Consider the following 72089-nt stretch of genomic DNA (forward strand, 5'->3'; position numbering starts at 1 on the left):
TGAATTCAGTACGATAATTCTCCCGCGTGCTGAAGGTGACTGGGAGGACCACCGTACCAAGCGGGTGCGCCGCATTACCTGGGATGATGCCGTAGAAGGGGGACTTGCTGGGAACCAGCATATCCTTGAAATCCAGACCCATCTTCTTTAAAGTGCTGACGAAGATGAGATTGAGCCCACTCCCGCCATCGATCAGGACCTTGGTAAGCTTGACCTCCGCCACCACAGGATCCAGGACCAAGGGAAATTTACCGGGCTCGGAAAAGCTCGTCCACTGGTCATCACGAGAGAACGAGATGGGGACCTCCGACCAACGGAGTGGTCGTGGTACCGCCGGCTCAATGGACAAGATCTCCCGAAGAAGCAGCTTCTGGTCCCGCCTGGAACCGAAATCCTCATCTCCTCCGAAGATAACGTTGACGACCTTTGAGGCATCCTGAAACTTCAGGTTGTGCCCGTGATCCTCCTGATCATCGTCCTCGGGTTCTTTGTCAGCAGGCTTCTTGTTCTTCTTGCCGCCACCGGAGTTGATGAACGTCCTCCGAAGGTGGTAGCAGTCGATGGCAGCGTGGTTGGCGCCCGGATGCCACGGGCACTTCTTCTGCAGGAGCTTCTCGAACTCCTCCTGAGTTGTCAACTTCTTGCCCCGCGAAGGACGATCGATAGCCGCGATGACATCATCTGGCTTTCGTTTCCGGGGTGGCCCGGAAAAGTCCCGCTGGCCTTTGTCGCTGCGATTGTCGTTTGGGCGCCGCAGACTGCTATCATGGCGCCGCGGGAACTGCTCCCGCATCTTCTCCTGTTCGGACCAATCGTGCATCATATCACGAAGGCCCGCAACAGTTTTCGGCCTGTTCCGCCTGAAGTCTCTGTATATGCTCGGGTCGGTGATGCCGTTGTAGAAGCAGTCGATGATGTCCTCCTCCGAGATGTTCGCGATGGTGGCGCGGACGTCGAAGAAGCGACGCGTGTAGGACTGTAGAAGCTCGTTACGTTCTTGCTTGCACTGGGCAAGATCGTGTCGAGTACCTGCACGGGTGATCGCTCCCTGGAAATTGTCGATGAAGACCTTCTTAAGTCGTTCCCAGGAATCGATGGAGTTGCTGCCGAGGCTCTCCAGCCAAGTGAGCGGCGCAGGGTCCAAAGCCATTGGGAAGTAGACGACTTTGGTGATATTTGAGCCCCCCGCGACCTCAATGGCCGTGGAGTAGCAGCGGAGCCACTGCTGGGGAGCCTGCTTGCCATCGTACTTGGTGATGCCAATCGGCTTGAAGCCCTCCGGGTACTTGTAGCTGCTGAAACGAGCAGAGAAAGCAGGAAATCGATCGCTACAATCAGTACCTTCAGCCTCGACTTCTTCACGGGTCTTGCGCCTGGAGGAGATCACGGTGCGCGCGTCGCGACCTTCATTGATATGCTGGCGCAGATCCTCCGGAGGAGGTCGGCGACTGGCCTGTCGCGGATGGCCCCCTTGCGGTGGCTGTTGCCTCCCGCCAGGGGCCTAGCTCCCGCGTGCGTAATCATTGCTGATCTGGTGTTGAGGACGACCACCAGTCGTTCGACTGCGGGCTTGGCTCCGGCTCTCGTCCACGCGCTCTTCCTGGATGATGGACGCCGGGTTATGTTGATCCAGCTGGATCCAAGCCCTCTGCGCATAGAGGAGTGCTTGACGTACCTCCGGGTCGTGGCTACGCTCGAGGATGGCCGTGACCCTAGCGATGTTGGCCACCGGAGTCCTAAAGCCCCGCTCGCTTACAGCAGCGAACTCAGGGTCGAGCTCGCGATGCATAGATCGCCTTCGCTCGTTGGCTCTCCTCCTCCGGATTGCGCGGGCCCTGTTCCTGGCCCTCCGCACCTCACGGTCAACATCGTTATCGTTGCCGGCGCTGGCGGTGATCTCATCTTCGGAGATCGCTTCAAAGTTGCCGATGGGAAGATCCCCACCGTCCTCGCCTTCTTCGGCCATCAGCACCTGGCGGGAGGAAAGCTCATGAGAACTTTTGTCGACTAGCTCTGTCGACTCCTCCGCCGCGGTGGCCAATGGCCTGCCCACTTGGAAAGGCAATGGCTCGAGGTGAGCCACGAGCCGACTCTCTTCCTCGAGTAGATTGGAGAGCATCATGCCCCTCCAATGCACAATGTGCCCCTTCGACGAGGAGGTGATCACCAAATCACCGGGACCAGAACAACCCATGGCCTCCCGACACGCGGTGGCTTCAGGGTTTCCGTCCCGGAGCAGCAGATCCAGATCCTTCTCTAACATGAAGAGGGATCCAGATGCGTTGGCCTCCTGAAGATCAGTGGCTGGTTCGCACAGGCCGGGTTGAATCCGACCATGCAAGTCCCTAGATTGGAACAAGTCCAAACCAGGGGAAATTGTCACGACACCAGAAGAAGTCAAGCTTGGTACAGATTCCATCTCGACCTGTGCCGCGGAAGCATGGAGCGACAAGTTGTCGAGCTCATCGACGAACTTGTCAAGGCCGCTGCGAGGATCCGCAGCGACGGTTTTCGGCGTCATGTCGACGAGGAATCGCCGAAAGTTGTTCGCACCATCCGCGATGCAAACCCACGAGCCAAAAACAAACGTCGTACCCTGAGAGGGTACTGACCTGATGAAATTGAAAAATGCCATCGAGCTCGCCGGTGGATCTTCGACGCGCTCCCCTACCTGGCGCGCCAGCTGTCGGTGTTTAACCGGCTGCCCACCGAGGGATATGCCCAAGGTGGTAAGTTTTGGGTGAGGAGATGCCGAGATCAGGAACTCGAAGGTGCAAGGAACACAAGACTTAGACAGGTTCGGGCCGCACGGAGCGTAACACCCTACGTCCTGTATGGTGGTTCGTATTCCCTTTGGTGTAGACTGACCTAATGATCTTCTTCTTTTTAGAGGGGTCCCTGACCTCCCTTATATATCCGAGAGGTCAGAGTTACAAAGATGCTAACCAACTCCCGTCGAGGGATCACACTAGAACACATCTCGAGTAGATCCTCTCCGTGTTGATTAGCTCTATCTCCTATTTAAACGGGATAAACAAGAGATAAACAAAATGAATAAGAGATAAGACGGGCTTAATCTCTTAAACTTCGTAACGTGCCCAGCCCGGTGGCCCCGGGTCTAACAGTGAACTTCAAAAATTCATAGAAAATTGTAGAAAAGTCAGAAAAATTCCAAACCAGTTTTGTTGGAATCCTTGAGTTAAATTCGACTACTTTTGTGTAATGAACTTGAGCTATATATGTATAATTTCTGTTGTAGATTAAATACTAGAAAATAAGTGTTTTATTTGTATTTCATGTTGTAGGCATGTGTTATAGCTGAAATTTGGAACTTAGATTGTATGTGCTATGTATAGCTCTGTGTAAAAAGTTAGAGTACTTTACTGTTCATTTGCTTAGATTTTGAGTACTTTTTGTATATGTTGATGAAATGCTTAAATTTTTAATTAAGGGTGTTTCTGTTGATGTTTGTATTTGAAATTTTTACCATAACCTACTTTTTGGATGTGTAATCAATGGTAAAAATATTAGGATTAATAAAAGGTCATACCCCAAGTTATGAATTTTTGGTTTGTTTCTAAAGATAATTCTTTATACTAGCTTTTATTCCTAGAAAATTATGAAAATATTCTAAGATGTTGTTCCTAAGTAGTGTAGCATAACTACAAAATTTCAACCTATGATTAGGTATAAAATAGCTAAAATAAATAAAACTTGATTAGTAGATCTATATTAAATAATAACTTAGGGTTTTTCAAGGTGATTAGCTAATTAATTAAATAAAAATGTTAAGTGTAATTACTTTAGTAGTCAACCATGTTACTTCTTGTATTTAGCTAAATGTTTGGGGTAGATGACCCTGTTACTTAATGTAACTCAGTAATTTATTTAATACTCGATAAATGACTGCCCACAAAGGGGCAATTGTGTTGTTTGCTATTATATGATGTTATGTTCTTGGCTTGTAATTTTGTCGTGAAGTAGAATGACAATCTACACATTTTCTTAATTGCATCTTTTTCATCACATGTAGACTCGATGTTTCTTACTGACGGTGATTATCAGATCTTTCCGGAGTCCGAAAAAGAAGTCTCTGAAGACGCCGGGAACATCGTCGGAGAATCAGTCGAAGCCCCGAACCCGAGTTCGGAAGAAATTATTAACATTTCTGACCCCAGCCCTGCCAGTGAAGGCAAGCCCCGGACATAAACCCAGTATTTTATTTACACCGCAATTTACCTTTATATATTTATATACTTGTGCATTAAGTTCTTAGGAGTTGTCTGGAAACCCTAGTTGCATATTTCTAGGAACCGATGTACTGAATATTAGAACTTGAGTCCGACTAGTGCTATGCTAATAGGACCGGTAGAAGTCGAGTGATTTCCTGTCACTCACGCGATATAGGAATTGATTGATTACAATTCTGCAATCACTATAAGGATGACGGACGGGGTTATGTGCAGTATCTTGAAAAGAAATGATCGTCTGTGTTGATGAATTTGGTTAAGGTCACAGTGTGTGGTAGTGGCAGTTAAGCATTTGAAAGTACTAGCCACATGCCGCGAAATATGGTAAGCGGTAAGCCTAGTAACCAATCGGCCCGGCAAGTGGACTCGTCCCCCACCACTCGACTTTTATTTTTATGTTTACACGCACCGACTGTGGGAGTACGTTCTGCAGAGCAGACGGGAATACGGTCATGTAGTTGCGCTACAGACGTATGTCCTGCACATTGGTTGTGCGTATGGTCTAACAGTCGCTTGTGGTGGCTTTGTTCCACGACCCGGAATGAAAGGCAAACGGTTGCTTCGGAACTATCGTTGGATGTTCCAAGCGTGTGAGTTAGGTTTACCTTGCAAGGGTTGAAATTCAATTCAGAGTCGTCCGTTTCTCACGAAGATTGAGACTGCTTAACTCTTTTGCCACATAGAGTAACAAGAGTAATTTTTTTTGATGAGAAATATTGATGTATGCTTTAATAAGATTCTACCTTGCTTGAGTAATTATAGGTGCTTACCTAGAATGGTTAAAGGAACTAGAATCTGAAAGCTAAAATATGAAAGTAAGGATCTACTCTTTGTTGCTTTTCAGCCGAAACAAAACCCAAAACCCCATTAAAGCTTTCATGGTCTAGTTATGGGCTAAGTATACCCAATTCCGGGTAAGCCTTGCTGAGTATTAGTATACTCAGTCTTGCTAGTTACATGTTTTTCAGGTATAACTTATGAGGACCAGACTCCTAAGCTGCCATGGCCCTATGCTTTGCCTGATGGTTGGTCCGTGGACTGGGACCCGTCCCCGGCCAACACTGACCCTAACGAGTGATGTCATGTCCTGGCTTAGCATGATGTCCATACTGGCGACATGTATAGTTATCGTACTTTAAGTTCCGCTGCTGTAAATTTGAATGTTTAACTAGTTTGTAATAAACTTGTAGCAGTCTAGTACTTATGTTACCCTACAAACTCTTGTAATATAAATGCTTGTAATATAAAATATGATGGTGATTGTATCTCTGGACTCACCTTCGTGTGAGGTAACCTTATTCGATCCCGGAAGTTAGGTGGTTTCATCGGGACTCTACCCGACAGGCCAAGGGGTTACACCGTTTGAAGTACGTTGGATCCCTTGAGAGAGGACTTGCGTATTTGAGTCGGTGTAATTCAGGTTGGTTCTGCCACATCGTGCTCATCATGAGGGGTCCATGATAGAGGGATACAGTACTAAGGAAGTCATTGAGTCTTGCCTAGGTTACCTAAAGGATAACGTTCCCTTGGTTTGCCAATTCCACTATTTTTGGCGAGGTTGGAAGGTGTGGGCACGGTTGGGAGGAAAATATTCATCGACAAATATTTCAAAGGTGTGCAACAAGCCCATCATAGCATCTTGTAGCACCTCACGATAATGACTCCTTTAGTCAATGAACACTTGAGCATGATTCGTGCAGAAAGTAATGGCCGCTCGGATGATTGGATCATGAGACAGCACAAATGTCGGCTGACTACATGGTTGAAGGACCTGGATCTACCACATGGATCTACCACATGGGGAGACCAGGGAGGAGCAAATGATCAAAAGATTGGCAGCTGGTCCATCTAGCCAGGTCACATCATGGCTAGGGTATGATATTAATGGATATCTATTCTATACTGCTACCAAGGATAAGAAGACCATGTCTCAGAACAGTGGTGTTCGTATTGAGGCCTTAGTCAAGAGAACAGGGCAAAGTACAACATATTTCGGTGTCATAGATGACATATGGGAAGTGTACTATGGTTCCAATATACAAATCCCGGTCTTTCAGTGTCGTTGGGTCAAACACCCAAAGGTGTTGAGTTTGACGGCTATGGGCTCACGATTGTCGACCTCAACAATGTTGGTTATAAAGATGACTCATGGATACTTGCCTCACAGGTCGCACAGGTACTCTATGTAGCTGATCTTGTAAAGAAGACAAAACACGTCGTTGTCCCTAGAAAATAAAATATCATAGGAGTTGATGGTATCAATGATGTGGAAGAATATAATCAGTATAATAAGATGAACCTCTTCACAGACATACCACAAAAGATGAGGATTCTAGAAGCAAGCATAAGAAAAGATGAAAAGCCATGGGCACGTAAAGATGGCGTGGGACTGCAACAAAGAGACCATGGACGCTTATGTACAAGAAGTGCGCAAGCTGGAAAATAAATTTTCCGGCCTGGAGGTTCATCATGTGGTACGGGAGCATAATGTTGGCGCAGATATACTATCCAAGTTAGGATCCATCCACGCACAGGTTCCAGCAGGAGTTTTCATCCAAGAGCTGAAACAGCCATCCATCAAGTCCTCACCTCAGGTAACCACTGATGCTGGCCTTCAATAGCCTGATCGGGAGGTTATGATGCTTGGAGAGGACTGGAGAATTGTTACCGCTTGAACATTGGTGTTTCAACGCTTTTATTTATTACATACACTGCAATCGAATTTTGATATTTTTCTTATGTTCCACATATCAAAATATGCTTATGGTAAAAATTTAACATTTTTTAGAGGTGTGTTGCTATTTTTTTTTGAAATAAATGGATTTTTGGAATAAATTGGAAAACTATTTGTAGGTGCTATGAGATAGTATGTTGTGGAGGTGCACATTGTGGTCTCGACACTTTAAACCATTATATATAATAAAATAGTTATTTGATATTTTTATTAAGTTCTACATGTCACATAATGCTTATGGTAAAAATTTTAAGTTTTTTTGATGTTTCTTTCTATGACTTTTGAATTAAAATGAATTTTTAGTGGAAATTGGAAAAGGATTTGTAGGGGCGGGTGGGGGCGTCACCCGCCCCTACAAATAGATTTTTAGGGGCGGGCCAGGGAGCCACCCGCCTTTAAAAATCGCTTCGTAGGGGCGGGTGTCGCTTCGGCCCGCCCCTACAAATCCTTTTCCAATTTCAACCGAAAACTCATTTAATTCAAAATAAATAACAAAACATATGAAAAAAAACTCAAATTTGCACTAGAAACATATTGTGTAGTATAGAACTAGTAAAAAATATGATAAACATGTTTCAGTACATATAATGATTGAGAGTGTTCAAAACACAAAGAGAGTCTTGAGTGCTATGAGATAGTATGTTGTGGAGGTGCACATTGTGGTCTCGACACTTTAAACCATTATATACAATAAAATAGTTATTTAAAATTTTTATTAAGTTATACATGTCACATAATGCCTATGGTAAAGATTTTAAGTTTTTTTGATGTATTTTGCTATGACTTTTGAATTAAATGAATTTTCATTGGAAATTGGAAAAGGATTTGTAGGAGCGGGTGGGGGCATCACCCGCCCCTACAAATCGGTTTTTATGGGCGGGCTGGGGCGCCACCCGCCCCTAAAAATCGATTTGTAGCCCCTAAAAATCAATTTGTAGAGGTGGGTGACGCCCCCACCCGCTCCTGCAAATCCTTTTCCTATATAGACTGTGACCTAGAAAATTTTTTCAAATCCCGGGCAAGCGCGCGAGCAGACGCCGTTAGGCTGCCAAAAATTTCCGCCACCGCCACCGCCACCCGCATGCGCGTCTTCTCCGCCGCCGCCCCCTCCAGGCCACCGCGTGGCGCCTCCTCCCCGCGCCTCCTCCGCTGCGCCGCCGCCTCATCTCCATCGGAGACTCCTCGTTCCCGTGCCCTCCCGCCCGCCGTAGGTACCCCCCCCCCTCGCCCCCATCCGCGGCCAACCACTCCCTCAGCACGGCGCCCTAGGTTTGGGGAACGACCAAGGTAAGGTGAATCCATTTTAGCCTTGCTAATTGATGTTGCTAGATGGTTCTTGGTCATGGAGATTAGTGGATTTGTGGGGGGAAACACGGTCTGAAGGTCGATCTGAGGTCTGCAGTCCTGTAGCTCGGGCAGTGCTGCTGTCCTTGTAGATTTGGCAACCTAAACGATTTTTCCTCCAAAGGTAGATCCTACAAAAGTTGTAGAGGTTTATGAGATCTAGCTACAGTCAAATTTTCCCATATTTTGGTGGAGTACACCTTCAGTTATTGAATATTGTTTGGGCGCAGTTTCTGAATGTCCAGATTTGGAGAGTAGCTGTTTCAGACGTGTGTTAGATGACCTTATGTCACACCCTAAAATATTTAATTTTAGGATGTGACTATCTTTTACAATATGTTCATCTATCAATAGAATTTTCTGAGAATTTTAAAGATTTTTCTGGCAATTATTCTATTTATCTGAGAGCTAGATCCATTTATTTTATTATTTGGAAAGCTCTAAAATTCTTTTTCATGAGTCCCAAATATTTTATTTGGAATCCTCGTGACCCAAATTACCTCCTGAGTTGTCTCGGAAATTTTGAGATTCTTCCGGATATATTTTCCTTGGTTTGAAATATTTATCTGGACTTTTCTAGATTTATTTTAAACTTAAAAAATATGTTCTGGGAAAATATTTCTATTTTGATTTTCATCGCAGTCAGACCGAGCCGTATCTTTGTTGTATATCCTTTTAACCTTATCCTCTCCGAATCATTAAGAAGTTCCGTCGAGCTCCCGATCCTCTAACCGTTTCCGTGATCAAGTCATGCTCGAAAACGACGCCTCGCGGCTCATCTTCGGTGTTTTTCCAATGATGTTCGATCACCGTCAGCTCCAACGAATCGGCCTGATCCTTTCCTTCGCTTTTCCGCGCTCTCGAATAACTCGTTCACGTTCAACCAGCCCTGTCAGCTTGTTTTCGTGTTTCAGCCCTCACCCGAACCTGTTTCGGCGCATAACCGAACTCGCTTGGTCAATCTCGTTTTCTTTTTTCCGTTACCTCTTGTATCCTCTCTTTGCTCGCTAAATTGTGGAACTTGCTGATCAACCTAATCTCGCTTTCCGTGAGCAATGCGGACTCAGGAACGAGTCCCATCCCGATGCGCCTCCTCGACCCCACCTGTCATTTCCTTTTTCCCTTTTTGCTTTCTGTTCAGGCCCAACCCGTTTCGTTTTCTGTTGAGGCCCAACCCGTGCACGCGGAGAACTCGAACCCCTCGCACACAGCACCCTATAAAAGGCGAGCTAAAACCCTCATGCCGCAGCACGATCTCCTGCTCATCTCTGCGCAGCCGCCGCCATGCCCCTGCAGCGCGTCTTCATCCTCGTGTTCCTGTATCGCCCAGAGCTACCACCAGATGCGCCGTCGCCCCGCCCCTGCAAGTCCCTGCATCGCACCTCCTTGCGCCGCTCCCCCTGCAGGCCGTGCCTGCCCAGCGCCGCCCTGACCCCTTCACGCCTTGCCCCCCTGCCTACACGAGTCTCTGCGCAGCCAGCGCCGCACGCCGCCGTGCATCAGGCCTGCCCCGCACCAGTCTCCCTGCCTGCGTCCTTGGCCTTTGTGCTGCATCACCCTGCAGCAGCACCGCCCCTTCCCTCTCCTGGTGCAGCCCGCTCTCATCCCCTGCAAGCCGCACGCACAGAATCGGTCAGGAACAGAACAGACCAGCCACCGCAACTTCCTTCGCAAAATTCGATCTCTACGATGCGTCCCCGTGGTAAGTTAGGTATGGAACGGAATCCCCTCGTCGTCCTCTTTCATTTGCCCCGCTTCCCGCGAGCTCTCGTGCCCTAAATCAACGGGAATCAGTACCCGCCACCACCATTGGAGCTGTGCTGTGAAGCTTTTTCAATTTAGTCCCTGAAGAATCCTGTAAATATCGTGTGCATTTTTGTGTCTAGCGAAAATTGCAGAAAACCCCTAGATCTTTTCCATCTTTTCAATCCAGCCCCACCATGGAATCTTTTCAGATCTAACCCTAATCTTTTCCTATTTTGCAAGCACTATTTTCTATGTTTTGTATTTCTTTTCAGCTAACCCTTAAAGTCTATAGTTAATTGCGTATAGGTCCCTGCAGCGCTGTTTTATGCGTAGTTTCCGCGTTTTAGATCCGTTTCGATCCGTTCTTTTTGCGTTAGTCTTCTAAAACCCTAAGCTATCGTTTAGTAGTGTTGTTGTGCCGTAATTCCTATTTTTAAGATTAAATATCAATTTAATTTGAATAATATCCTCTCATCTAGCTTTCCGAAATAAAATCCAATTAAGTCTTTTCTCCGGTTTTCATAACTAATGTTAATTTGATTAATATCCACTTAAATGTGTTTGTAATTTAATTTGTTTAGTTCAACTCGAATCATAAAGTTATGCGTTTAGATGTTCTCACAAGTTTTCTTTTCTAATTAATTATTTAATTAGTGTAATTTATACATAGAGAATTGTATATAAAATTTGACTAAGTTCTACTTCGTCTTTATAAATGCAAATATAATATGAGTTAATTATAATTAGGGATATTCTCTTTTGAATATCTTTTACATTGGTTTTCTAAATTAAAATAAATGAAAGCCTATAGTTCTTTATTTCTTTTGTAATATAAATCTCCCGATAGCTGTATCTTTTCAACCCTAGCTCCGTTTTCCGTGTTTCTTTCTTTCTCGTGACCGTAGCATCGAGCCTTATCCTTTAGTTTGCTCTTGTAAAGCTTTTCTTTTGTTTGTTGTATCTGTTCTTAGTCGTTCTTGTTTGTTTGCTTGCTTGTATGTTTTGGGCCCGTTGCTTGTGTGACGTTAGAAGGAGCGTGATCCAAGAGCTTTGAAGATTTAGAGTTTCAAGAACAAGAGTTGAAGACTCTGAGCAGCTATTCTCTAAAAGAAAGGCAAGTGTTTCCTTGATCATGCTTTTGTCCTAATAATCACAATAAATGTAATATTTTCTTTATATGCATGCATGTGTCCTAATTTTGATGGATCCTAATTAAGGATATGCCTAGTCTTTATGATCATTCCTTGTCAACCTGGGTTTTATCTTTATTGTTGGGTAGCTATTGCTTAGTTGCTTCAACTGGTTATGGTTTGGGGAATAATATATAATCATGATGACAACAATGATGATGTTATACCTGTTTTATCCATGTTCATGCTCTTGGTGATGTTAATCACAAGATTATATGTTTTAATTGGAACATGGAGAACCACCCAGGAAAACAGTGCAACCACAATACTATATGGCTCTGGTCTTGGCTAATTAATTAGAGACTCTAGTTTATGATAATCTTACCGAAAGGGCAAGAGGGGTTGCATCGACGGGGTATAGCTCGGTCCTTTTGAGGCACATGGCTATGTGGACCTTGGCTAAGGTATTTCCTCACTAGGGAGAGTTATGACCGCTTTGACTTGAAACCTTAGCGGATTATCATAAGTTAGGGAATCTTTGTAAAGGCCTCGTAGTGAATCCCTTGCCACTCACCTCGGAAGTGTTTAAGAGGCTAGCTACCTCGGGCAAATTGGGAGACACGAATTGTGGGTAAAGTGTACAACCTCTGCAGAGTGAAAACTGATATATCAGCCGTGCTCACGGTTAAGAGCGGCTTGGACCCTCACATGATTAATTGAACTTGAAGATAAATTAAATCGTGGACCATGGCTATGGTTATGGTTATTGTGGACCATGTTTATGGTTGTGGTTATGCTTATGCTGTATATCTTCTCTCTTTTAATGTGGGTTTTTGGTATGAACTTATACCATAGTAATCAGGTGCTAATAAAATTTGACCAACTAAAATTGCTTATCGCAGTAAGCCAGTCAGCCTTTCCTTGATTTTAGCCTTCATGTCATATAATTCCCAACACTTGCTGAGTACCAACCATAAGTGTACTCACGCTTGTTATAATTGCTGCTCAGAGGAGAAAGTGATCTGAAGTCTTTTTGAAGATGATGCTGAGTTCTAGGCCTGCGGAACCCCCGGTCGATTGCCTGTGAAGTTTGGAGTCTTCGTTTCCAGGATAAGCTGTATAACTCTGATAATCTTTATAGTGTTTAAATTCTCTTTTCGTGATACTGTTGCTGATTATTCACTGATGAAGTCACTATATGTATGGAACTTGATCCTGGCATACATATAGTTATGCATTCGGTTTTGTTCTTAAAACCGGGTGTGACACCTTAACCATGGAATTCGTGGAAACCCATAATAAAAAATTTGTATATTACCCAAAGATGTACATGCTTTCAAAATTTGAGAATATTTGGACTATGGGTTTGGGAGATATGGATTTTTGTTTCCTGCTGCTCGAAATTTCAGACAGATCCTGCATTTGACATTCATGCTAGCATTGTTCTAATCACAGATGCTTGCATGGCTGTCCCTATGTCATTTGACATTCATGCTAGCATTGTTCTAGGTTTATAGTAGTTACATATGCATGGACCTCATTGCCACAACCTTGAACTACTTGGAAGATGTATTATTAAGTTGTCATAAATTGAAATGAGACAAGACTCAAAACAAAGAAAAATGATTGGCTCCCAGATACAATTATATCATTGTGAGGGAGCAATCAATGCTGTAGCTGTGACTTACCCCTCTACTCTGATTTTTCGTCTTACTCTTATTGTCACTAGGTCTCCATCATATAGGTCTGTAATTTTCGGAAAGCATGAAATGTCTTGATAGTTGTCATATTGAAGGTGATATTAAGCACAATTTTACATATTGTTTGACTCTAGGATATTTTTTTTAAAGTTATACATGTCCTCCTTGAATCTTTTAAATCTTTTATTGCTTCCTGTTGGAACAAATTTTGTGATTGATTAAAGTTAAAACAATTAGTGTATTGAAAATGATGTATACATGTCCTCTTGAATCTTTCAAATCTTATATTGTTTGACTCTAATGATGTATTGAAAATGAACTGAAGAGTGTCAAACTGAACAGTTAGTAAACATGAATTCATCTAATTAGTGAGTGTAATAGTAGTCCTCGGTTCTATTATAGGAAGGAGTCTGCTTTGTCCCCATTCTTTCTCTCTCCCCCCCCCTAAGAGACAAATACATAGAGTGAGTAAGAGATAAATACATAGAGTGAGAGACAAATACATAGAGAGAGTGATAATGTGGACATCGCAAACTCCTTTTTATAAGAAGTATGAGGTCTGTCTATTAACTTTCATATTCAGATGAACACATGAAATCATAAAATCATAAAATTTTATATTCAAATGTGTTTCTATTGCAATATAGTTAGTTCTTATTTTTATTTATTTAATTTTTACTCTAACGATGTATTGAAAATGAACTGAAGAGTGTCAAACTGAACAATTAGTAAATGTGAATTCATCTAATTAGTGAGTGTAATAGTAGTCCTCGATTCGATTATAGGAAGGACTCTGCTTTGTCACCATTCTTTCTCTCTCTCTTTCCTAAGAGACAAATACATAGAGTGAGTGAGAGACAAATACATAGAGAGAGTGAGAGACAAATACATAGAGAGAGTGATAATGTTGCCATCGCAGAGTCATTTTTACAAGAAAGTATGAGGTCTGTCTATTAACTTTCATATTCAGGTGAACACATGAAATCATAAAATCATAAAATTTTTATACCTCAATTATTTAGTTGCTTGGGAGCTAGAGAAATTTATTGTTAGATCCTTGACTGCTGTAGCAGAAAGATTAAATGAATTTACTGTTTACTTATGTCATCTTAGCAGTACGAGTAAAAGCATCCAGGTAGTACCACACTGCTTGATAGTTATACATGCATGCTACTAAGAACTAGGGCGCTTGATGCAGTACTGTTTATGTTATGAGTTCTTTGATGGAAGGTTCTGGTGGTATATGTTATGAGTTTACCTGTTTAAATTGGTGATAATTAGTGCTGAGCAAATGGTGGAGACACAGAGAGAGAGTGATAATGTTGACATTGCGAGCAAATGTTGACCTCTAGTTAGGGCTGAGCAAATGTTGACCTCTAATGATGTATATATTTGCAGCATTTCTATTCAAAGTAATTGTAATTTAAATGTGAAATGTTCATGATATTAAATGTGAAATGTTCAGGAATTTCTTATTTGTAAGAAATTTATCTCTATCATTTCGTTGTGAATTGAAATATTTATTAAAATATATCTTCAATGGCTATGTAGCGTAGAAGTCGTAGATGGATCCTCCGTCGTCATCTTCCCCATGAAGGGATGATGCCGCACCGCAAGATGAGCTTGAACAAATTGCATCCCAGATGGAGTGGGACAACGAGCACGACGTCGGTGACCAATCTGGGGACAAGGAGTCCGATGACGTCGATGTCGAATCTGGGGACAAGCAGGGCCCTAGGATTGGACAAGGCGCTTGGGTAGGAAACAAGTGGCATGATCCAATTGATCCACACCCTATTCCGGCAAGAGAAAGACGGTTAGGGGAGGCGTTCGATCCGGATTACGAACCGGAAGCATGTCAGGTAATGAATACACGATTAATTACAACGAAGCAGACTATACGAGTAATGACCTATATGACGTGTATTATCTGTGTAGGCGGCTTCGACAGGAAGGAGTAAGCGCCGATGTGGACCCCCTAGCCCCACAGAGGAAGACAATGAAAGCTCGGGTCCTGATCCTACAAGTACAACCTCTAACAGCCAAAATAAAAGGAAACGGGGTCAGCGAGGAAGAAACCAATACCCTGAAGGGCAATGGACTGTCAATGCAATTAGCGCGGCAGGACAGCCCATAGATCCTCCGCAGGTTGTAGCAAAGTTTCGGAATGCTATCGGTGCTATAATCAGAACAAAGATGGTTTTGGATCCAACGATCCCCAATTGGCCCCTGGTTCCTGAGGGGAGGAAAGAAGCGATGTGGCAATTGTTGAGCAGAACTTTTATTCTGCCTAGAGGAAGTAGAGAACAAGTAGAGCATTATGCTCTGAAGATGCTGGGTAAAACTTTCCACCGGTGGAAGAGCGAACTGAATACTCGGTACGTCCAGAAGGGTCGAACGTCATTTGCAGATTACGGAGACATTACACCAGCACAATGGGAAGAGTTTGTTCGATAGAAGATCACTGAAGAAGCTCTAGCTCTAAGCCAGAAGCAAAGTGAACTAGCAAAGAGCAACATACATAGAGTCCACCTTGGGCCAGGTGGGTACCAAAGGAAGGTCGAGAAAAGTGGCGGCGTGAAAAAGAGGTGGCAATAGCTACCGGGCAGCCCGACCCTTATGAAGGCTTGGATGAACATGGATGGTGGTGGCTTGAAGCAAGGAAGCCAAAGATAGTTGAAGGGAAACCAAAATTTGATCAACCCGAGACCGAAGCGGTGGCAGAAAAAATGTTACAACTTGCTGAGCTTCAGAAAAAAGGTCAGTTCAAACCCCATAGGGAGAAGGATGTGCTTAGTATAGCCATTGGGTCCAAAGAGCATGGAGACTTTGTCAGAGGCCTATCCTGTTAGTTGAGCATCAAGGATGGGTTCAAGAAGGACCGGGCTAGGTACAGGAGCCATGACCGCTATAAAGAAGAAATCATGGCAGCAGCAGAGAATGCAATGCAAGCAAAGTTCAAGGATTTGTTCATGGCAACACTTGCGGAGTAGCAACAGTCGGGGCTACTTGTGTTCAACCCGTCGCAAGAGGTGGGGCAGCAACAGATGGTGGGCATGCAACCTCTGGTACTTGGCCAAGCGAGTCCGGCATGTGCACAGAGCAGTGCTACCTCAATTACAGCTCAACAATACCCGGTGGATACCATAACAAGTATTACTCCCTGCTTGTTGCTCGATCCGGTCAGCAGAGCTGGAAAGACAAAGGAAGTTGCCAAGGCCCAGGTGCATCCAGCTAGGGGTTTATTTGAGGGAAAACCGATCCCGGCCCTATATGCATGCGTACAAGTGGAGCAACTCTTGAAATCAAGCTATGAGGATAACGAGATAGACATCCTCACTGCAGATGGAAAGAGTTGCCTTGGAGAATGTGTCGGCAGCACCATTCTATGGCATAAACGAGATATCTTACAGGTAAGGTACCATTGGCTGCTCCAGACCATATCTTGCCAGCACCACAACAACAAGAGCAGGGGGCAGCACCAGAGCATTCACTACCGGCCCTGCCATCACCACAACCACGAGATGCATCACTAGTGGCTCCAGTATCATGAGAACCATCACTTCAGGCTCCACCGTCACCAGCGGCTCCAGTATCACGAGAGCCATCACCAACGGCCTTGCGATCACCACCAGCTCGAACATCACCACCACCACGAGAGCCATCCCCACAAGCCTAGGTATCACCACCACAACGAGAGCCATCCCCACAGGCCTCAGTATCACCATTGGCTCCGCCGGCCCGATCACTGTTGCCTCGAGTGTTGTGATCTTACCAAAACGACAAGGAAGGGTCAAAAATTGTGAATAGATGGCACGCCGCAAACAAGAAGTCTGATGGAAAGGCTAAGAAGGCTAAGTCAAAGGATAATCCAGCAGATTGTAGTGCCAGCAGACGGTCGGGCCTTTCTACGCCCCGCACTAACACAGAGCACAAAAATGACATTGGGGTTGATGACTTTCCAGACTTAGATGATGCTCCTTTAAAGTTTCAGTACGGAAAAGACTTGCTATCAGACTGGGCACTAAGGGATTATCCTAGTTTTATGCGGAGGTTTCATAATTGGTACAAGAGGGCATGTATACTTGGGCTAAAAACTATATATGCTCCGCACCATCCGGATGTATTCAGACTTAAGGGGCAACAAATCTTTGATACCATGTTCGATTTTGAAGACATCTAACACATGTTCCACCTCCAACAACTTGGTATTGAAAGGTTCGACTCTGGTGCATGTAAGTTGCATGTAAGTGCCTCATAGATACTAATTTGATTTATATTATGACCTAAAGTACTGTATATGCACAAATATTTAATTTTCATACATTATATTCTACAGGATGCAAACAATGGATGCCATTATTTTAAAGAAAAAGGTCCAGTACCTTGACCCTGTAGCGATTTGCGAGGCCAGGCACACCGGGCTAAAATGGATGAAGGACGACGATGACTACCTAAAGCCATTTGCAACGAAAAAGGAAAAACAAAAGGAACGACATAAATTTCACCAAGGGACTGTGAAGAGGGTTGCGGCCTACATATCGGATATGATGACACGATGGGAAGACATGGATGTCATATTTGCGCCATACCACATCCAGTAAGTCTAATATCAATCATTTGATATAATAAACCACTCGATTGCTTACAAATCTTACATATATTTTTTTTTCAGAAATCACTGGATTGCTTTCCAATTACACCCAAAGCTTGGAAGATTACTCGTATTGGACTCCTTGATTGGTCAACCCAGAGATACCAAGAATTCATAGAAATTCTACAATTGTGAATGAGTTTCTTATCTTCCCTATGCACATCTTGCTTATTTCTCTATAGAAGTATATATATATAAATTAACTTTCCATTTCTTTCATTTTAAAATAGAGCTTATCAATTCTACATTCATAAAGGATCAATTCATCCCGCTGGCAAACCAGAGAAAATGACTATACGCAGGTTCTCGTGCCACAAGCAACCTGCGGGTTCCGTGTACCGTGGGTACTACATGTGCGAGCATCTAAGGGTGCAAGGGAGATATACTACTGATCCCGAACATGTAAGGCGCTACTCTTTATTAGGGAAAGATGCATATGTGTACATTATTTTTTTTACTGTAACTAGCACTTGGTTAATTAATTTTACCATGGATTTAATAATTGCAGATTCATCCGAAGCAACACCGTGTCTGGCTCCAGGAGAAACAACTTCTAGATGTAGTTGGCGATTTGTGCCGTTTCATTATGCATGAAGTGGTCAACGTGAGGGGCAAATTTTTTCACGAAGCACAAGATTTGGCAACGGAAGATAAATATATTAGACTTCGTGAGTGGGACAATCAACGGCACCGTGCCGCCTCTAGTAGCGTCCCTAAGGAGGAATAGAGGAAAAACACGTATTCAATGTGCACTTTAACGATGTATTATAATAATGTTTGATTTCCATATAATTTAATTTTGTATGCATAAGTATTTTTAGTTACCGAATATATTTTGCGTCACGATCGCGAACTAGATTGAGAGATCAAAATTGGCGGGAATGCAAATCGCAATCACGATCACGAACTAGACTAAGAGATCAAAATTGGCGGGAATGCAAATCGCAAAAAATAGCGGGAATGCAAATTCCGCGGGCGGGTGAGGAGGTGACCCGCCCCTGGAAATGGGTTTGCAGGGACGGGTAACGCACCCACCCCTGCAAACAACTATTTGGTGCGCTACCCACCTCTAAAAATACATTTTTACCTGCCTCTAAAAATAGTTTTCGTAGCAGTAGCGGCTCCCGCAATAGCTCCACTGGGCAGCTGATGCTGCGCCGGAGCTGAGGAATCGCACCAAACACCCGACGCGGTGAAGCGGCTCCACTCGGAGGTTGGGAGAGCCGTGGGTGCAGCTTTGCCTACGAGAAGGTGGAGCAAGCGGAGCACGCCTGCTCCAGCTCCAGCTCCGGCTCCGCCCTTGGAGCAGGCAGCTGGAGCCCTCCCAAAGGGGCTCCTAGAAGGAACTAACTGTAATATGGCACATCTGGGCTCCTAGAAGGAACTAACTGTAACATGGCACATCTATCAGCTGGGAAAGGGACAGCACAATCAACCTGTTTTTTAGACCGTCTGCATGTATATATGCTCACAAAAGGAGGCAGCTCTCATAATATGTGGAGTCTGGTCTTTTTGTCAGGGCGGAACGCGCGTCGGCATGGAAGAACAAGATGGAGCCCTGGTGCTGCGGTTGCGAGGTCTCGATCATTTACATGGACCCACTTCTCATTCCATTTGTGGGAATTTTTTGATTTATAAACCGTCCCATATCGCCGCCATGGTCCAAGAGCTCATCTGTCTGGAAACCAAGGTGGAGATAGCGCCAAGGGTGCCGGGCAGGTGGACACGACCGCAAGAACATTGGGTCAGTTAACATTGATGCATCCTTCCTGTCTTCTTCCTGGACCGGAGCAGGTGGAGTTGTAATTAGAGACTCGGAGGGTCGATTTCTTTCGGCGGCGGCACGGAGGTATGAACATGTTCCTGATGCTCTAACAGGGGAAGCCCTGGCAGCACGTGACGGGCTGAGGCTGGTTGGAGAGCAAGGCCATGAAAATGTCATCCTGGAGCTTGATAATCTCCCGTTGGTGAATTTGCTGCGGTCTGATGAAGGGCGCCGTAGTGTGATTGCTGGGATATGGCAAGAGATCCGAGAGTTGTGTAGGGTTTTTAGATGTTTTAAGCTTTTGCATGTAAACAGGGAAGGCAACGAGGCGGCTCAGTTCTGTGCTACCCTGCCTTTGGAGTCAAACCCGGAATTGTTCTGGTCCGACTGCTTCCGAACAAGGCTCGTGGAAGTAGTTCAGGCTGATTGTAACCCTGCAAATTAATAAAACTCTTGTGATCTGCCCTAAAAAAACCTGTTTTGTAGAGCGTCTGCATGTATTGCATGTTTATTTGTCCTACTAATTGCCCTTTTTGGATGGTGACATCGATTTTGCTTGCAAGGGCGGTACAAACTATTGGAGTATTTGTTTTCGAGGGTTCATGGCAGCACACGTAGCTGTGTCGTCGCAGCTGTGCAATATGATACCTGCAGAACTTAGCAATTACCTTGTTGGGGTGGCTATCTTTTGCCTCCTTGCGCAAGCATTGCTATTGATGCTGGTTCTAGTATTCACGCTTTAAATATATGTGGTAGGACATTGGACATATATATATATGACTGGAAAAACCACAATTAATATCCGTTGGAAAAAAGCTTTGGTTCCGGTTTTCCAACCGAGTAACTTAGATTGAAATTCTCAATTTTTAGTACCGGGTCACTCACCCAGCCGGTACTAGTACTGGTTAGTAACACCTCGCTCGTACCTCGTCTACACAGCAAATCTGGATGGAAGAGAGATGCTTTCTTTTTAAATTCACTCGTGGAATTAGATATGTACAACACATTTTATCACATTTAATTCCAAATTTGAATATCAATCTTATCGGATAAGAATACAAGATGAATTATTCGAATTCGGATACCTTCTCGATTTGGAAGATAGCATCATCACCGATATAAATTTGCTCTATCAATAATTTTATAGTAGATCAAAAGCATTGTACAAGTAGAGAGTAAAGGATCAGTATATAGTACATGTACATGGAAATAGCTAATAAAGAATAACATACTTATCAACTATATCAACAATTAGTATATTTTCTCCACGACTACCGTGGCAACTATGTGAAGCTCATCATGTTCTATGATCGCCCCTCGCTAAGGTTCATGGCATCTCCCTAAGCAAATGCATGTGGCACCTTCCTTCCCTAACTTCGTCCCCTACCAACTCTTCTAGTCGGCTGCTATGGATGCATTTGGTTTGAGAGAAGGTAAGGGATGAATCTGTCCTTATTTCAAAATAATCATTAAAATATTTAATTAAGTATATGAAAAGTCAATAAAACTATAAACACATAACTAATTTAATAGATATTACATATTTATCAAGAAATAAATACATTGAAGTATATAAAAAATACTTTCATCAATAAATATATAAACTCAAGTATTTATAGTTAATATGTTTAGCCATATTAAAATTAAACTTTATATTGGAAGGTACCAGGCGGTACCATCCGGTATTATTTTTGTTTGATCATTGCTGATTATTATGTGAATTAAAAAATAAATTAGTACTGATACCCACAGATTTGGTATTTTTTAAGGTACCTCGTATATCTCAAATTTACCGTGATGAGCGACTCTCATTTATTCCAATCACAGTAAAATTCCTCTATTAGTAATATTAAACTAATATCATTGGTAATTAATCATAAGATAAATTTTAAGTAATCCCAAAGGGTACACCATATCATTAGTCATTAGCCCTAAGGAAAAATTTTAAATATTTTTAACTATTTGCTATCATTAATAATATTAAAAGTCATATAATTAGTTATATAGATCAATTTTGAATAGTTTAAATGATGTACTATCATTAGTAACTTTAGTACTAATAGCATTTGTCATTAGTCACTTAGATTATATAGTATTTTATCCTTCCCAGAATCTAAATTTGGATATATCCGGTTTAGCACTAATTTAAAATTAAAGTAGATAAATATATACATATTCACGTTTTTTTGCAGATACAGATCTCGGGTACCGGTATTTACATTTCCATCCTTTGACCCGAGCCACCGAGCCCCGTGTGGCGACGACAGTCCTGTCCTGCCAGGCGATGCCAGCCTGCTGCTCCGTTCCTAGTTGCAAGAATGGCAACACTCAGAGAAGCAAATGCTGCTTCAATTCCTCCCTGGTTGCTTGCTTGCATCGCCATTGCCGGCTTGCCTCCCATCTCCACACGCCTAGCCAGCCACGAGGAGTCCTCCAGCTTCCTCATGCGTGCAAGCCATCCGCATCTGGAATTTAGATCCTCTGCAGTCGCTCGTTTCGACGTTACTCGGTAGTCAGCCATCCGAACCGCATGCTGCCAATCCAACCGCGACCCTTGGCAGATGGATTTGGCAGGCCGCGCACGCAGTAGCCCATCTCAGCCCACGAACAAGAGCACTAGCGTGGGCGGCAGACTCTTTTTCATACCTAGTCCTCTGCTTGGAGCTGTTTCAGGGGCAGCACTCCGGCACTCCGGGCTCCGTGGCGGCCGGTAACGGTAAGCCGCCTCTGAGCATGTGAATCGTCGCGCTCTGCTGCTGCATGGCACGGGCACAGGCCAAGATGATTGCCGCCGCCCACGGTTCGTCCTCGCGCCAAAACGCGCGCGGTGCGGCGAAACGACGCAGATCACCACCGCCCACGGCTCTTCCTCGCGCCAAAACGTGCGCGCTGCCGCGAAATGATGCAGCTTTCGCGGTAAAAAAAGAAAAGAGTACGCCATCCACGCTGGTGCTCTTGTTCGTGGGCTGAGATGGGCCACTGCGTGCGCAGTCTACCAAATCCGATTGTTCGCCGAGGGTTGCGGTTGGATCGGCAGCCGGGCGCTCGGACGGCTGACTACCAATAACGTCGAAACGAGCGACTGTAGAGGATCGATTCATCCCACCAACCACATCACCGGCTCCCTCCGGGTTCCGATCCTTCCGTGGCGCACCTCTTACAAACCCGCGTCTGCTTCCCCTCCAAGCAGTCAAGCACTCTGCTCCCACCTGCTGTTCACACATCCGGGTACAGTTCTTGATTTCTACAGAGGCTCTTGGTCCTGAATCTTGATTGCTCCCCGGATTCAGCGCTTGTCCCTGCTCGGCTCTTGATTCGGCGACAATGGGGAACTGTCACAGCGGAGGCATTGTGAGACCGCGGCGGCTGGGCAGCGCCAACGCGGCGGCGGTGGAGGTGGAGGTGGACAAGGAGAGGGACGAGCCGGGTTCGTACGAGGCGGCGTGCTCCGCGGACCCGGAGCTGCGGACCTTCGACGCGGCGCTGCGCCGGCGCGCGAACCGCGCCATCTCGGCGGTGGCGTCCGGGGTGGAGGTGCGGTCGCTGTCGCTGGGATCCCTCCGCGAGGTCACCGGCTGCCTCCTCGACATGAACCAGGAGGTGGTCCGCGTCGTGCTGGCCAGCAAACGCGACGTGTGGCGGAGCCCCGACCTGTTCGACCTCGTCGAGGGCTACTTCGACGGCAGCCTCCACACGCTTGACTTCCTCGCCGCGCTCGACGCCTCGCTCCGCCGCGCGCGGGACTCCCAGCTCCTCCTCCACCTCGCGCTCCAGCGTCTCCGGGAAGGCGAGGGCGATGTCCAGGAGCCCAGCGCCGCGCCTGCGGCAGACCGGTACGCGCACGCGCTGGGCGAGCTGCGGCGGTTCAAGGCGGCCAGCGACCCGTTCACGCCCGAGTTCTTCGCCGCGTTCCAGGCCGTGTACCGGGAGCACCTGGCCATGCTGGGCAAGCTCCGGCAGCGGAAGCGCCGGCTGGACGGCCGGATCCGCTCGGTCCGCGCGTGGCGCCGCGTGTCCGGCGTCGTGTTCGTGGCCACGTTCGCCGCGCTGCTCGTCTGCTCCGTGGTGGCCGCGGCCATCGCCGCGCCGCCCGTCGCGACGGCGCTGGCCGCCGCGGCCTCCCTGCCGGTGGGCTCCGTGGGGAAGTGGGTGGACTCGCTCTTGAAGCAGTACCAGGACGCGCTGCACGGGCACAAGGAGGTGGTGAGCGCAATGCAGGTCGGCACCTTCATTGCCATCGAGGATCTGGACGCCGTCCGGGTGCTCGTAGATCGGCTGGAGGTTCAAGTCGGCTCCATGGTTGATTGCATAGAGCTGGCAGAATGCGGCGAGGAGGCTGTGAGGCTTGGCATTGAGGAGGTCAAGAAGAAGCTGGAGGTGTTCATGGAGGGCGTGGATGACCTGGGGGAGCAAGCTGACCGGTGTAGTCGGGACATCCGGCGTGCTAGGACAGTGGTGTTGCAGAGGATCATCAATCCTCCGAATTGACATCTAGGAACAAAAATGGTAGATTGAAAGGTATATCCGTGTCAGAAGATAGTTGTACTTTCATTTGTGTTGTGATTTTTCTATGTGATGGACATATGAGATGATCTGTGTGGAAATTTTGGAGCACATGTAACTGATATCAACTGACAACTATACTGATTCATGGTTGAAATTATGTTTAGTGTTACCATAAAATTAGCTCCACAATGCATTGGCCATGCTAAGTTTTCAAATAGATTTGTGGAGTGTCAAGCCCAATCCAAGATGCATCCTAATCTAGAACAGAATCGGTTACCCTACTAGAATTTGATGCAGCTTCCAAACTAATGGTGCATCAGCCACTTGAACCTGATGATTGTGCAATCCATCTCACCTTTGTTCTGGTCTTGGTGAAAGTTTCTTTTTTCTTTTTTGAGGAAACAGTCTCGCTGAAAGTTTGTCGATTTGCTACCAGCATTGAATGTTCTTTTATGTTTATGACATATCATGCTCTGATAGATTTATTCTGGTCTTGCTAAATTCAGAACAATTATATGCTTCCTTTTAGGCTTTACTTAAGTCATCTGATGATTCAGGGTACATCACCTTAAAACAGAGAGAGGAAATGTTGAGATATGTTTTATTAAAACACCGAGAATTGCACAAGATCTTAAATCAGGAATCTGCCTAGCAGCGTAGCGTCCAGTGTGCTTGGCAACAACACACGCTTACTTCCACAGAATCATTGTTTTGTTTTTGTTGCAAATTTACAGTATCAGATTGATAGGAGATAGGACCGGGATCCCAAAACTTTTTTTTTACACATGTTATCTTTTAGGTTTCAGAAATGGCTGTTGTGACAGATGTCAGAGGTAAGAATCATCACTCATGAGAATGATCCAAAATGGTCGCCTTCTGCCCGACATTTCTTTTTAGTAATGGACCACTGGTGTTCAATCACCTTAATCATTAGATCTGCCAAACATTGCTACTAAACAAACCCAAAGTCTTTCATTGTGCAAGCATAGCCCTAGACGAATTGGGATACTCCATGAGCAAATATACAGCAGGAGGTAGAGAAAATTATGCATAATAAAAACTTAAGATGGCTTTACTTCCACATAATTTATTTCATGACACGGTGCAAAATGATATGCAGTAATGCTCTGGTGTTGCAATGTGCACGTATCATAAGCTGTATATGGATATTCAAGCCCTGATCAAACAGATTCAGAGTCTAAGGGGCAACGTTTCTGATTTCCACCACTCAGTTTGGGACATGCAATTTTTTTTTGGTCTTAAACAGGCTGCATTTTGAATTGAAACACAAATTACATTACATAAATCAAATAAAGTAGTCTCCATTAGCAAAAGGTATAAGAAAACATTTGTTAGTAAGTGTCGTTCGCCAAAAGGGGAAACTGTATCATACAAATTGAAATAGAGATATTGACGGAAGATCAGCCACTGCCAATCTCCGTGGAAAGACATAAGAATATGCAACTAGTCTCTTTTCAGAGCGCTAAAACAAGAATAAACGAAACACTTATTGATTAAAAATGTTATTAGGTTACTTCTCTGAGCCCAAGGTATTCACCACATTATCATTACATGAACAAAAAGTGGAAAACTTTCCACAGCTCGTATTGTTTGGTTCCAGGTAGCTTCAAACTAGCTACCATCTAGTTTCAATTTCACAACATATGGCAACTACTTGTTGCGTCAACCAGTCAATGTCACTATAGCAATTTGCGCAGTATGTGCCTAATGATGAAGAGGAAAGACTGATTCTTCCCTATGTTCTATCCTGTACAAAAATAGAACAGAAGCTATGCATTGGACTAGAATGATCCGAAGCAGCAGTACTTCTTTCCTATCATTCCAAATTTACTGGTAGACTGCTCTTTATGAGACTTCATGCTGCTCTGCGAGCTACTAGAACTGTTGGAATGGCTTGGCTTCACATGGCTGCTTGGGAAATAGGAAGACATAGAAGGGCCCTGCTGCTGAAACCCCTGTCTTGAATGCTCACCTCTATCACCTTCCGGCACTGGCTTCTGATGTGAAGTTCCAGGTACCATGCCATTGTTATCATGGAACTGAACTAGCCCTGCAAGAAAGAAGAGTGCACCGCCTATAAGAAAACTAATGAAATTGTAGCAAGGTTCCATGATCCTGTGGTTTTCAAACTCTTAAATTAAAATCCAAGAAAGGAAGTTTAGCGACCTCTTAAATTACAACTTAACAGAAGGACCATGCTACCTTGTTCTGAAGGGCTGAGTACCACATTAGCTGATTTAGTAGGTGCAGCTATGCTGAACTTGTGGTCTTGATTTAGTCCATCAGTTGTGTTACTGCCTTTCAAAATTTCACGTAGGAATGCATCACTATCAAAATAATCCTCAGAAACCATAGATCGCTTGCTTGAGTTTTCTGAAGTTGATGCAGAGGCTTCTGAGGTTAGTAGGTCATTCAGCTCTATGTAGTCCCCAGTAGCAATAACATCAATATCGTCTAGAGCACTCAGAGGTTTTTGCTCAAACTGTACTTTGCTAGAACAAACATCCTCCTCATTTGCATCTGCTGTGACCTGTATGTAGATTGTAGATTCATCAAGCTTATAAGTAGATCACAACATTAATGTTTATAGTGCAAACTAAACATGTAAGCATTGAAAGACAATCAGATATAATAATGCACTTAGAAATTACATTCTTTTGTGTTCTTCGCTAAATTGTTCAAGCATCTGGAAAAATGAACACTTCAAATAGAAGGTAAATGAATACACCAGCTAAGTAAGGAGCCAATGGGATTATTCCTAATTTAAAATTATAGACTAGATAACTTCCAGTGTTTCACAACAATATACACTAAAATGGGATCAAACAGATGAGCAGACCTTTGGCTCTTCTAGTTTGGCAAGATACTGAAGGTAAGTCTCCAATCTATCATTAGGAGCATCTACATTCAGAGAATTTTGTTGACTTTTATCATCTAGCTTTTTGTCACCCTGAAAGAATACTCTACACAGAGACTTGTAATCCTGTCATAAATGCAAAATATATCATCATCAATCGTCATCCCTGGAGAAAAGCTTACAGACCATCTGCAAAATGACTAGGAGAAACCACAAGATACCTGTGGTAGATTAGCTTCGTCATTCTGTTCCACTTGATATTCATGCATCACCCACCCAGTTCTCTTGCCACATGGTGCATGACCTTCATAAAACTGCAAAATAATTTTCATGCCCATGATACCTATACTTGTTGGTACTTTGCATGACTCCACATGTTTCCAGTATCCATTTTTTGCCTTTCTGATACTGTTTTCAGCACTGTTATTAGGCTGTTGATCATCTGACCAGCACAAGTACCATAGGTCTACTACAAGATGAGTAACCTTTGTCAGAAAAATTGCTGGATCATCATGACTGTAGGGTACAGTCACAGAAATGATGGTAATAATAAGGTATTATTGTAGTCTTATTTGCAGTCAAATAGTGAAAATCATACTTCTAGCTCCGCAGCTCCAAACAATTTGCAACAAAACCAATAAATTACATGCTACCAAGTCGAATCCCTGTATAAATAATAATATGAGAGAAAATGATTCCAATTTTGAGTAAAGAAGACATTATTTTACTTTATGCCCAAATTCCAGTTAAACCACAGTTTTGGTGATTGAATGCAAGTGATGGCAATGATTGGACCAATATGACGACATAAATTTATCGGGTAAATACCAGACATGCGTAATGACTACACACTGCAGAGTCTAGGGTTTATACAAATTACCATATTTGGATTTGGATGACAAGACTTCAAAAATTCCAGCCACGGAAGACAACAAAGCATTCAGTCAGCTGGTTAACCACGAAGATGGCAATTAAACTCTCCCAGTATAACAGGCAACCAGTTGATGTAACTTGCAAACAAAGCTGCTATACTTTCAATAAAATGCAAATGATTTCACATATCACTATATTGCAGCAGTTTCTGCAACAATCAGCTATGCACAAGAACTATACATAAACCCTTTGTGCCTTCTTCAAAGGCCCAAAATCTTTTCAAAAGGTTTACCATATGCAATTATCAATTCTTGTATTCATAAACATTTTTACCAACCAGTGGTCAGTTCTGAATTAGAATTTGTGGACTGCAGATTTGTATGGTACAGTTTTCACAATGTACAATCATACAGAAATGGGCAAATCTGATAGAAGGCAGTTATAGTAACAATTAGAAATGTGAAGGCATTCAATAAAATCATATGTTTACCCGAAACAAAATTCTATGTAGCCTTAATCCCTTTCGTGGTTTGAACCACCAGTGATCAGCTATGAATGACTGAGCTACAAAAATTGTATCACAATTACATCATAGTATTTGTGTTTACAGTAAGACACCATGAGTTTCGTATGGAAGATAGCATTGCAGAACAAAAGGCATAATGCGATTTGCATCTTGGGCATAGGCTGGATACTCACCAGTGAAGATCCGTGGATCAACGAGGGAGAAGTCCAGACCCACAAGCACGTCCTGCGGAAGGGGATCCTCGGCTTTCCTCTCTGCCAAGAATCTCACAAGTTCCTCGTCACTCCAGGAATCCCTGATACTGATGTTAAGTGCCGCCAGTTTCAGCTCAGGATTTGGGGGACACATGGTTGTCCTGAAACAAGAGACACATGACACTTTTGGTTAACATTCAGAAGTACATATTTCTGTACCTTTCCCTATTGAGCGTTGTGCATGCTTCTAGTCCTAATTACTTACAAAGAGCTCACCACTATTATTAGCAAGGTTCCTGCCTCAGATATCCTCAGATATTCTTGTTTTGACAGAAAGGGAAAAAGGCTTTGCAGCCCAAGATACTGACGCACACGAGGCATCACCAAGAATGAAAATACAAGATAGTGGCGATCACAGAACTGGAACACGAATTAAAGAGAATCTATTTGGAAAAGACAGAACAAACAGTAATCACCCTCTGCTCAGATTTCAAAGCGTGCACACCAAAAAGGAATCCAAAAGCTCCCGTGACAGACACCCAGGAACCTCGCATCCCCGGAAGAACGCCACGAGATCCCAAAAGAAAGCTTCCGGGAGAAATCACAGTACAAATCGAAAGCCACCGAAGCCCAGGAACATGTGCAGAACCCAAAATCTCCGGTAACAGTCAGAAGCGGCAGATAAACTCGGGAGCAGAGGTGAATTTGGCAAGAAATCTGGAGCCACCCAACCAATTTATCGTCAATAGCAGAGACCAAAACAGAGCAACCTGTGAGTTGTTAAAGCAAGCACCAGATAAACCCATGAAGACCCAAGAAACATTCAAGAGAGAAAATCCAAGGAATTCGTGGAGTTAACTGAAGCGAACCCCGACTGGTGAGACTCAAATCCAATCGCCCCAACACGAACCATAAGGAAGGATCGAAGGAGGGAGGGAAAGCAGGGGGGTGGAGATGATTCGCGCACCACGGAGCCCCAAGGGCCAGCGAAACCGCGGCCTGCTCGTGCGTCGCGGCGGTGGCGAGGCGAGACCGACGGCTGCCGAGCGCCGAGGCAGCAGGGGCACGGGCGGGCGGCGTGGCCGGCGAAGGCGAGCGAGCGGGCGACGCGTGCGTGCGCGGGCGAGAGGAAGAGGGGCGCCCACTTATAAGCGTGCTGGTGCCAGGCAGGCAGCGTGCAGGCCGGGGCCGCTGCTCTCGCTGCCCGGTGGGTCCACCCAGTGGGACCCGCGCTTCGCGTCGCGGTGGCAATGGCCGATGGGCGGGCCTACGTGGCCCACCAGAAGCTCCAGAGAGGCAGCAGAATGATGCAAGCCGGTAGGGCTCTACGGGGAATGACAGGTGGGGCAGGAGAGTGGTGGGTCCCAGACGCCGAGCAGGGCAAGCAGGGGCGGATGGTAGGCTAAACTTTACCCTATCGTATAAAAAATATTAAATAAAATCTAATTGCTGAATTCTTAAACTAATTTGTGAGACCAATCTTATGAGCTATATTAATTCATAATTAGTGGATGTTAATGTAGCATCACTGTTGCAAATTATAAATTAATTAGGCTTATTAAATTCATCTTGCGAATTAGCATCCATCTATACAAAAAGTTTTGTAAATATATTTTATTTAATACTCCTAAATGATAAGATTCTTTCTGATATAACAGGACTAAAATTTAGATGTTCGTAAACGGATCCGAAAATGACGGGATGTGAACCCAATCGGCAACTGCGGTTAACGCGAGCCCCGCCCACACTTAGCGGCCTTACTGCGGTTGGACGTGTCCGCCGCTGCCGGCTGGTCGTTAGTTATTTACAGCCGCCTAGACGTGTCCGCCCCTGCAGGCTGGTCGTTAGTTATTTACAGCCGCCTGCCACTGCACGCCCTTACCCTCTACCGCCATTGGGAGCTGAGGTCACCCGAGAGCTGAGGTCACCCACGCCACGCCAATGTCGGCTCATCCAGCCAGGTCTCTTACTACGATTCCTACACCAAAAGATGGCAAGTGAAGCAGGCTACGTCACCTGTTTTTCCAGGTCGTCGGATCGGCCAAGCGTACGGCTCAGATCATGCAAATCTTAGTTTGTTTTTGCAAAAAGGCCCTTCTATTTACTGAAAATCAACCTGCAGTCCATGTAGTTCATATCTTTTTTTACAAACCCCCTCGAGCTTCACTTAAATCGACCCGTAGTTCGAGGGCCCTTCAGTATTTTATTCGAAAAGCCCCTCAGATTTTCTGAATCAACCCGCAGCCCGTATTTGGTTATTTTATAAAAGAAACCTTAAATTTCTACGGAATGAACCCGCAAACCACCCATTCCTTCGTTAATTTACAAAATAGATCGCATTTACTCATGAAATAAATCCAGAGTCCGTTTTGCTTTACTGCTTCCCAAAAGTAATCTCATTTTTGCATGAAATCAACCAATGCCCCACCTCATGGCACATTATTCTTCGAAAAGGAACCTCCATATTTTATAGAACCAACCCACAACAATCAGAGACTCTTGAATTTATAAGAAATCTAATTTTACGTTACAACAGTTGGTAAATCAAAATATTTAATTTGTATTATACTGTGGAACATGAATAAGTGAGTAAATTAAAGCTATGTGGGCTTTAGAAAAATATTGCGTGCACCCTGCATCCTATAACTAAAAGTCATTTCCCAAAATGTTGATATTGCCATATACTCTTGAACCAAAATAAAAGTAGGTTCTTCCATAGATCAACAGTCTATAGACAACCTACAATAGACAATAGAGTTCCCATCGACTCCTTCACTGTATGGTTCATCATTTTATTGTATTTGATAAATAAATCCATTTAAGCATCGATAAATCTAAATAAATCCATTTAAGCATCGATAAATCTAAGCGGTTAACAAATGCAAGCATGGGTATACAATAAAATTAAAATATTTACGTTACTTATCTAACTTTTAATCTTACTATGCTATATTTCTCAACTGAAACAAACTCATCATTTTATTTCACTGGTCCTACTGCGGATGGTTTCATTCGGCACGCAGATGTCACTACTTTTCGGTCATTTTTCCTCTCTGAGCTTCCTGATAAGTTGCAGAGCAGAGTCTCCTGCTTCACTTGACAGTCAACTCCGTGGCTTCTATTAATACTGCCAGTACAATTTTTTGACAAAAATACACACTCCATATTACATTTGCATTTTGAGTTTCCCCATTAGTGCATTTGCTGCAAATGTCCGACACTACTCAATTAGGAGTATGTTGCAAGGCTCAACCTTGGTATGCACATGCTTAACTGACCCAATCCTGTTTTTAATTAATTTAGAGCCATTAATAAAGTCTTTATCGAGGTTAGATGCTTCTAGGAGTATACGTTGTTTTAGGTTTCAACATATAAGAATCATCAATGAGAGATTAAACGTTATTTGCACCGAGTCTAGCTATTTGCAAAAGGAAGTTTTCACTGCGACATGGTGAATAAGTCCAATACAAGCATTTGAACAGTTTTGAATTGGCTAATGGCATGTCATAGCTCTACACCGTGGAAATCGGTTGAAATATATGTGTACAATGGAGTGGTTATTGCAATACAGTTGAGTAGGGGTGCACATTTGCAACAAAACAGCTTTTGAGGGATCTTAAATTCCAAGTGATATACAATTTTTTTCTATTTTGCATTTAATGTTTTGCCATACGCTATTTGGTCTTAGCTCCATGGAATGAATCTTCTTTGGAACACTGCACTTGCGGGCTTTACATATACGTGCACAAATGCCAACATGAGTTTAATTGTGGGGCCAATCGTTTGGCACGGCAAGGATCTGTTCTCTAGCTAGTATAGTTGGCCAAATGGGCTGGGTGCAATAGGCCGCACAAGGCACGGCAAAAAAAACCCGACCCTAACCCAGCGTAGCCCACTACCAATAGGGTCAGTGCCGACACGACCCGATGGACCATGTTGTGCCTGGGCCGGGATCTCGGTCCATAGTGCCGGCCCGTACACGACACGACTAACGGGCCTAACCCGATCAGGCACGACTAACTTGGACTAGCTGTTGGAGGCCTGCTAGCCGTTGGAGCCCGTTAACAGTCTGCGACAGGGCGCGGGTATATAACATGTCACCGCCGCTTCCCTAGGGCAAACTCTAGCCCATTTTCTCTGTGGCAGAACCGCTTGAATTATTCCGGCTCAAGCGCGCTAGACATCACTTAGGCAGGCGATAGAAGCTCAGCGCACTTCAAATGTAACAACTCATTGGTCTATCGGGTCACTGCCCGATTCAACCACGGTTACACAGGATCGATGTAGGTTTACCTCGTACGAAGACGGCAACTTTTACACCACAGGATAATTAAACATTATTACACAGAGGTTTTGTTTCATCCTAGCTAATATAAATTTATACAAGTATCCTTCGAAACTTCAAGTTTATCAGATAATATTCAGAGTTAGCAGCGGAATAACAACGCGATTACATACGTCGCAGAGGTAGGCACCATACTTAGCCCAAAGCATGGCGTTACATCGAAGGGTCATTGCCGGCCGGGGACGGATCCCATTCCACAGACCAGACAAACGGAACAGTGCCGGCCCAAGTCAGACTATCCTCTTGAGTCACGAACGACATACCTGAAAACCATATTACTAGCAAGCTTGAGTATACTAATACTCAGCAAGGCTTATCCGATATTGGGTATACTTAGCCCATAACTAAACCATGATAGATTGAACGGCTCTAGTTTTCTATTGCTGAAAAGCAACAAAGAGTATGTCCTTACTTTCATATATTAGCTTTCAGATTCCAGTATTTTTTAACCATTCTAGGTAAGCACCTATACTACTCAAACAAGGTAGATATTAAGCATACATCAAAATTATTCCATTAACGGTTACTGTTATTACTCTATGTGGCAGAAGTATCAAGTAGTCTCAATCTCCATGCGAAACGGATGATTCTGAATCGAATTTCATAACCTTGCAAGGGATCCTAACTCACACGCTCGGAAACTTAACTTTCCGGGCAACCATTCCCATCTTATTTCGGGGTGTGGAACAGGGTCACCACAAGCGACTGTAGGACCATACGCACATTCACTGTGCGGGATGCATGTCTACAGCGCAACTGTATGACCGTACTCCCGTCTGCTATGCAGAACGTATTCCCACACGTCGGTGCGTGTGTGTGACAAAAACCAAAATTCGAGTGGTGGGGTAAGTCCACTTGCCGGGCCAATCAGGTAATAGGCTTACCGCGTACCATATTTACGGTACGTGGCTAGTACTTTCAAACACTTGACCACCACTACCACACACTGCGACCTTATCAAACTTAAATCAACACAGACGGGGTACTCTTTCAATTCATGATATCGTACATAACTCCGTCCGTTATCCTTATAGTGATTGCAGAATGTTAACAATCAACTCCTATATCATGCGAGTGACAGGAAATCACTCGACTTCTGCCGGTCCTATTAGCAGAGCATCTACTCGGTGAAGACTCGGAAAAAAATATTACATAGGTCCCTAAGTTTCATGCATCTAGGGTTTCATTACAACTCCTAAAACTTAATGCACAATATAGATATATAACATAATAAGTGCATAATTTGAAAAACTGGGTTATGCACCGGGGCTTGCCTTCTTGGGTGGGGCTGGGGTTAGAAATGTCAATAACTTCCGAACTTTGATTCGGGGCTTCAGTAAAATCCTCGGTGACGTTTACTTGGTCTTCAGATATATCCTGCTCGGGTTCTGGGACCAATTCGTAGGTTCCGTCTTCAAGCGTTGTCGATTCTACATGATATGCAATGATTTGAATTAAGTGATTATTAAGTCAATAATTTTCCTTCATGATAAAGTTGCAATCCAACAACTCACATTCAACACATCACAAAACAATGGATTTGAATTCTAAGAATTCAAATTTACTTATTATAAATTAAACCAATTAACATTACTAGCATCATAATTAATTTCTATAGCTTCAAGCATAGGAGTACTGAGGTTAGGAATTTAACTACACACATCTAAAGTTAATCCAAGACTTCTATTAATTTTTCATATTTTTAAACCTAATAGAATAGTAGTATAAAAATAAATAAATTCAAATTTAAGTTAATAAGTTTTATTTTTAGGTTAAAATCTATAAGGGCTCTAGCTTTGAATTTTGGTGAGTATGTTTATTTCTATCAGATGAGCTTGACATAATTTGTTTATAAATTTTTGAAAGCAAAAACTAAGTTATTGGAATTAAATTCAAATTTCAAGTTTAACTCAAAACCTTTAGTTAAATAGTGCTAAAAATTATTCAAGATTTACTATGAATTACTCAACCTCAGAACAACACAGGATAAAAGAATCTAAGCATGGAAGCATCAGTAACATGCTTGAATAAATTTACCTCATTTCAAGCTTACTTTGTACAAATTTAAATGAGTTCAAGTTAGAGTGCAGTACTGATGGTAAAATTTGCACACAACTTCACTCATATCACATACAAGTTGCATACTAAAAATTACATGAAATAAAGCTAACATGTAAAAGATACCTAAAAGATTCACTTTTAATAGAGTTTAAAATAGAACTTAAAATATTAAGGTTCAAACTAAACTACAAAAGTTGTAGAGCTAGACTCCTAGAGTATAATAGAACTAGTTTGACAATTTTTGAATTTTTCTACAATTTTCTATCAATTTTCAAAGCTGACTGATTTGAATTGAGGGTGGTACTGATATTTTTGCAGAAAAGACCCTGGAAAGAAAAGAATACTTGCAATTGGTCCCCTGGTCGGTTTGAACCGAGGGATAGCACGACGGCGATCAAATTCCGGTGAGGAGGTTCACCGGCAGCGAGGGGAAAGTGGGGGAAAAGGTTCAGGGGCTTACGGTGGACTCGGGGATGACTGGAATCAATGAAGAAAGGCTCCGAGGCGATGGTTCGACGGAGGTCCGAGCCGGTACGGCGGAGTTCCGGGAGCGGTGGCGGCGTTCCAGCGGCCGGAGTGTAGGTAGGTGACGGCAAAGTAGCCAGGAAGCTTCTACACGTAGATGTAGTGCTGGTGGTGAGCTCGGTGAGGGCCAAGAGGAGGCGAAGCGTCGGGACGACGGTGAAGCCGAGCGGCAGCGGTGGACAGGACTGCCGGCGCGGCGTTCTGGGCGGCGTAAGTGCGAGAGGATGGAGAAGAACTGGTCAAGGAGCTTCGATGGGATGCGGTGGTGCTAGGGAAGCACTGGGTTGCGGTCGTGGGGCGGTGGAGGCGGCTAATGGTGGCGAGCAGAAGCTGCGGCGGAGGTCTGGCGACGGCAGTCGAGCGGAGAAGAAGAACAGGGGCGAAATGCGGGCGCGTGAGAGAGTAAAAGAAGTCGACGAGGGTTCCTGGACGTGCTGCGGAACCAAGAAGAGGCACGGGCGAGCTGGAGTAGCTGCTGGCGGCCGGCGGCACGCGTGGCGGCTGCGGGCGACGGCGGCGCGACGTGGCGGGGCGGGGAAAAGCCAGCAGGGGTCGGGCGAGCGGCGGGCGGGTGAGCTGGAGGGCCAGGTGTGCGGGTAGAGCGGTGAGGGGCAGCTGGCAGCGTGGGAGATCGCCGGCAAGGGGCAGCGGGCGGCGTAGCAGTGAAACATAGAGGAAGGGGAGAGAGGAAGACGACGGAGACTTGTTCGCAATTCTTCAAAAGTTCAAGGGGTTCAATGTGCAGTAAGATTTTCTTTCAAACCATAGCCCAAATGAAAATATGCCCAAAAGCAAAAGTGTAGAGTTTAAAAAGAACTACAACTTTGCTTTAAGAGTCAGCTTCAAAAGAGTTAGGGTTTTGAAACTTTTTCAAAATCCGACAAACTATCAAATTTCACATAAAACCTATTTAACATTCACATTCCAAATGAAAACTTAGGATAATTCTACTTCTTACAGTGGTTTAAAAGTAAATACTTGCCTTTATAAAACTAATCTTCATATAATTTGAAATTGCCCTACCTTCAAACACATTTAGCAAAAGAACCCTAATTTTTTCTATAATTACAAAAATACCCCTTTAATGTATATTTAATGTTTTTAAAAGCATTCATCAAAACAAACACACACTTCATTCTAACAAGCACAACTTATATTGTAAATTAGCATGCCAATCTCCTAAGTACCTGAATATCACATCCTCCCCTCTCCCACGCCTCCTCGCCTTCCACCTCCACTGCCCCAACTCGTCTGTGCTCTTCGGCTCCTCACCTTCCTCCTCTCCGGCCAGCGGTCCTCCACCACCGCTGGCCACGCCACTGCCATCGCAGATGGCCGGTAGCCTAGGCCATCTTGTCTCCTACACCCTCGCTCCCCTCCTCCCCTCCTCCCCTCCTCCACCACTCTCTTGCTCTAGATCTAGATCACCTCATCTTCTCCTTGTCCGGCTACGGTCCTCCGCTGCCGCTGGCCTACACCCCGGCACGGCATGACTCTTCCTCTCCTACTCTTGTCCTCTTGTGTCCTCTGCAACTCCGGCTCGACACTCCGTCCCGAAACCCTAACCCTAGCCTAGTCTTCCACTCGTCATCTCCTTGTCCCTGTCATCTACCTCGCCGGCGGTTCTGGTGCTCCACTCATCATCTCCTTGTCCCTGTCGTCTACCTCACCGGCGGTTCTAGTGCTCCGGTTCACAGTCCGTTGAGGAACCAGAGTGCCGGATCCAGGGTCCCTGACCTCACCGGCGGTTCTAGTGCTCTGGACTCGGCCTTCTTCAACCTCGCCGACGGTTCTGGTGCTCCGGGCTCGCAGGTAAGATGCCCTTGTTGTTGATGGCGAGGGAGATGCTACTGGACCTGGTGTCGGTGCTAGTGTTGAGAATGACACTGAGAGCACTAGTGCCAAGAGGAACCGTCCATGCACCTCTGACGTCTAGGAAGACTTCGAGAAGATCTTCAAGGTGGTGAATGGTAAGAGAGTCTGATTCCAAGCTAAGTGTCTTCATTGTGGTAAGGTCTACTCTCCTCTTTCTACTTTTGGCACTGGAACTCTCAAGAGGCATAGGGCAGCATGCTCTGTTAGGAATCAGAAGTCTCATTTATCTCAGTCTTTGATTCAATTCAACTCAGACGGTAGTGTAGGTCACTGGGAATACAGTCCCGAGGTTGCACATACATAGCTTTGTCGTTTGATTGCTAGACTTGATCAGCCTCTATGTTTTGGTGATTGTGATGCATTTGAAGATACATTAAACTTGCACATAATCCTCGGTTTGCTACTATCTCAGGGCAAACCACCACTAGAGACCTTGTCAAGTTCTATACTAATCGTCGAAATAAAATTATTGAGACATTGGCTGCTGCTTCCTCTATTGCTTTTACATCTAACATTTGGCCTGGTAATGCTAAGGAAGACTACCTTAGTGTGGTTGCTCATTTTGTTAGTACTGATTGGCAATTAGAGAAGTGTATTATAGAGGTGAGGCTCATTGATGTTTCCTAAAGTGGTGAAAACATTGCTGAGTGTGTGCTGGCTGTGTTGGAAGAATATGGTTTAACTAAAAAAATAGTATCTGTTACTTTGGATAATGCATCTGCTAATACTACAGCTATGAACATTTTAACTACTAAAATTTCTAGTTATGTGGGTACTTTGTTCTTGCATCATAGATGTACTTGCCATATAATTACTCTTATTGTGAAGACTGGCTTGAAGAGGCTATCCCCTTACTTTGAAGCATTTAGAACATGAATCTCTTTCTTGAATTCTTCTAACCAGCGTATTGCATCATACAAAACTTATTGCATTGCTATCAATCAACGTCCTAGAAAGTTTGGTTTCGATATGGATGTGAGGTGGAACTCTACCTACCTCATGCTTAAGCATCTTGTCCCTCATAGACAGAGCTTTAATGTGTTTATCCAGTCTCACTACCCTAGGGGGCCAAGTGAGCTATGCTGTTGATAGAGTCTCACTAGTATATTGCCGAACCATCTTGACATTTCTTGAGCTTTTTTATGATTCAACTTGTGCACTATCTGCTGTATATGATCCTACTTCTCATTTATATTGCATCATATAATTGAAATAGCTGCACACCTAAACAATTATGAAAGTGATAACTTGCTTAGATCAGTGGTTGTTCCTATGAAAGATAAGTCTCTTAAGTATTGGAGGGACTTACCTATTCTTTACTCAATTGCATTCATCATGGATCCTAGAGCTAAGGTAATGGGTTTGAATAATGCTCTAATTCTATTGTCTAACCTCTCTAGTACTATACTGATTACTCTTCTTATTTAAGTGAGGTAAGAGCTGAAATTTCTACCATATTTAATAAACATGATGAGAAGTTTGGTGCAGTGAGAATGCAGAGGCCTTCACGACTCACTGGTTCTGGTAAGAAAAAAACCTGCCTGGGGTAAGATTTTTGGTGCTGATGGTGCTGGTTCATCCAGTTTTGATTCTGGTAGTTCTACATCCACTCCATCCTCTTTGTCTAGAAGAACTTCTGCAAGTGCATTGCTGCAAGCAGCAACCAATGGTGCTGCTCTTGGTATTGGTTCTGAACTCTCTTTCTACTTGGACAGTGACACTGTCAACCAGTTTGATGATGATTTCAACATCCTGAATTGGTGGCATGATCACAAACATACCTATCCATTGCTTTCAATATTAGCTAAAGATGTTTTGTCTATGCCTGTCTCTACTATATCTTCAGAATCTGCATTTAGTCTAACTGGCAGGATCATCGAGGAGCACCGGTGATGTTTGTCTCCTGAAATGGTGGAGATGCTATCCTGCATCAAGGACTGGGAGGCTAGTGAAGCAAGAGCGCAGCATTCTGTGGAGGACAAGGAACTTGAAGCCTTTTTTGATGATCTGTATCTTGATGGATGATGGATCCAATGTGTAACTGATTATATATGTGTTGGTCTGTTGGAACACTTGAACAATGTAATATTAAAACTTTATATATTGATTGAGCTGGGCTGCACTCTTTTTTACTCTCTAGGGTTTCTCACGAGGTGTGAGTTTTACCTAGATAGGTTTTTAACGAGGCAGCCATTGCACCAGCTCAAACTATGAAAATATGTGTCATTCTGTGTGTTATGCTGTTGTGTGTTTGTACAAAAGATTTGAACTTAGCTTCCTTTTCTGATCTGATCAAGTGTACATTTTGCCTATGGTGCCTGGGTCGGCACTAACCCTATGGATCTGGCGTGCTGATGGGCCAGCACGGCACGGCTAATCCTTAGGCGTGCCGTGCCTGGGTTCGAGGATAGGCACGCAGTGCCGACATGGCACGGCACGACTAAGCCATCGTGCCTAGTCGTGCCGTGCCAATTAGGGTTAGGGTCGGGTCATGCTGTGCCGACCCATTTGGCCAACTATACTAGCTAGTAACTGAAACAAAAGCTTTATCACGTTCCGGTATAACGTAAACTATCATATCCTCCTTATCTATGGATATAGTGCAAATTGGACAGGTAGACATTTCTGATTTTTCTAGATCAGCATCCACCCTCCTTTTTTTTATACAGATTCACCCTCAAAGAAGGTGAAAAGTACAAATCAAGATCCAACACAGGATCTTCAGAAACATGAAGCAAACGCCGGTGAGCACGGCCGTTGACTGACGTCGAAGACGTCGGAGCGGAAAGGGCCTCGTGCTTCAAAGAGCTGAGGTTGAAGTGGGGCCACCGAGACCACAGAAAATAAACTTCTCCAATGAAGTGATTGAGGATGAGCAGTAGCGCTGAAATGTATAAGATTGTCTTGATGAAACCCTGGGATGACCGGCGACGAACTCGAGGGCGGGGGGGGGGGGGTGGGGGGGAGGTGGGGGTTAGCGTGGCTCCTGATGATGAGTGGGATGACCTGCATGGTGTGAAGTGGGTGCCGCTTTAGGACGGATGGTGGACGAGGAGGCAGCGGTGTCGGCCGGTGGTGGAACGAGGCCATCGACAGCTACGGTGGAGATTGCAGTAGCGGCAGTGCGAGCCCCACCATGGAGGCCGCCAATGCGAGGCCCGGCAGCACAATAACCTGCCCAGCAGGAACAACGTTGCCCCCAGGCCCAGCGCGCCCAATGTGAAGAGCCCCGTCACTACCATCACGATGAGCAGCGCGGCCAGGATGAGCACGGGGCTGAAGATGGCGCTGCAGTTGAACGCCAGGCACAACAGCCACTAGCTGGCTAGGCACCGCCTTCACCGGAGTCGAGGCCAGCAGATTGGGATGGAGATGAACGGTGGTGAGGGCGGAGAGATCTGCTCGGATGGAGAGGGAGGAGATAAGGGGATTTATTTTATTTTGACTCACCTTTGCTCCTATGTCACTGGCGCCGAAGACGACGACGATGAGAACAAAGGCGCCGGCGGCAGCCGGAGCAAGGGTGGACTTTCCCATCTGGGAAAACTTCAAGGATCTACTAGCTATACTACTATAGTATACTATACCTAGGGACTAATGGGGTGGCTCCTCTCCTTCCGGTCACCGGCGAAGAACGCCGGAGACGAAGAGGAGGAGGCCGGCGGTGCTAGATCTGGGAGGCTCCGGAGGCGAGACGGTTGGGGACGGCTCTCGGGATGAATGTCAGTGTCGGGTGCCACAAAATCTTGCTTTTTCGGGTTAGGGATTTGGGAGGTCAGCCCATGCCACCCTCTTTTTAGGAGGAGATTCTCAAGATGTTGGCCAAAGAATCCTGCTTGTTTGTGTTCACACTAGTAAACTAATGCCATTGACTTGACAGCTACCACCCAAGGGTGTCGAATTTCTCCACCGCACGGCTGTCCGTCCATGTGTGTTAGGACTCAGACAGCAGGGGATAGGGGTTGCTCCTGCCCTTTGAATTGACTAGTCTACGGTGTGGCTGCAGTCACTGACCTCGAATAAAGAAATCATCATGGTACCATTACACTTTAATTGTTAGTTATATATAAGAAAAGAAGATGTCATATCCTAAGGACCTGCCAATTCAAATGTAGCAGTAGAAGCTGGCTCCTACATCCTTGAAATTTGGTGTATATCTATATGTATATTCAAACACTCACAAGCAGTTTTTTTAGAAATTATGTCAGTCCCTTGTTAGAAAATATTCCGTCAAATTTGGACAGGGCGGACGGGAGCCGAACTGGTGATGAACACCAAGAAAAAATACAAAATTATTCTGAAGAAAGTGTAGCCTCAATCAGCCAGTATCGCAAAACAATGCATACGTAGTATAATGGCCTGCATGACAAAGAGGACCTCCCAATGTTCCGGCCATTCTGTACAAAAATAGAGTGCAAAAGCTATGCACCTAGATATAATGATCTAGGAGTATTTCTTTATAATCTTTCCAAATTTACTTGAAGATTGCTGTCTCCGAGACTTGATGCTGCTATGTGAACTATCAGAACGGCTTGGGAAACAGGAAGTTTTAGAAGGACTCTACTGCTTAAACCCACTACTTGAATGTTCATCTTTGTCACCTCTTGGCAATGGCTCTTTGAAGGATCGTGGCCCAAGAAGGAGGCGGATGCATTGGGTCTTTTTCAATTTTTACCAAGTCTTTAGCCTAACACTAGTGTTGCCCAATCTATGAATTCTCAACTTAGCAACTAGAGCACACTAGCATCATGATCCTTGTTTGGTAAACACACTAACATGCCCATTTTCCTAGTAAAGATCACACTATCAATAATTTTACCTAGTCAAGAAAGGACACTAGCAAATATATCGCCTAGTCAATAAACAAGCAACTAAGAGCAGAACAAGAAAAGCTAAATTAAATCACTTGAATGTAAATGAGAGAGACACGAGTTAACCGGATTTTTTCAAGTGGTATCGAGGAGTTGACGCTCCCCCTAGTCCATGTTGGAGCATCCACTAAGGGTTTTGCTACCTTGCACAGAAATACAAGTCTTCACTAAGAATGCTCCTTCTCCACCTCAGGAACGACGAGCTTCAACTGTGTACAATCTCGGTCTTGGGGCTCCAACAATCTTCAAGAGCTCTCCAAGAACCTCTGGATCACCAAGACCATCTAGGTGCCGTCAAACACCAAAAGTAACAAGCCCCTAAGCTTTTGCTTAACCTACACTAAGCTTGTCCTAAGCTTCAAGCACACATGCCACTCTCAAATGGATTTGTTCTTCTTGTTGGATCAACTCTCAAGCTTTAGAGTGTGTTTGGTTGGGCTGTGACTTTTGGAAAAGCTGTTGTGAGCTGTGGGCTGTGGAAAAGCTGCTATAAAAAAACTGCTGTGGGAAAAGCAGAAGACCGTTTGGTTAGAGCAACTGTGAGCTGTGGGAAACTGTATGCTGTGGGTGAAATACCTGTAATACCCCTGAAGGTTTGTGGGACTGTATGTAAATCAAAATACTCGTACAAACATAATATTTTCACTATTTCGCATGTAAATGTATCTTTTGGAAAGAAAAATATTAAATTTTTTAAGTTTTTTATCCATATGGTCCGCATAAATAGAACTGTAGTAATTACACAAGGTAAATAGCTCATAAAATTATGATGTATGTCAACGTAACTATCCACCTCTCGCACTAATCAAATCATCAGCGATCTTGTCACGAATGGTATTCATGGTAGGCAGGTCAAGACCCATAAGGCAGGACCCAGAAGGCAGGTTGGAGAGTACAAGGTCAAGACCCAGAAGGCAGGTTGGAGAGTACAAGGTCAGAGCTCTGAACCAGATTGGTTGAGTTCCATCAGGCACAGCAAGAAGCAAAGAAACAACTGCTTAATTCTCTGTATTTCTACACCCAGGAAGCAATCAGAAGCGATAGGAATCAGCACGAGGAGCATGAGCCATTCCAATTCTGCGGTACGGGCGGGGCGGCGGCGGCCGGGGTGGGGCGGCACGGCGGGCACACGCGGCGCGGCGCCGGGGTGGGGAGGGGCGGCGGGCGGCCGGGGTGGGGCGCGGCGGCCGGGGTGGCGCCGGACGGGCGGGGGGGGGGGGGCGTGAGGTGGGGGCGGGGTGTGGGATGGGAAGGAGGCGGGACGATGCGGACGGGAGGTGGATAGAATGAACCGTTTTTTCATAATCAGTGGCAGGTGGGTAATTTTTCGCCCCAAAAGCCACTAAAAGCAGGGGGAAGTGCTTTTGCATTTGTACTACGGCGAAAGCTGCTTTTGGGTAAAAGCACCTAGGGCGTTTTGACCCTTTGGTTGGCTTTTGCCTTTTGCAAAAGCAAAAATAGGTGCAAAAGCCCAACCAAATGCACCCTTAGATCTTCATCTCATGGCTCAAACTTTTTCTCTGCAGTTCTGGGGTGGCCTCAAGTATTTAGGGTGTCAAAGGTAGCTCAAGTGACAAGGGGAAGTGCTTATATAGGTTGGAGAGCTAGCCATAGCCATTACCAATAAATTTCCCGAAAAGCTTAAAGCCTCGTATGAGCCGATACCAGGTATCGGATGATCTGGTCACACTAAGCTTGAATAGTAACCATTAAACCCTAACTGCCTCCTTGCTGGCGTAATTGCACCGACGCATTGCACCGGCGAGTATCGGTTGATCCGGTTGCTGAAGACTTTGCTAGAAAACCATCTAGATAAAAAAATATGCTCTCTGAGTAATCAAACCACGATTGCACCGATGCCCTTGCAAGTAGTAATGGATGATCCGGTGCCGATAGGTTTTTCGCCTAAAACCTTCCGGATGTTCTAAGAAAAACACCAGAGCAATTACCATTGCACCAATACCCGACTTTAATTTATCGGATGAACCGGTACTGAAGAGGGTTTTGCACTTGATCGTCCTTGCAAATATGTATTGCACGATACGGTTGAAATTTGATGGCGTCGGTTGATCCGATGCCCTATTTTTTTAGTTATCCCTTGTGCAATTGACTTGGAGTTGATTTCTTCTTCGATGTTTTTCACTTCCAAGTGATTTCTTGACTTCTTTGAGCTTCTTGAACAGAGCTTGAGCAAGTGTGCACTTATTTTAAGGCCAAACTTTGCTAGGTCAAACTACTAACTCATGAGCCCCCCCTCAATAGTATAGTCAAAGACTAAAGACTATAAAACCTGAACTAAATGAAGTGTCCTTCATTTTCTTATGACATTTGATACTAGAGAGGTCCTTAATCTTCATATCCATGTCCTTGGCATGCAACTCCATTTAAATTGAGGGTCTCCTTTTATATTTTATACCGTGACTTACCAATAAATGAGATATTTCCTTCAAAACACATGTTAATCACATACGGTTGTCATTAATCACCTAAAATTACCATATGCATCTATCGGTCTAGATGCTTTCACTCTTGTTGTAAAGTTCCAGCCACCATGGCATTTTCATCATGGATCTTAAAAATCCCTACAAACATTGAGTGTAAAGACTATTAGCAAACTATCAAATTGACCTTTAACTATCTATATTAGAGTTAATGATATGCGCTAATGATAGCCATTGAATGTCGTCATGCCCGTCAACTTTTTAGGAATAAAAAAGATCTTATACTATGCATCATGCATATTTTACTTAAAATAATAAAATTCCATAAGTTTTGGCGAAGTTGTGATTGTAGGATCCAGTGGTAGAAAAGATGGCTAAAATGGTGGGGCCCGGCCGGCCTTGTTCCCTCTTTGCCAAGCCACGCCACTAAACTGAGGGTGAAGAAACACACTTACCTTGTCCCTGAGCCATTGATTGAAGGTTGGTTTCATCGTACTGACTGAAAGACTCGCTGTATGGGATGGCCCACACTAGGAGAAAACGTACGCAGTTGACATTAAACCAGCGCATGGGTGAAGGACCCAGGGCGTACAAAGACAAAGACGGCTGTTGACACCATTTTTTGGCACGTGTCTGGCCGATGCTGAGGCAAGGAAAGTAGCTGATGGAAGTAGGACAATCTGGCCAATATGGTGTCATAGCCAATGGAGCGAAATTGGCGCTGATGGTTCACATCAGAAAGTTGTCATGTGGAGTCCGAGTCGTGTACTAGTTGATTAGTTATAGAAAGTCTGTTTTCTTTTTAGTCAAGTCATATTGTGTCGTGATCGACTAGGGTTTGTTAGTTAGCCTATAAATATTAGCCTACGGGCTTGTAAAAATATAATCACACAATCAATACAACAAACCCTTTTTTTTATTATCGGCGACTTCGCCAAACCCTAGTTTCATAGTTTTTTTTCGACGAGTTCTTCCGGTAGCAGGGTTGCATCGCTACGATCTCTAGCTTGCTGGTAAGTTCCGTGTTTATCAAGCAATTTAGATCTTTCATTGACGGTGGATTGCTTCCTTCTCGATCTATTTATTCACCAGTTATCGATATTTGCTATACTTTCCAAGGTTGATTCGTTTAATCTTGTGTAGTTTAGCTTTTTATCACAAGTTATCAACCTTAGATCTTGGGCTTTCTATCGGCTGCAGTTACGCTTTATTGTTTTAATTTATTGCACAGAATATAGCTGATTAGATCTGAATCTAAGTGTTGTTCATGAAGTAGTACTGAATAATCGGTATTGCCTCTCATAGTAGAATCGGCTGTTTTTAGCCGATTTCTTATTATATCTGTATCGAGCTTCTGGCCGATACTCCTTCGGAATGGTTCAAAAATCCAGCCGATACATTCTAGTATTTGACGTTGCCTTATTCTTTGTCAATTATAGGTCAAATTGACTGGGACACCTAGCACCTACGCAAAGCTAATTGGATCCTGCACAGGTGTAAAGCAAATCTCCCATGTCCTCGTGTGTGGCCATGCAAGAAGGCGATCGCCGATGCATCAACACGCTTTTGGCACGCCTAGTGGGACAAGACAACAACTTCACCATGACTATCCAGAAGCCAGATGAGGTGACCGACGACAACAACCTCAAGGTCACTGAGGAAGATCTCAACGTCGCCCATAAGCAACAATTGAAGAAGGCAATAGAAGACTACAAACAGGCTTGCCTCGGGGCTTTCAATGTCATTAAAAGAGGAGAAGCCATACAGAAAAATACCTTCCCAAAGCCGCGAGAAATCAAGTCGCTGAAGACTCGGCTAAGTTCCAAGACATGTTCGACCAAACTATGCATCACACAAAGATCAATCAGTCGAACGTTTTGATGAATTCAATTTAGAATGCCGTCTGGGAAACTATGGCCAGTGGCTTGCAGATGGGCTACAAAGGGCCGTGTTACTCTTAGCCAGAGTCATCGACCGTAGCAGTAGATAAAGCTGGGAATGCTGCTATGGTAGGTTTTGGCACCCAACCGCCACCACTCAGCATGGTGATGCCGAGTACCGGAAGCTACCCAATGCCACCACACATGTTCCAGAAGTAGATGTATCAGCCGATGTTGTCTCCAGTTCAGACAGCACCGATGTTTACGTCCACTTCGCCGATGATAGCAGCATCGGCACATGGTGGCTACTTCAACATCCTTGCTGGTTTCATTGCCAACCCATCTCTAGGGATGCCTCCTGAGTACATGATCCCGACTAGCATAGAGGCATCGGTTCAGACCCTGCAGCTTCCAAGTGCAGGTGGCTCGGCCCAAGATACACAGCTACAAGCACCTTCCACCCAGTTGCCGGTCTCTACACTACAGATCGGTAGACCCCACTCGACATCATCGGTTTCGCAGCCGATGGTCCTATACCAGCCGCAGGCAAGTAGTTATCAGCAAGGCCCCTCGGCTCCTCGACCAATGACGAATCATATGGATCAACAAGGAGGCTACCAACAGCAAGTACCTGTCCAACCACAGCTGATTCATCAACTTCAGCCCCCGGTGCAGCAGCCGCAGGCGGTGATCCAGCAATGGGACAATGGCTTCCAGAATATTGATTGGGCCAGCAAGATAGCCGATGTGATGAGAAATCAATTCAGCTAGAGACCTAAAGAGCCAATGTACATGTACCGAAGGCCCTACCCTGAAGCTTAAGATTAGATTGCAATGCCTCACCAGGACCGAGTGCCTGATTTCACCAAGTTCTCCGGACAAGATAATGTGACAACGATTGAACACATCAGTAAATTCCTAGTCCAGTGTGGAGAGGCATCTGGCAACGATGCTCTGAAGATTCATTTGTTCCTGCTCTCTTTGTTTAGATCCGCCTTTACGTGGTTTTCTTCGCTGCCAGATAACTCCATCATCACGTGGGCCGATCTAGAAAAGTAGTTCCACAAATACTTCTTCACCGGGGTTCAAGAGATGAAGCTCACAGATCTGATGGCCTTGAAATAGAGGAATGATGAGCCAGTCCCTGATTTCATCCAAAGATTTAGAGACATCAGAAGCCAATGCTATAGCTTGTCTCTCAGCGATAGCTAGTTAGCTGAATTGGATTTTCAAGGGTTATTGCCTTACATCAAGGAAAAGTTTTCCTCACAAGAGTTTGATAGCTTGAGTCATCTTGCTTAGAGGCTATCGAATGTTGAGGTCTGTGTGCAGAATCCTAGGGGGAACACCTTTCAAAAGAAGGTTAATAACACCGAGTACTCTTCTGATTCTGAAGGAGAGGCCGAAATTGGCTTGACAGAATGGACCAAAAAGAAAGAGCTGGTTTAGTGCCCTTTCACCAAGAAGGATACCGAGAGATACGGGTTCGACATCAACAAGGCCGATAAGATATTTGACCTGCTGTTACAGGAGGGACAGATCAAATTGTCTCCCAATCATACAATCCCAATGACTGAAGAGTTAAAGAACCGCAAATACTGCAAATGGCATAATGCAGTATCTCGCAACACCAATGAGTTCAAAGCCTTCCGTTAGCAGATCCAATCGGCTATCAAGCAAGGGAGAATCAAGTTTGATAATCCTACAAAGCCGATGAAGATAGACAGGCACTCTTTTCCTACAAACATGGTGGAGGTCAGCGAGGGTAAGGCTAAAGTACTGACTTCCGAGCGAGCCAGGCAGTCAGGAGCAGTGGACCTAAGAGTACAAGTATCGCCTGAAGGATTGGAGAAATAGAGCCAACATGAGCATGGGCAGAGTTCTAGAGGTCCGCGTAGAACTATCACATTCAGCATGCTGATAAGCAAGTATCGAGGTCGGCACGATAGAGAAAGGTGTCTCCAGAAAGAAAGGAGTCCACGTGATGAGGACCATTGGCGGTGTCGCTTCTTTGTTTTCTACTGGAATGAAGGATTAAGGCTCCCGTCTGTTGAAAACTGCCTTGAATGCGGCAGACCACGCGACGACTACCATACTTTCAAGAGGCAATGCTATGATGATAGAGGCTGAAGGCCGATCAGCAGAGGTGAACATGGAGAAAGATGTGTCCCTATACGTGATTGGCTGGGGGGCAGGGTTGAAGCCCAGGATTAGTTGGAACAAGAAGCCAATGATCGAGTTCCTGATGAAGAGCCTCTGAATCGAGAAATCGAGCATCAATGCAACTATCGCTATGATCCTGAGACTTATCCCTAATGGTGCCCTAGAGGGTTGACCAAGTCTCAAAAGAGGAGAATCCAAAGGCTTCGCCACAGAGAGCAAGAGAAGGAACACACTGAAGAGAAAAGACCAGTAAAGTACCAAGTGTGGCATGTCATGAAAAAAGCCGATGAAACTGCTTCGTTAGCATCAGTTAATATGGTCTTCTTCTTGCCGATGGAGTTCAAAGCTCCAACCGATGACGAAGAGCCAGACGAACAGGAAATGGCCCAACTTATTTTGGATCTGATGCAAATTGCATTTGATAAGCCAGAGGATAAAGAGAGTCGGCACTTGAGGCCCCTGAACATTAAGGGATATGTACATGGTCGGCCGATGACCAAGCCGCTGGTTGATGGTGGTGTTGTCGTCAATGTGATGCCATATGCCACATGTCGGAAGGTTGGGAAAGGGAAGGAAGATTTGATCAAGACTGACAGATGCTCAAGGACTTCGAAGGCAAGGCTTCACCGGCCTGGGGGGCAATCAACATCGAACTGACGATTGGAAGTAAGACTCTCCCCACTACTTTCTTCATCATTAATGGCAAGGGTTCATACAATCTGCTCCTAGGACGGGATTGGATCCACGCCAACTATTGTATTCCATCCACCATGCATCATGCCTTATCCAATGGTTGGAAGATGCTGTCGAAGTGGTACACGCAGATTCATCGCTCAGCATTACAACAACCGATCCTCAAGTCTAGGGATATGATGGAGTGGAGTGCATCTCGGGCAAAGTTTGGGAAGGAGATTTCCTGAAGATGGCCGATTTCGGTCTAAAGCCGATCCAAGCAGTTGGCTCTAAAGAATCATCCTCATGGATGATTTCCTGCTAGATGATGAAGGTAAGCCTGGGCATGGGTTCATGTCAGCCGATGAGTTGGAGCAATTTGACATTGGAAATGGTGATAGGCCTAGGCCGATGTTTATTAGTACCATGAATTCAAGGATTGCTTTGCTTGGGAGTATTATGAAATGCCAGGATTAGACCGATCAATTGTTGAACATCCGTTGCCAATTAAACCAGGGTATCGGCCGTTTCAACAGGGTGCCAGGCAATGTAAACCAGAAGTGTTGCCTGACATCAAGACCGAAATCACTAGGTTACCTGAAGCTAAGTTTATCCAACAATGCCGATATGCTGAATGGATCTCCAATTTGGTTCCCGTGTATAAAAATAATGGCAAATTATGGGTGTGCAATGACTTCAGGAACTTGAACAAGGCCACACTGATGGATGGTTCTCCAATATCAGTGGCCGATGTGTTAGGAGATGCTGCTTCGGGACATAAGGTCATTAGCTTTATAGACGGAAATGCAGGACACAATCAGATTTTTCATGGCAGAAGAAGATATTCCGAAGACCGCATTTAGATGCCTTGGACATGTTGGTTTATATGAGTTGGTCGTCATGACTTTTAGTTTGAAAAATGCTGGGGCAACGTATCAAAGGGCTATGAATTATATACTTCATGATCTTATTGGTAGGATTGTGAAGATTTATATTGATGATGTTGTGGTCAAGTCTAAAGGGTTTCGAGAGCATCTGGCTGATTTGCGCAAGACATTGGAATGCACCAGCAAACATGGGTTAAAGATGAATCCGAACAAGTGCACTTTTGGCGTATTGACTGGTCAATTCCAGGGTTTCATGGTTCATGAAAGAGGAATTGAAATTGGATAAAACATTATTGGTGCTATCAACAAAGTAGTTGCTCCAGAAAACAAGAAACAACTTAGTCATTAATCGGCGAGATTAATTTTATTCAGAGATTTATATCTAATTTGTCCAAAAGGATTCAACCCTTTAGCCCGTTGTTGAAGCTGAAGGCCGATCAGGAGTTCGTCTAGGGAAAGGAGCAATAGAAAGCTCTTAAAAACATAAAACAGTACTTGGTGACCCCACCAGTATTGGTTCCGCCCTAGAAGCACAAGCCGTTTAAGTTATACTGGTTGGATGATGAGCATGCCGTTGGATCGGCCCTTATTCAAGAATTTGAAGGAAAAGAACGTGTGATTTATTATGTCAGCAGAAGACTCTTGGATGCAGAGATAAAGTATTCACCAGTCGAGAGATTGTATTTATGCTTATACTTTTCATGCACCAAGCTTAGACATTATTTATTATCGGCTGAGTTCGTCATCGTGTGTAAGGATGATGTCGTCAAATACATGCTGTCATTGCTGATTTTAAATGGTAGAATTGGAAAGTGGATCCTGGCTCTGTCGGAGTTTGATTTGCACTATGAATCGGCTAAAGCGGTTAAGGGGCAAGTTATGGCTGATTTTGTTACGCAGCATTGTGGCCTAAAAGTTATTGTCGTAGAGCCTGCTCCGTGGATGTTATTTTTTGATGGATCATCTTGTGGAAAAGGTTGCGGTATCAGCATAGTTCTTATATCACCCGGGGGGGGGGAGCTTTGAGTTTTCTCTACCGATTCTTGGTACATCAACTAATAATCAGGCGGAATACGAGGCTGTGCTCAAGGGTATAAAGTTACTGAGAGATATTAAAGCCGATTCTGTCAAAATTTTTGGGGATTCTATGCTCGTGATCAATCAGTTAATTGGAAAATACGATTGCAACAATGATATTTGGAGGGGTTACCATGAAGAATGTCTTGAATTATTAAGAGAATTCAAGATGGTTTCTATCAAACACGTCCCCAAGATGTATAACGAAGAGGCTAATAGGCTTGCGCAGAGCACTTCTGGTTATCAGCCAATATGCGATGCGTCGGCTTTGGAGCTATCGGCTGATGATTGGAGGAAAGAGATCATCGACTATTCAATGGATCCATCGCACAAAGTCTCCAGACAGATAAGATTATGGGCTGCTAAGTTTGTGCTGCTGGAAGATGATCTGTATTATCAAATGCTTGATGGTGTCTTTCTCAAATGCATCGGAACCGAGGAATCTCAGAGCCTGATGGGTGAGATACACGAAGGTGTGTATGGAGCACATCAATCAGCTTTCAAGATGAAGTGGATGATAAGAAGAAATGGATATTTCTAGCCGACAATTCTTGAGGATTGCTTCGAATATTACAGGGGATGTCAAGGTTGTCAAAAATTTGGTAACATCCAGAGGGCTCCAGCATTGTCTATGAACCCTATCATAAAGCCATGGCCTTTTAGGGGTGAAGCGTCCCCTCATCAGAGGTGACTAAATGTGACACAAATATCAGTCCCAGGAGGCTCATAACACATTTATTACATCGGATGGTTCATTACCGTTCAAACCGTCGAGGTAGCAGGCACTGAAGCGCCACTATCACGAGGGACAACATAAGGACTAAAAGCCAAACTAAAGTGCCAACGATATCTGTCACATCTGGTTTTTAAAGGATAAAACCAAATGCATAACTATATGTATGCCAGGATCAAGTTCCATACATATAGTGACTTCATCAGTGAAGAATCAGCAATAGTATCACGAAAAGAGAATTAAAAGACTATAAAGATTATCAGAGTTATACAGCTTATCTTGGAAACGAAGACTCCAAACTTCACAGACAATCGACCGGGGGTTGTGCAGGCCTAGAACTCAGCATCATCTTCAAAAGACTACACATCACTTTCTCCCCTGAGCAGCAATTATAACAAGCGTGAGTACACTTAATGTTGGTACTCAGCAAGTGTTGGGGAATATATGACATTGAAGCGTCCCCCCATCAGGGAAGACTTAAAAGTGTTAATTTATCAGTCCCAGGAGGCTGATAACACTTTTATTACAACAGATGGTACATCACCGTACAACTTTTCGCGGTAATGGGCAGTGAAGCGCCACTATCGCGAGGATTACAACTAAAACCCACACTACTACACTAGTTACGAAAAGAGGATCATCAGAGTCTTGCGCCATGCGGAATCCAACGGTAGCCTCAACCACAGGCAAGACTGGGTGCAGGACGAAACCCTACTCGTTGTCTTCGGGGACGTAGTCTGGGTCTTCCACTGTAAAAATAGGAATGGGGTGAGTACGAACGTACTCAGCAAGTCCAATCACACCCACGGAGGGGGTATAACAGAAATTAATGCAAAGGACAATCCAAGGGTACGGTTAGGGTTTATTTGCGGAAAACTCGGTTATATGCAAGGGTTCATTTTGAAAACATTTTCAAAACAAGTTTTCCAATACCAAGGAGCACACGATGTTGATCCACACAGGATCCAAGTTTTAAACTGCTACCGGACTCCCCGTCCGCCGTAGCACACGGCACAACTGCCGGACACTTTCCAAACAACTCACACCAGCCCATCCATTCCCAGAGAGAAACACTAGTTATGTGACCACACCGTAACTTGCCCAATACCGTGGGCACGGCTATTCGAATAGATTTTTACTCTGCAGAGGTGTGCAACTTTACCCACAGGTGGGGTACCACAGCACGAACACCTTAGTGCCGGTGCAGATCCCAACAAAGCCATTACCCACCTTAGCTAGACCCGACTAGCCACCACGGGATCCATCAAGGGGTCATTCGACCTATCACCGAGGTTTAACCGGGGCATAAGTCACACAGGGCTTATCCCGTCTCCTTGATCACCCGTTGCTCTCAGCTCTCCTGATGGCTATCAGGCTAACTAGTGGGATTTATGCTAAGCCGTTGCCCATACAACGGTCAAGTGGTTTGCACGACAAGAAGCTAGGTGAGATGTCACATCAACTCGGTCCTTAGGGGTGACAGGATGGATATCTCCCTTCCTCGCTCAACCACATAGGTACGAGCACACCAACGGCAATTCACACAGAAATGCCATCCATCCCGTCTAACTCGTCTTTCAAAACCACATTGTATCCCTCCCTATACACACACATTCTCTTTATAAAATCAGGTGGTCAAGGTAGGGTTATCTCAAGCAAGGGTGGCTATCCTACCATGTTTTCAGCACGCAAAACCATGCAATCTTATAAAACAGGCCACTGGGTTGTGTTTATAAAAACTAGGACAGAAACATGCATCAAAGGGCGGAATTGAACTTGCCATCGTCAAACCCTTGCGGGAGGTCCTGGTCGAAGCACTGTCCCTCGGGTTCGGGGTCGCAGTACTGATCCTCGTTCGCTCGGTCACAGTCGGGACCTTCCTCGTTCACTCCGTGTCCTACGACGCAAACAAACAGACACACAATCAAACGAAAGAATTAAAAGCTCTCATCGTTGAGCTTGAATCGGAAATAACTTAATTACGGAGTTAGGGGTAATATCTTTGGGTGGTTTCTTAATGGCATGGCCAGAACCCTACTAGAAATGGCGTGGTAAAGTTTCGGGTCGATCGGAGGTCGTTTCGCACATAAAATGACGAGTTAAAGATGGTTCTAGGGGTTAAACGGGGGTCCAGGGGCTTATTCGTGATTATCTGAAAAGGGTAGGGGCCTATTTGCAACACCTAGCAATACCCAGGGCATGCTAGAGGGGGTCGGGCATAGTTGGGTTTTTATGTAACGGAGGGATTCAATTTGAAATAATAAAATGGGCAGGGTTTCTTTTGCGAAAGGGAGCTATTAGAACGGGGGGGGGGGTCCTTATTTAGAAATGAGAGCAAGGGCAGGGGGTTATCGGGCATTTTGCCCTGTCTTCCTCCTCTCCCATTGACAGGAAACAGGGGAGGGGGGGAAGGTCCGGCGCCGGCCAAATTCCGGCGGCCGGGGCCCGGGGCGGCTCGGGGTTGAGGGGGGAAAAGGGAGAGGGGACAGAGGGGAGTCGATTCCCCCACTCACCACGGGCTGGGGTGGAGCAGGGAGGTGTGCCCACGGGAGCGGAGGCGGCGGCGCAAGGCGGCTCGGCGTGGCGGCGGTGGAGGCTAGGAGGGGAGGGGCCAAGCGTGCGGCGGCGTTGGTGGGGAGCTGGGGGTGCCCCTCGGCCCCTTTTATAGGCGGCCGGGGCGGTGGGCGGTGGAGGCCGGTGGAGAGGGCCGGCGAGCGGCGCGGGGTGCCTTAATGGCGGCCGCGTCGTGGCACGGCGGGCGGCAAGGCGCAAGCGCCAAGGGCGGCGTCAAGCACGTGGGGGGAGAGGGGCCGGAGGCTGCGCAGCACAGGCGACGGCGCGAGCGGCGAGGCGGGGCGCCAGCGGCGGCGGGGCGGCGCTGTGCAGCGCGTGTGCGCGGGCCGGACGCGTGCGCGTGCGCGGCTCAGCGGCGCGTGCGCGTACGGCGGCGTGCGCGGCCGGGGAAACGGGGCGACGTGGCTGGGGCCGGAGGCCGGGCGGCACGGCGAACGACGGGCGGCGCGGCACACGCGGGCACGGCAGCGTCGGGCGGCGCGGCGTCGCGGGGCCGGGCGCGCGCGTGCGCGCGCGGCGCGGCGAGGCGCGGGCCAGGGCGGGGCGCGGGCACGGCGCGGCGCACGGCGTGGCGCACGGCCGCACGGGGCACGCGGGGGCGAGCGTGCGCGCGGCACGGCAGCACGTGGCCGGGTGGTCGTTCGGGAGCAGAGACAGGGGAAAGAGAGGGGAGAAGAAGAGAGGAGGGAAAAGAAAGAAGGAAGGAAAAGGGAAAAAGGAAAAAGGAAAAGGGAAGAAAGGAAAGGAAAGAAAGAAAGAGAGAGAGAGATTGGAAAAAGAAAAGAAAAGGAAGAAATGGGAGGGAGAAAAAAAAGGAAAAGGAGAGAGAGGGGGGAAAGGGACGCGTCGGCGCCGGTCGCGGCGGCGACCGCGGCCGGTCGGCCACGCGTGCGCGGGGATTCGCGCGCGGCACGAGGAGCGCCGGCGCTACTTGCGGCAGCGGTCGCGGCCGGTCGGCCACGCGCGCGGTATTCGCGCGAGGAGAGAAAGAAAAGGGAAGGGAGTCGCGTCTGCGTTAATCACGGCGGACGATCGCGCGTGGGCGAGCGTGCGGAACGGAACAGCGCTCCGGCTAGGGTTAGGGTTTTGACGTTGAACCGTTTTTTACGAATCACCCTAGCGCATGATTTTATTAAGTGAATTTTCAGGGCGTCACAGACATGAAGGCCAAAATCAAGGAAAGGCTGACTGGCTTACTGCGATAAGCAATTTTAGTTGGTCAAATTTTATTAGCAACTGATTACTATGGTATAATTTTATACCAAAACCCACATTTAAAGAGATAGAAGAGATACAACATAACCATAACCATAAACATAACCATAACCATAAACATGGTCCACAATTTAATTCATCTTCAAGTTCAATTATCATGTGAGGGTCCAAGCCGCTCTTAACCGTGAGCACGGCTGATATATCAGTTTTCACTCTGTAGAGGTTGTACACTTTACCCACAATTCGTGTCTCCCGATTTGCCCGAGCTAGCTAGCCTCTTAAACACTTCTGAGGTGAGTGGCAAGGGATTCACTATGAGGCCTTTACAAAGATTCCCTAACTTATGACAATCCGCTAAGGTTTCAGGCCACAGTGGTCATAACTCTCCCTAATGAGGAAACGCCTTAGCCAAGGACCACATATATCAATATGCCTCAAGAGGACCGGGCTATACCCCATCAACGCACTCCCCTCTTACCCTTTCGGTAAGATCATCACAAGCTAGAGTTTCTAATTAATTAGCCAAGACTAGAGCCATATAGTATTGTGGTTGCACTATTTTCCTGGGTGGTTCTCCATGTTCCGATTAAAACATATGATCTTGTGATCAACAACACAAAGAGCATGAACATGGATAAAACAGGTGTAGCATCATCATTGTTCTCATCATGGTTATAAATTATTTTCAAACCAGAACCAGTTATAGCAACTAAGCAATAGCTACCCAACGTAAATATAAAACCTAGGTTGACAATGAATGATCATAAAGACTAGGCATAACCTTACTTAGGATCCATCAATATTAGGACACATGCATGCATAAAAATAAAAAGTTATATTTGTTGTGATTATTAGGACAAAAGCATGATCAAGGAAACACTTATCTTTCTTTTAAAGAATAGCTGCTCAGAGTCTTCAACTCTTGTTCTTGAAACTCTAAATCTTCAAAGCTCTTGGATCACGCTCCTTCTAACGTCACACAAGCATCGGGCCGAAATCATACAAGCAAGCAAACGAACAAGAACAACTAAGAATAGGTACACCAAACAAAAAGAAAGCTTTAGAAGAGCATACAAAAGGATAGGGCTCATTGCTACGGTCACGAGAGCACAAGAAACGCGGAAAACGGAGCTAGGGTTCAAAAGATACAACTATCGGGAGATTTAAATTATAAAAAAATAAAAGAACTATAGGATTTCATTTATTTTAATTTAGAAAACCAATGTAAAATATTTAAAAGAGAAATATCCCTAATTATAACTAACTTATACTATACTTGCATTTATAAAGATGAGATATAACTTAATCAAATTTTATATACAATTGTCTATGTACAAATTATCCTAATTAAACAATTAATTAGAAAGAAATCGATGAGAGCATCTAAACATCGAACTCTATGATTCGAGTTGAACTAAACAAATTAAATTACAAACACATTTAAGTTGACATTAATCAAATTAATATTAAATATGAAAACCGGAGTAAAGACTTAATTGGATTTTATTTCGGAAAACTAGATGAGAGGATATTATTCAAATTAAATTGATATCTAATTTTCAAAATAGGAATTATGGTACAACAGCACTGCTAAATGATAGCTTAGGGTTTTAGAAGACTAACGCAAAAAGAACGGATCGAAACGGATCTAAAACGCGGAAATTACGCATGAAACAGCGCTGCAGGGACGTATACGTAATTAACTATAGCTTTCAGGGGTTAGCAGGAAAGAAATACAAGACTCAGAAAATAGTGCTTGCAAATACAGAAAAGTTTAGGGTTAGATCTGAAAAATTCCATGGTGGGGCTGGATTGAGAAGATGTAATTGATCTAGGGGGTTTTCTTGAAAAAAGCCAAGACACAGAAATTCGTTCTCAAAACCTTCACAGCACAGCACCCATGGCGCCGGCGGGTACTGTAGCTCAAATTCCCGTCGATTTTGGGCACGGGAGATCGTGGGAAGTGGGGCAAATGAAAGAGGATGACAAGGGGATTCCATTCCATACCTAACTTACCGCGGAGATGCACCGTGGCGATCGAATTTCGCGGAGGAAGATGCGGCAACTGTTCTATTCATCTCTTCTGGGTGGCGGGCGCCTGCTTCTGTTCGGAGCCGTGCTGGTCTGGGGCAAGGGCGCCACAGGGGCGAGAAAATGGCAGGGCCGGTCTGCAGGGGGGTGCGACGCAGGGGCGAGGGCGGCGCTGGATGGTGCGCCCAGGCAGGGGAAAGGCGGCACGGCAGGGATGGCGGCATCCTGGGGTGCACGAGCTCGGGCACCTGGCCGTGGGCGCACAGGGGGAGAGCGGCGATGCCCAGGCGTAGGGCAGGGCGGCGCAGCAGGGGCACGCAGGGCTGAGGCATGGAGGAATGCGGCGTCCTGGCGACGCACGCGCGCGAGCAGGAGAGGAACGGGAGGGGGCCTGGGCGATGGCGGCGGCTCTGCAGGAATGCGAGGAGGATAACACGAGCAGGATTTATAGGGATGTGGAGGCTTGAGGTTTGTCAAGCAGGAGGGCGCGAGGGCTCACGGGGATGGTGTGGGGCGTGCAGGTTGGCGCGAGTCCGAGGGATTCGGTTATGGGCCGAAGCCGTTTCGTCCATGGGCCGAGAGCTAAACTTGGGCTGGCCGCGCAGATTCGTTTGGTGTGGGCCTGGAACACTGAACTGGGCCGTGGAAAGGAGAAAGATGGGGAGGTGGAACTGCACCGGCGCAAACCAACGGGCCGTTTGAGAGCGAGGATCGATCGCGGATAGAACAAGATAGAGAGATGGAGATAGAGAAAAGTCGAGCGAGTTCGATTATGGGCCGAAACAAGTTCGGTTGAGGGCCGAACGTGAAAACGAGCTGACTGTGCTGGTTGAACATGAACGAGTTATTCGAGAGCGCGGAAAAGAGAAGGAAAGGATCAGGCTGAGTCGTTGGAGCTGACGGTGATCGAACATCATCGGAAAAACACTGAAGATGAGCCACGAGGCGTCGTTTTCGAGCATAACTTGATCGGGGAAAACGGTTAGAGGATCGGAAGCTCGATGGGACATCTTAAAGATTCTGAGAGGATAAGGTTAAAAGGATGTACAAAATTTTCCAAGGAAAACTCAGGAGTTAATTTGGGTCACGAGGATTCCAAATAAAATATTTGGGACTCATGAAAAAGAATTTTAGAGCTTTCTAAGTAAAAAAATGGATCTAGCTCTAGGATAAATAGAATAATTGCCAGAAAAATCTTTAAAATTCTTGGAAAATCCTATTGATAGATGAACATATTGTAAGAGATATTCACATCCTAAAATTAAATATTTTAGTGTGTGACAACATCTAAGATAACATCAGAGTCTTGCGCCATGGTAAGCTTCCTGTGGAGACCCTGAACCACAGGCAAGGTTGGGTGTAGGATGGTGACGTACTCGACATCTTTAGGAACGAAGTTCGGATCCTCCTCTATAAAAACTAGGTAAGAGTGAGTACATACATACTCAACAAGTCCGACCACACCCACGGTGGGGGATAATAAAGGTCATGCACAGGATATATCAAGGATAAGGCTAGGGTTGATTTGCGATAATGCAAAGTTTTACACATGCAAGTGTTCATTTAATAAAAGAGTTTTCTCAAAATATTTCTATAGTAATCGAATAATAAGTGGGGTTGATCCTACATAAAGGATCCAAATTTTAATGCTACCAGACTCTATATCCACAGTAGCTCATGGCACAACTGCCATACACTTTCAAAACAACCCACGCCACAAAACCAACCATCCCAAAATGTCTATTGAAGTGACCATGCCGTAACTCATCCAATACCATGGACACGGCTATTCGAATAGATTTTACACTCTGCAGAGGTTGTACACTTTACTCACAAGTAGGGTACCACACTACGAACACCTTAGGGTCGCTGCGGATCCTAACAAAGCCATTACCCAACTTAGTTGAATCTAACTAGCCAACACGGAAGCAGCCATGGGGTTACTGACCTATCAACAAAGTCATAATTGGGACATAACTCACACAGATCGTATTCCCTCTCCATGATCTCTCGTTGCTCACCAGCTCTCCTTTTGGCTAGCAGAACAACTAGTGGGGTTTAAACTAAGCCGTTGCCCACACAACGGTCAAGTGGTTGTACGATAAGTGGGTTAGGCAAGATGACACCTCAGTTCATCCTTACATTGACAAGACGGACATCTCCCAACCATGCTCAACCACAAAGGTACAAGCTCACCAGTGGCATTTCACATAGGAAACATCGTCCATCTCATCAGGTTATATCTTTCTTTTATTTTCCCAAAATTCCGTTTTATCTTTTAAAACACTCACACATTTATTTTTGATAAAGCGTATTGTGGTCATGATTAAAATATAATAAAGGGAATAAAAGGTCCTAAGCATCTCTAGCAGTAGTTAACGTCCAACCGAGCAAATCCTATATTGACATTAACCTAGGTCATCAAGGAATAGTCATAGCAATCAAGGGGTGGCTATCCAACCATGTCTTGCAATAAAACAATGCATTTTATAAAACGAACCAATAGGTTATGTTTATAAAACTGGGATAAATATGCATCAAAGGATGGGTTTGGACTTGCCGTCCTCAAAGCCTTCCGGAAGCTCCTCCTCGAGGTATGGGTCTTCGGGTTCCGGCTCGCGGTACTGCTCCTCCTCGGTCACACCGTCGGCTACGACACACAAACAATCACACAATAACAACAAATTTCACCGACGAACTTAAAAAAAAAGAGAGGGAAATAGAGAGCTTCGATTAAAAAATAGATAAGACTATTATATTCGTCGGATGTGGGTCCTAAGATTTGGAGAAAATATTTGGAGATGATGCATGGTGGAGTTTGGAGTCGATTCGGAACAAACTGTCGCATGAACTGATGAGTTAAAGGTCATTTAGGGAGTAGTTTAAAAGGACGAGGACCTATTTGTAAGGAAATAAAGAGATAGAAGGAGCTCTGATTAAATATTTGAGAGAGGGAGGTGGAGGGCTGTGGACTGCATAAGAAGGAAAAGTGGAGGGGGTTATGCACAAGTCTGCCTTTCTTCTTCCTCGAGATAGAACAGGAGGGGGGAGGGGAACGGTAGGATGGGGGGGGGGCGGCCAGGCCATGGGTGCCGGCCCCCTGGTGCATGGCGATGTCCGGGGAGGAGGGGAAAACGGAGAGGAGGCCGAGGGGGTCCAATTCCGGCCCTCACCTCATGCGGAGACGGTCTACGGAGGGCTGTCCACGGAGAGGGTGGTGGCCGGCAATGGTGAGCGGCGGCGGCAAGCTGCAGCGCGAGGTAGAGGAGGGGAGGTGCTAGGGCGGCGTGGGGGGAGTGAGGGGCGGCTTGGGGGCTGATTTATAGGTCGAGAGGGAGAGGGGAGATGGCCGGCATGGGAGGGTCACGGGCAGTACAGGAACCTCACCATTAATGGCGGCCGGGATGCTCGGGGATAGGGCGCAAGCTGCGAGGGCGAGGGGACAGGACGGAGATGGACCGGCGTAGCAGCGGGTCGCACGCCGGCTTGGCATGCACGGGCAGCAAGCACATAGTGGCACAACGAGCAGCAGCGGCCGCGGCGGCCGTGGCGTGACGTGGGTGGCGCGATGCGAGTGCGCGTGCACAGCCAGCAACAGGGGCAGCGGCGAGTCGTGCGCTGGCCCGGGCGTGCGTGCAATTAGCGGGCTACAGCTCGAGTAGGCAGCACGCATGTGCTCATTTAAATAATAAATTTTTTTTATTTTTTTTATTTTAAATTTTCACTCACTAGCTCAACAATTTAAATAAGCAAAGATATGAAATTTAAATTGTTGCGTTACTCAACAATTTAAATAAGCAAGCGGGAGAATTAGAAGAGAGAAATAAAATGGATTTGAACAAAATATGAGAAAAGAAAAGAGGGGACACGCGCGCGGCACCGACAATCGCGGCCGGGCAGGCGCACACGGCTGACCGCGACACGATGGTGATGTGACGGGATAGCGGGGCCGGTGGAAAAGGAAAAGGGACGGATGGCTCCGCGGAAAAAGAGGAAGAGACTGCGCGATGTCGGGATGGCGAAAAATCGGGAGGTGGGCTTCGGGAGCTCGAGCGGCGGAAAAGGTTTAAAAGATTTTTAAGCGAGTGATTGGTAATGCAATTTAAATAAGATAACGCGGGCATTACAAGGGGGTGGGGCATTGATTTGATCGGCCAGATCTATCCGTCATCAAGTAAGAATCACAAGTTTATACTGATAGCAATAGATTACTTCACTAAGTGGGTCAAAGCCATTTCATTGAAGACAGTGACTTCCAAGAATATGATTGATTTTATCAAAGAGCATATAATCTATCAGTTTGGTATTGCTCAAACTATCACGAACGATCAGGGTACTATGTTTACTTCGGGAGAATTTGCTGCCACTTTGGGGATTAAATTGTTAAATTCTTCTCCTTATTATGCTCAAGCTAACGGACAAGCGGAGGCATATAATAAAGGAATCATCAAGTTGATCAAGAGAAAGATTAACAAACAGCTGAGGCGATGGCATACTTCTCTAAACGAGGCTTTGTGGGCATATTGGATGGCTTGTCATGGATCTACGAAGGTGTCTCCTTACCAATTGGTTTATGAGCATGAGGTACTCTTCCTTGGGAATTAAAAACTGGCTTAGGACGCATCTCTTTGCAAGATGAGTTAACAGCCGATTAATATATGGACTTGATGAAAGATGGATTGGAAGACTTGGCTTGCCATCAGCTTAGAGCTCTAATAAATGTTGAAGCGAATAAAGCACGGGTAGCTAGATAGTATGACAAGAAAGTCAAAGTAAAAGAATTTTCTCAAGGGGATTTGGTATGGAAGTTGATTCTGCGATAGGATCTAGGGATCAGAAGTATGGCAAATGGTCCCCTACATGGGAAGGTCATTATCGGTTAAATTAGTGTGTTCCAGGCAATTCCTATATTTTGGAAACACTTGAAGGAGAAAAGTTTGCGTGAGCTTTGAATGGCAAATATTTGAAAAAGTATTATCCTAGCATATGGGTGGATGCTTGAGCCAATCATTTGCGAGAAGAATTGGTTCAAAATTATAGCCGATGCGAGAGGTATCACTTGTACTGTAAGATGAAGGCAGGAATTCTTTGTTAGACCCGAGCCCACGGGACTGTGCATATATCATACATTTCCTAGGATAAGGGATGGGATATGGCCTACGCCCTACATATGTTGTAACTACTTGTAGTGTAGTAGGACTAGTCATACGATAGTAAAACCAGTCGGAGACGATAGGAAAATATCCGAAAAGTACTCGGTTAGGACTCCTGGGCTCGTATCCGACTGGGACTTCCACGTAACCCTATCCCCCCAAACTATATATGGGCGGACAGGGACCCCCTCCAAATAGGAGATCACCCGATCACCACCTAAGGCAATACAAACCACATAGGACGTAGGGTATTACGCTCTCGGCGGCCCAAACCTATCTAAACTTTGTGTTCCTTGCACCTTCGAGTTCCTGATCTCGGCGACACCCTACCTAGAAACTCACCACCTCGGGGGTGTCCCTCGATGGGCGTGGCAGTAAAAAACCGATAGCTAGCATGCCAGGTACGGGTGTTCATCAAGCATCCACCGGAGAACTCGATGGCGTCTCTCAGCTTCACCAGCACCGTGCTCGACGACGGCACAACCTTCATCTTTGGCTCCTGGATCTGTGTCGCCAACGGCTTGGGTGGCTTCAACAGCCACCTAGTCGACTCCAGGAAGCTGGAGTCCTCTACAAAAACTCAACATAGCGACCTCGACGAGTTCATTAACAAACTCGACAAGTTGCTGCTCCCCGATTTAGCCCGGTAGATCGAAAAGATGTCCGTTTTCGACGCAACTTCCACTCGTGTTGCACCAGAACTAGTTGAAATTGGACTCAAACCAATCTGAGGGGACCACACAATCCAAGTTCCTCTATGACTTGGAGGAGGACTTAGATCTTTTTCTCAAACTCAAGGATGTGGGAGCCACCGTCGGTCGGGGGCCCCCATTTTCGACAACTACTCGGACTCCAACGAAGAGTACTTGTCGATTAGTACTACACCTTCAAGCCAGAGTCGAGGAGGACTTGTAGATGAGGGAGCCATCGCTTGTCGGGGGGCCCCAGCTATTGACAACTACTCGCAACCTGATGACTACCCTGAATCATTTCCTGAAAATCATCTGGGTTTAACCATAACATCTACGCCGCAAGGCCGTTTCGTGTACTGGAAGGGCTTAGAGCCCTCTGAACTACTCGACTATGACTCCCGCCTTGTGGCCTTCATGCAGGAACTGCCCTTCCAGGAGGGCAAACCTCTCTCCCCCATTGCGGAAATGGGAGACGGTAGCACAGACCTACTCGAGCATAGCCATACAGCTGACAACTCACCGGATCCTCAAGTCTACATGGCCTCCCTTTGCAACGTGGATGATGACGAGCCGGGTCTCGAGTACAACGACGAACTACTCGTGGACGTGTCTGCCAATGAGCCTACAGCGGATGCCTCCCAGGATGAGAACGAGGGGCATAGAAGGATCCGGCGATTAAAAAACGCCAAGCGCGCCCAGCGTAGGCAGAACACAGAAAATCGTGCTTGCAATCCAATGTACCAAAGGAATCTCAACAATGCTTTCGCAGTAGCCGTGGATGAGGAGTATCGCACACTGATTGGCGCCATTGCAGAAGCAGCGCTCCTAGTTCAACAACTACCATCCAACCCCCAGATACAAAGGATACAGTATCTAACCCAACGCGAGCTCGTGCAACTCGATGGGCAACATCTAGTGTCTTCTACTTGGAACTTGCCCTTAAGGTCTGAGCGCCATGGTGACACTGCGCATATCAGTCGCACCCCCAAAGGAGGCCCCGGGTACCGGAGGAATGACAACCGCCAGCGCAACGGGGGCCACTAGTTCACGCGTGGCAATGTCAAACAAGAAGTAGAACAATCCACTCGCCCACCTCGCAACCAGCATGATGCAAGGCCTCAAGTCCAAGCTCCACCCGAGGCCAGCCTTCACGATGTTCCCATGATCGATCTTAGGCAGAAGATCAATAATGGTCGTGACACGCGGTGCATCATTGAGGCAAGGAGAAAAGACCGTCCTGACAGGTACCACGATGAAGACGACTACGACCGCTTCCCCGCCTTTACCTCCAACATCACTGAAAAACCTATCCCAAGAATTTCAAACCAGTCAGAATCCCCAAGTATGACGGCAAGCAGGACCCGCACTGGTGGATCTGATGCTACTCCGTTGCCATCGAGGTCTCAAGGGGATCTAACTCCACCAAAGCACTCTACTTCCTGGTAGCTTTGGAATCTGCGCCCCTCACTTGGCTTGAAAGCCTCAAGCCAAACTCCATTGACTCCTAGGAGGACCTCAAGCGGGCCTTCCTCGACAACTTCTAGGGATCCATGATCAAAGCAGGCACTTGCCACGATCTGTCCCAGGTCAAGCAGGAGATGAACAAGACCCTGAGGTCCTACACCCGGCGTTTCTTCGAGATACGCACCACCATCGCCAACATCACAGACGAGGACGTCATCTGTTGCTTCCAGAATGGACTCTTTTTGAAGCACACATACCACAACTTCGGACGCAACCGTCCGACTACTGTCGTGGAGCTACGTGACATGATGGCATGGTGGGCCAACTAGGAGGATGAGGAGAATGATCGCTTCCCCAAGCGCAACAGTGACAAGCAGGGCAACGGCAACAACCAATTTGAAAAGGGCCAGCGGAACCACTCAGGGAACCCCCAAAAGCGCAAGCCAGACCAAGATGTCACGGGTGTCAAGCGCAATCTGCGTGGCAAGAAGTCGGGGAACAATGAAGCACAGTTTGAGAAAGCCCTGCACAAACAATGCCCGATGCACCCGAAGTGATGACATACGCTCTTCGAGTGCGTCAGCCTCCACAAGTGACACAATGCTCCACCCCTTCCTCAAGCCAGAAATTGAAAGGACCAGTTGGACAACGACGAGGGTGACAAGTCAGGGGCTCAAGATTTCCAGGAGCCAAAGAATGTTGTTAACATCATTTTCGGGGGAGATGGCGGCTTCCCCTCCAAGCGCACGCAGAAGTTGACCCTGTGGGAAATCCTCTCTATAGAGCCTGCCACGCAAAAACCTCTGAGATACTGCAAGGTCCCGATCTCCTTCTCTAGGGATGATCAATGGACCAGCTTCTCCGAATTGGGAAAATTCCCGCTTGTCCTAGATCCTGTCATGGCGGGCTCACAGCTGACTCGAGTACTCATCGATGGCGGGAGCGGCCTGAACCTGCTCTACGCGAGTACTCTGAAGAAGATGGGTCTGGACATCTCCAAGATGCTCACCCCTAGCAGAGCTCCATTCTACGGCATCATCCCAAGAAACGCAGCTACACCACTCCGTTCAGTGGTCCTACCAGTTACCTTTGGGATGAAGGACAACTACCGCATGGAGTACATCAAGTTCGAGGTGGCTGACTTCGAGTCATCATACCATGCCATCCTCGGTAGACCAGCACTGGCCAGGTTCATGGCCGTGCCCCACTACGTCTACCTACTACTCAAGATGCCAGGCAAGATAGACGTACTCACGTTCTGCGGCGACCTGAAGAAGTCGTATGACTGCGACCAGGAGGCGATCGAGTACGCCGCGATATCATGAGTACCAGGGCCTTCTGCAGAAGTACTCGCGGCCGTGCAAAAACTCACTGACTCAGAGATGGAGATCTCCAGCCAGAGGCCTAGCCAGTCGAGGGTTAAACCCAACCCCAGCGACATCGGCATCAAGGCCATCCAGCTGCAAGACGGCAACCCGTCCAAGACTGCTTTGATCGGAGGTGACTTGAGTAACAAATAGGAAAGCGTGTTTGTTAGCTTCCTTAGGGCTAACCAAGACATATTCGCGTGGAAAACAGCAGATATGCCAGGGGTGCCCAAGGAGCTTATCAAGCATTGCCTAAAAGTTGACCCGAAAGCCACTCCGAAGAAGCAACGACTACAATGCTTCGCTCCCGACAAGAGGGAGGCCATCAAGAAGGAGCTAGCAAAACTACTCGCGGCTGGTTTTATTAAAGAAGTATATCACCCCGAGTGGTTAGCTAACCCTGTACTAGTCTTGAAAAGTATAATAATGAATGGAGGATGTGTGTGGATTATACTGGCCTCGACAAACACTGCCCGAAGGACCCCTTCACACTCCCACACATCGACCAGCTCATCGATGCCACGGCTGGCTGCATCCTGCTCTCCTTCCTTGACTGCTACTCGGATTACCACCAGATCGCTCTCAAGGAAGAAGATCAGATCAAAAAGGTGTTCATCACCCCCTTTGGAGCATATGCATGCACAACTATATCCTTCGGGTTGAAGAACGCAGGAGCCACCTATCAGCAGGCCATCCAACTGTGCCTTGCTGATTAGCTACATAGCAACGTTGAAGCCTACGTGGACGACGTGGTCATCAAGATCAGATCCCACGACTAGTTCATCCCTGGTCTCAAGGAAACCTTCAACAGCTTATGCAAATTTTGATGGAAGCTTAACCCAACCAAGTGCGTCTTGGCGTACCACAAGGAATACTACTCAGTTTCATCGTTAGTCACCAAGGAATTGAAGCAAACCCGGAGAAGATCACTGCCATCATAGCCATAGATGCTCCACAGATGATCAAGGATGTCCAGAAGCTCACAGGTTGTATGGTGGTTTTGAACAGATTTATCTCCCGACTTGGAGAACGGGGACTACCCTTCTTCGAATTGCTCAAGCATCATGACAAGTTCCAATGCATTGAGGAGGTGAAGTAGGCACTGCAAGATCTCAAGCATTTCGCCCCCCATCCTGACGGTTGCCCAACTAGGCGAGAACCTGCTACTCTAGATTGCCGCGACTACTCACGTCGTCAGTACGACAATCGTTGTGGAGTGCTAGGAGGAAGGCCATGTTATCGGTGTGTAGTGGCCAGTCTACTTTATCAGCGAAGTCCTTTCTAAATCCAAGGTTTGTTATCTAACAATTCAAAAACTACTATACGGTATACTCATCACTTCCAGGAAGCTTCGCCATTATTTCAACGCATACAACATCTCGGTGGTCACTTATTTCCTATTGGCGAACATCCTCCACGGGCTACGCCTGGCAGTCTCTCTGGGCATCAAGCGACTACTTGTCTACAACGACTCTTTGTTGGTGGTCCAACAAGTCAACAAAGAGTGGGACATCAACAAGGACACCATGGACGCGTATGTTGCGGAAATACGCAAGCTCGAGAGCAAGTTCTCGGGGCTGGAAATCCATAACGTGATTCACGACAACAATGTGGGAGCGGATGTGCTCTCGAACTAGGTTCTAATTGAGCTAACATCCCATGGGAGTTTTTGTTTACGAGTTGCATCATCCATCCATCAAGACACTAGATTCAAGTACCATCGCTCAGGGTCCAAAGGAACCCAACCGAGAGGTCTTGATGATCTAGGTCGACTGGCGGATGACCTTCATTGACTACATCTAGGAGCACAAACTACCCTTTGGCATCAACCCAAAAGACACTGAGGCTACACGCATCTTAAGGCGCAGTAAAGGGTACGTTCTAGTCGGGGATAACTTGTACAAGCATGGATCAGCATCAAGCATACTCATGAAGTGTGTCCACATGGAAGAAGGTAGAGAAATACTTCAGGAGATTCATGAAGGTGTGTGCGGGAACCATGCTGCTTCTCGCACACTAGTCGGCAAGGCTTTTAGATCTAGTTTCTACTGGCCGACTGCTTTGGCAGACGCCAAAGCTCTCATTCGCCGGTGCACAAACTACCAATTCTTCAACAAACAGCCCCATGTCCTGGCTCACAACATTATCACTATACCACCTTCATGGCTGATTGCATGGTGGGGCCTTGATATGATAGGGCCTCTAACAACTGCGCCGGGTGGTTTTACTCACGTGTTGGTGGCCATCGACAAGTTTACCAAGTGGATCGAGTATAAGCCAATCACAATGTTCTCTACAGATCGAGTGCTTAGCTTCATCTGCGACATCTTGCATCATTTCGGCTTCCCCAACACCATCATCATGGACCTAGGATCCAATTTCCACTCGCATCAGTTCTAGAATTTCTCTGAACGCAGTGCCATTAAGGTCAAGTACGTTTCAGTGGCTCACCTGCAGGCCAACGATCAGGTTGAGAGCGCCAATTTCTTAATTCTTGATGGCTTGAAGAAAATACTCTACAACGAGAACAACAAAAAGGGGAACAAGTGGATTGACGAGATCTCATCAGTAATCTGGGGGCTTCGTAGACAACCAAGCAAAGCCACACGATAGTCACCTTTCTTCCTCGTATACAGGTCTGAAGCTATATTACCGGCTGACGTCATGTGGAAGTCTCCTCGACTGGAGATGTATGAAGAAGCAAGGCTGACAGCGCAAGACATCTCGAACTTCACTCCGCTGAGGAAATCAGATGCAACGTCTTGCTCCAGTCGGCCCGCTACTTACAAGGAGTCCATTGTTACCACAACTAGAACGTTCAATGACGCTCTTTCAATGTTGGAGATATGGTTCTTTGACCAATCCAGGATGAAACCGGGCTGCACAAGCTTAACTTGCGATGGGAGGGGCCTTTCATCGTGCACAAGGTTACAGGACCAGGGTTGTATTGCTTACAATACCCGAATGGCTAGGAGGTTCCAAACTCCTGGAATATCGAGCATTTATGACGTTTCCATCCTTAGCCAACCACATCTTCTGTCGGCGCCTGGAGTTCAAAACTTCCAGTACAACTCCATATTACTAGTTTACGACTGGTATTACGTGCAAGTTTGCTAAAGGGGCCTCGCTCCCATACTTCCTGTAACATATTACTAGTTTCCGGCTAGTATCCTATGTTACTGAAGGGACCTCGTGTGACACCCTAGGTGTCAAATAGCTCAAACCAATAGAAATAATGTTTGGTATGTGTGAAATTGTGTGGAAATCTAGCAAAAATTGGGAAATTAAGGGTATTTGTGTAAATTTATAAAAATACAAACCCTTTCATGTAATTTAGTTGAAGCATAAAGTAACTTTCCAAAATTTACCAAGGGTCAAAGTGAAAAAGTAAATGTCATCATGATCAGCATTAAATGCTTACAAACAAGCCCAAAGGTCCATAGAAATTGCTTTATTAGGACAAATTTTTGTAAAGTTTGATTTGAGTGTAAAAAGGTGAAATAAAAATGTGTACTTTAAGTTTTTGAGCTTGAGCTCTAAAGCAAAGTTATAGGTTTTGAAAAATTTTACAACTTTCTTTTTGGCCACTTTCTCATTTGAACTCTGGATCAGTGGGAAAGTATCTGTTTACAGTGCAGTCCTTAAAGTTTTTGCAAATTCCAGTTAAGTCCTCGGCTCCTTTTTCTCCCTTCTTCCTCCCTGAGCTCCTGCTCCTCTGCTCTGCTCGCCTGGCTTCCCTGCCGCCGGCGCAGGGCGCCGCTCTTGGCCGCCGCCCTCCACCTCCTGCTCCTCCCCCTCGACCACGCGTCGCCTCACCATCCCTCCACCGCTCTAGCCCCTGCCGCTGGCACTTTGCCCGCACGCCACGGCGCCCGCGCACTGCAACGCCGCCTCGCCGGCGCCTCTGTCGCCGCCGAGCGCCTATGGTTCACCCCCCCTCCCGGTAGCAACCCAAGCCGATGCCCGGCTCGCCGTGCTCCTTTTCCCCACCTCATTTGCCTATAAAAGGCCGCCCTGGACCTCTTCGCGCGCGCACAGACCCGCCGCCTCTCCATTGGCGCCGTTGAGCTTCGGTCCACCACGGGATTGCCTCCTCCGCCTTTTCCCTCCCCAAATTGGTAGCGCCTTCACCTTCCATGGCCTCCACCGCACCTCCCCGACCCGGCCCCTTCTTTCCCCGGACGCCGGAGCATCGCCGCCGCCGCTCATCCTTGGCCGCCGGTTCGGCCTCCCATGGGCAGCTCATCTCCGGCCACCTCGAGCCCCTCCAAGACCACCAAGAGGTAGCTTAAGGTTTACTCATGCTCTCCCTCCCCTTGCCCCTCACCGCCGGCGACCCCCACGGCCGGAATTTGGCCGGACCCGAGCCCCCACCGCCGGCCATGGCTGTAGGACTTGATTGCAACGATTAAAGTTTTTCCAGGGGGTTATCTGCTAAACGTAGGGACTAGTTTGTAAAGAAGGGACTGTTATTTCCTGTGAGTGTGTTTCCTGTCTTGCAAAATTCATAGAAAATCGTAGAAAATTCAAAAAAATGTAAAACCAGTTGGACTTGAATCTTCATTTCAAACTATATCACTTCTGTTTTATGACCATGTTATGAAAATAAATGGTTTGTGCTGTATTTAAAATAGAAGTAAATGAAGGCTTGTTATTTCATGTGAGTGGTATTTCTGATTTGTAAATTCAATAGAAAATTGTAGAAAATTCCAAAAATTGCAAAATTAGTTTTGTTAGAAAATAGATTTCAAGTACTACAACTTTTGTTTATGAAGTTTGATATGAAACCCAATACTCTTGTACTTATTTTAAATCTAAGGGTAAAAGGGTATTTGATATATAGCTTCTATATTTTAACTTTGTTTCTCATAATTTTTGGCATGTATATTCCGTGAGCTATATGTAACCTTGTGTTGAAATTTCAAACCTAGATTTATTTTATAACTTAACTTCTTTTGAATTAAGCTTTCCAAATTTGAAATGCTAGCTAAGCATGTTCTATAAGCCCAACCAATTAAGATCTTTTGTCATACTCTAATGTGTTGATGACTAGTGTGCAATAGAGTTCCAAAAATTTATGATCCTGCTTATCTAAGTTTTGAATCTAGAACTTGGGATTTAAAATTCAAATATGAATGTTCTAGTTTCTGTTTGCTATAAATTCAGTACTATAGTTATGACTCAAATAAGAATGATAGTTCAAATCTAAACCCACCCGGTTGCTTAATGTAACTAGTTCGTTTGGTTGATACCCGATAAATGACTGCCCAGTACAGGGTATTTAAGTTGTTTGTTGGAATGTAATGTTCTTCTATTTGGATTGCAACTTTATCGTGAAATAGAATATAGATTCATGCATTTCCTAAGCTGCATCCTTTTGATTACATGTAGACTCGACGTTCCTAGCTGACGGTGACTATCAGATACTCCCAGAGCCTGAAGTGGACATCTCTGAAGCCGCCGGGAACATCACTGAGGAATTAACTGAAGCTCCGAACCCAAGTTCGGAAGGTTTTATTAATATTTCTGACCCCAGACCCATCAGTGAAGGCAAGCCCCGGACATGTCCCATTATTTTCTGTACACTGCAACCTATGTTTATTTAGCTGTATTTATGCATTAAGTATAGGAATTGTAATGAAACCCTAGATGCATATTTCTAGGAACCAATGTACTGAACATTAGAACCTGAGTCCGACTAGCTGCTATGCTAATAAGACCGGTAGAAGTCGAGTGATTCCCTGTCACCCGCGCGATATAGGA

At 45.7% G+C, this 72089-nt stretch overlaps 2 protein-coding genes across 7 annotated transcripts; one reads left to right on the plus strand and one right to left on the minus strand.

Moving 5' to 3' along the window:
- The first annotated feature begins 22437 nt into the window (after positions 1–22437).
- Positions 22438–23953, plus strand: LOC112877273 (putative UPF0496 protein 5). Its single transcript, XM_025941517.1, has one exon. It carries the CDS (start codon positions 22648–22650, stop codon positions 23809–23811), a length of 1164 nt encoding a protein of 387 aa, XP_025797302.1. The 5' UTR covers positions 22438–22647; the 3' UTR covers positions 23812–23953.
- A 1416-nt stretch (positions 23954–25369) lies between these two features.
- On the minus strand, positions 25370–29409 carry LOC112877375 (NAC domain containing protein 52-like). 6 transcript variants are annotated; one of them, XM_025941671.1, is made up of 6 exons: positions 28577–29409; positions 28280–28461; positions 26929–27176; positions 26690–26833; positions 26017–26380; positions 25370–25900 (listed from the first exon to the last, which is right to left on the minus strand). In XM_025941671.1, the coding sequence occupies exons 2-6, from the start codon at positions 28452–28454 to the stop codon at positions 25632–25634; spliced, it is 1200 nt and encodes a 399-aa protein (XP_025797456.1). In that variant the 5' UTR covers positions 28455–28461; positions 28577–29409; the 3' UTR covers positions 25370–25631. The 6 variants fall into 6 exon arrangements, with proteins under 6 accessions (XP_025797456.1, XP_025797454.1, XP_025797455.1 ...); XM_025941669.1 differs by having other exon boundaries at positions 26929–27173; positions 28566–29409; XM_025941670.1 differs by having other exon boundaries at positions 26053–26380; positions 28566–29409.
- Positions 29410–72089: the final 42680 nt, after the last annotated feature.

This window comes from Panicum hallii, chromosome 9 (assembly GCF_002211085.1).
Source record: "Panicum hallii strain FIL2 chromosome 9, PHallii_v3.1, whole genome shotgun sequence".
In the NCBI taxonomy this organism is placed as follows: domain Eukaryota; kingdom Viridiplantae; phylum Streptophyta; class Magnoliopsida; order Poales; family Poaceae; genus Panicum; species Panicum hallii.

Bases quoted from the DNA above. Each gene is read 5' to 3' on its own strand.
- LOC112877375 (XM_025941668.1), bottom strand. From the start codon at position 28,681: ATGCCTCGTGTGCGTCAGTATCTTGGGCTGCAAAGCCTTTTTCCCTTT. The intron at 27,177-28,279 runs GTGAGTATCCAG...CTCATCTTGTAG, and splicing joins TGATCCACGGATCTTCACTG to TAGACCTATGGTACTTGTGC. The intron at 26,381-26,689 runs GTCTGCTCATCT...ATCTACATACAG, and splicing joins CCAAACTAGAAGAGCCAAAG to GTCACAGCAGATGCAAATGA.
- LOC112877273 (XM_025941517.1), top strand. From the start codon at position 22,648: ATGGGGAACTGTCACAGCGGAGGCATTGTGAGACCGCGGCGGCTGGGC.